The sequence below is a fragment of the Cibotium barometz genome, chromosome 6 (genome assembly GCF_041138505.1).
Source record: "Cibotium barometz isolate CiBa-2024 chromosome 6, ASM4113850v1, whole genome shotgun sequence".
Classification (NCBI taxonomy): Eukaryota; Viridiplantae; Streptophyta; class Polypodiopsida; order Cyatheales; family Cibotiaceae; genus Cibotium; species Cibotium barometz.
The window spans coordinates 54,082,698-54,154,786 of record NC_141051.1 but is presented as its reverse complement, the minus strand read 5'-3'; positions in this window follow the sequence as shown (position 1 = coordinate 54,154,786).

Sequence of the window (72,089 nt, the reverse complement as noted above, 5' to 3'; positions counted from 1 at the left end):
TAGAGATTGGGTGCACCACTTGGCAAGACCTTTTAGGAGATGATAGAGCATACTAGGGTGCATGTACATCTCAGAGGAATTGAATCAACTCCTTTTGTGGAGAGATAAGAAGCCACTACAGCAGCCTCCTTTGAGACGCGATTTTGATTTGGGGAAAAATGTAATGTCGGGTTGTGGAGTAGTGGATCTGCACAATTGAGGCGATGGCGACCTGCACCCAGAGCAAAGGGAGATATTTGGTGTGAAGAAAAAATGCTGAGATATTCCCCATAGAAGGCGGTGGAGATCCTCCAATCCAAGTGGGTACTATTTTAGGAAAGCCTATTTTGGCTCTACTAATGGTGGGTGATTAATAACTTGATTAATATGCTAAGTAACTAGTAAATTAACCTAATGAGGGCCTTGCAAACATAACCTCGCTCTGATACCATGAAAGAAATCAAGGTGGGAAGAGATTTGAGCCATTTTAAGAGATTTGAGCTTTATTCATAGTGTGAGTGCTACATGGGCTTTAAATAGCCTGGGGATCCAATCCTGGATGACATCAGTGTGATGATGTAGATGAGCTAGATGCTAATCCTAAATATTCTCCATGACCCCTTTGATGTAGGGATGCCCCTTGACATGTGGATGGGCATGTGGAGTGATTCTACATACTGTGATTTGACCTTAGGGTAACACTTCATCCTATGCACATTTATCTGATGGCTAAGGGACAAGTTGGGCTTATATTTCTAACGATTCCCCGTGCGGTGTGAGTATTGGCATATTACACCGAGACAATCGTTCCTACTGGGATGTCATAAACACCAAACACCATCATTGGGAGATGCCAAGAAATCGTTAGAGCAAAGCAAAGAACACTAGACCACCATAGATGCCATGAACAACAAGATCACCAAAAGTGTTACTAGTAGGTAATCAACACTTAATGTTTTTACTTTAACTATTGGAAATATCATTACAAATTGAAAGAAATATAGAGAAAAACATAGATAAAGATTGAAACATCATACAATGATGGATCTGAAGGGACACTTGTCGATTGGAGTAATATCCCTTTGATTAAATACTATAAATGGAAATACAAATGGAATAATAGCTCATCCATTAACACAATGACCCTATATATATAATTGATCACAGATACCCTGCAATCGTTCCTCCTCTATTGGGGACCTACCATTTTCTGAGCTAAAGCCCATGACCTCCCGCGCTAAGGTATCACAAAAGAGGAGAAATTACTAACTTTTTGAGAAAAATCACATGATCCCACCAACATGTTTATCCAAGAAATATGGGTATACTATTAAATTATATATTTTTTACATTCCAAGAAAGAAATATTGATATTACATGATGGCTAGAAAACAAGCACAACTAAATATTAGGTGTTACATGTGAGGGTGGCATTGAGAGAGACAAGTGGATTTAAGACATGTGAATGTAGGAATATGTAAAGGAGATCACACCCATGTAAGAGACTCCTCTCCATGCACTTAATCAAGTAGGAAGGACAAGGAGTTCATGGGTCTTTAAAGAAGGTCATCCCTAGACACATATTAGGATAGACTTAAGTAATGTCGCTGAAAAAAGCATAAGAAATAGATTTTAACTTATCCAATTGTAGATCTAGATCTTTATTTTTCAAAAATTTCATATTAAATCATGTTTTTTATAAGATTTAACCCATTGCATGTGCTCCAATGGCATTTTCCCTTCGATTGACCTTTGTTTCATTTTTACATGTATATAATTTGTCACCAATATGCTAGTTAACACTTGATGAAAAACAGGCTGAGGGAGAGAGCACTCACACAAGAGAAAACCCTAATGTAATGTCAAACCCTAGCCATAGAGGGAAGCCATGTCCCATCTCACAAAATGCATAAAGCCATAATCCCAAAAGCTACAACACACTACTTGTGTTGTGTCCACACATAGCTAACCCTAGCTACTCTCCACACAACTATGACCAGTTGGATGGAGTCATTTATGTCCCACACATGCTACTACCTAACACGCATCGGCCACCTGCTCTTCAGTCTTCGCATACTGCAAATCTAATGTACCATTTATCAGGCAAAATTTTGTAAAGGTGTTTTGAGTCCGTGTATATATGGGATGCATGGTATGCAATAAAACTTTGCCCTGAATGCCCTGGCAAATGTACAGACTGAATGGCTTTGGAGTGAGTTAGTACATGCATTTTTCTTTGAAGCAGCTGTTTGATACTTGAAGCTTTTATTGTATGAGCTTTCTATTTGTCAAGAGGATGTCAATGATAGGGTTGTGATGAGCCCATGATAGAAATGGATGTACTGTGCAGATTTGGAATGGCCGTATGTCTCCACATCGCAGGGGGTTTGGGCATGATAGGCATGGTGATGAGACATAGTATGTGTATGGATTTCGGTGTTCAAAAGATCTTGATGAAGGCCTAGAAAGGCACGACAATGTGGCATGGAACCACCTTTTAAATTATATATATATATATATAACACTACCAAGTGGCAAGTAACAAAGGATCCACCTGGCGCTTCCTTTGGCTGCCAGCTTGTCCGCCAACGCAACCTTCATGAAGGTTGGTGAAATGAAGAAGGGCGGTTGCCGCTTAGACGGAGGAGACTTTGGGAGAGAGAGCTAACAAAGAGGTTCAGCAGAGTTGGCGGTAGCGTGTGCAAGGGCTGAAGGTGTTAGCTACAGTGGGCGTGGAGAGCCAGTGTGGAGAAGGGTGTGGCCGCTCGTTCATGTGATAGCTGCTACTGGTGATTCTGCAGAGCCGTTGGAGGGTTCCCGCCTTGTGCTACGAGGCTTGAAAGGCTGCTGGAGGTGCTATGTAGAACCAAAGGCGAGAAGACGCCTGGTGTGAGGGTTCGCGGGTGATCATAGCAGCAGGGAGCCACCTCTGGAGGGCCGAGTAGATGAAGTGATCGCACTGCAGTGGCTAGAGAGGGCTCGTGGAAAGCAACCTGGCAGAGAACGCTGAAGAGTTGCACACCAAGCTGAAGGAGAATGCCATGGGTGGACATCGTTGGGGACAGAGGAACAGCAGAGAGAGCTCGTGGAGAGCATAGAAGCATTGGGAAGCTCGTGAGCAGAGCTTTCGTGTGAGGAGCCACCACCATAGCTCGCGAAGAGTGTGGGTTGGGAGTCCAAGAGACACAAGCTCCTACAGAGCGAGCGGACCAAGCTCAACACAGCTCGTGAAGGGCCCAGAGCTTTTGTGTGAGGAGCCACCACCATAGCTTGCGGAGAGTGTGGGTTGGGAGTCCAAGAGACACAAGCTCCTACAGAGCCAGCGGACCAAGCTCAACACAGCTCGTGAAGGGCCCAGAGGAGGAGCAAACCAGGCTCGTGGAGAGTGCGTGGGGGACCTGAAGTGAAGGGAGCACAGACCAGAGAAGGTGGCCTTGTTTGTTTTTGTGTGGGCGAAGGCTGTGTAGCTGAGGTGCTATAGAGAGGTGTGGCTACTGGCTGCTGGAGGCGACGGCAACTGCGGGACTGAAGTCTCCAAGAAGGTGGTCCCCTACGACACGTTGTTGTGAAGCTGGCGAGGAGCTGTCGCCAGGAGACGTCAACGAGGGGAGCCAGGAGCGAAGGTGTTGACGCCGGCTGTGGAGAAGAAAATTTTTCTTTGGAGACTTGTGTAAATAAAAGTCTTGGCCTGCCATCTGATTAAGGACATGTGTGTTGGGATTTGTCTCTAGAAGAGGGCCTTGTAACTAGTGTTATGCAATAAGTCTTAAGCAACTTTTCTTTCCACTGTACAAGCTTTGGGTGCGTGCATATGGTGTTAAGAGAGCAGGGAAATGGTTCTTAGTGTAAGTGTTGTGAGCAATGGGTATGTGGGCAACGAAATAAAGAATAGGCAATCGTGGTGAGCTGAGTAAGTTGACAAAAAAAGGGAATCTAAGGGTTTTGAATTGAAGGTGTTGATGTATATTCTGGCTTGAATCCATGTGGTGTTTTGAGATATTTCTGTTTCCAGCATCGTGCTTGGTGGTGCCCCTTGTGTTTGTTGTGTCTTCCAAGACTGCTGGGTAGGTAGAGCTATAGAGGCATTTCTCCTTTTCCCAGCCTCCCGACAGTTTTTTGGTGCCCCCACTGAGGAATAGCTCTGGTATTTTCTTCAGTTTACAAGGGTGTATGCCCTAGGAGTTGAGGGTTTCAGGGAAGGTGTTTTTTCTTGGGATTTGAGGTGAATTTTGGGGATTAAAATGATGTCTTATCCAGAATTCTATGGTAGTCCTAATGAAGATGTGGCAGATTTCCTTGAAAGAATGGAGGTTGCATGCATAAGCAACCACATCAATGAGTCGGTACAGGTGTTGCGGCTACTGAGCATCTGCTTGAAAGGGGACGCAAGGACCTGGTACAGAGCTTATGAGGAGTCATTGAGGGTTGCTGTTCCACGTATCGATATGACGGAAAATGGATTAAAGATAGCACTTAGCAACAGGTTCAAGAAGGTAGAAGTCCCCGACAAGGTTTGGCATGAGGTGCAAGCTCTGATACAGGGTGAGTTTGAATCAATTGATGATTATGTGAAGAAAGTCTCCTTGCTGTGGGAGACTTTATGCAAGGCTTTAGGGGAAGACCAGGTACCTCCTGCCATGATGAAGAAAAACAAGTTTGTAGCCGGGCTTAACAGGAGTATTCGCTGGAAGGTGGAATTAAAGAAGCCCAGGTCTTATGAAGATGTGGCGCAATAATTAAGAAGGGGGAGATGGACAAGCAGGGTATGGACGTGGTCGCAGTAGGGGCCGTCGTTTCATCCCTACATGCTAGAATTGTGGTGAGCTTGGTCATCTAAGTACAGATTGTGATAAGCCTCAGCGAATGGGTGGTGATATGTACCCACTACCTTCACAGTTACCTGACAAGACAAACGACTATGGTATTGATATCAGGGATCAAGCATGTCCTAGTGGAATCTCAGCTGAGGAGAAGGGGAAGGCAAAGGTCGTGAATGTTGTTACTCTGGAGAATGTTCAGGTGAGAGAAGAAGGGGATGTGATGCCTATTGGCAAGTGCACAACGGATGAAAGAGAAGGAAAAGGGGTGGCTGGACCCAGACGTAAGAAGGGGAAGCAACAGGAAGGAGAAGATGTGAAAGCCAAAAGGAAACGGAAGCCTCGTAGAAGGTTCCAGGTGTCAGACTTCCCACTAGGGGATGGGCAAACCAGCTATAACCTGAAATCTGATATGGTGAACAGAAAGGCCAACATCACCGTTGGGCAGTTGGTGGAGATGGTGCCAAAATTGAGAACGCAATGGAAGGGACTTGTGAATCCAAAGAAAAAGGAGTCAGAGAAGAGGTCAGTCAAAGTACTATCTTTAGAAGAGCTTCCAAATATTTGCCCTATTGTGGAGCTGTGGAGTAAAGGTAGGAACCTTGGTCAGGCCTATATAGATGGAGGAGCTCAAATCTGTGTGATTACCCAATCATGTGTGGAGCAGTCAGGCTTGAGGGTGTCTGGGGTTTCTGGTTTTCGAATCAGGATGGCTAATCATCAAAAGGTAAAATGTCTTGGTATGGTAAAGGAGTTGGAAATTGAAGCTTTTAATGTCAAAGCTACTGTAGATTTTCATGTGATGCCTGCGGGTCTTGGTGCTTTTCCAATTATTCTTGGATGACCCTGGTTGCAAGTGGTGGGTGCAGTACAAGACTGGAGGTATGGGACCATTTCTTTGCATAATAAGCGGGGTAATAAAAAATCTTTGGAGATGCATAGTAGGAGATCTTTGAATGTTGTGTGGGAGAGGCCACAGGATTCGAGTGAAGAGGAAACTACCACCAGTACTTCTGAATCGGAGATGGATTCATCGACTACTGCTTCTAGTGAAGAAGAGGTAGATGTGGCTTTCCTAGTATCAGAGCAACAAGGTAATGAAGATAAAGAAGTGCATGAAGTGGGTGCTGAGGGAGAAGATACCTTGGGGTCATATGAAGTGATCGAGGAATTACTACAGCCAAAGATAGAAGTGAAGAAGAAGCAGGAGGTGATTGAAGGAATGCTGAGTCTAGATCTCTTGAGTGGAGAAAAGGTTAGATATGTTAATATGCTGTCTCATTTTCCAGAATTGTTCATCAGCTCTTATAAGGATATTCGAGGATTTAAAGGGCCAGATTTGAGGATTGAATTGAAAAAAGATGTAAAAACAGTTAGGCAGAAGCTACGCAGGATGGGACGAGAATAAATGCAGGCTCTAAGAGAGGAAGTTGATAAGCTGTTGGAGTGCAGGTTTCATTACACAAGTGGACATAGCTGAGTGGGTAAGTCCTACAGTGGTGAGTCCAAAGAAGGATGGCAGGTGGCGTATATGTGTGGATTTCAAACCCTTGAATGCTGCTACGAAAAAGGATCCTTACCCCCTACCTTTTTTGGATGAAATCTTGGATACTGTAGCTAGATATGAAAGGTACAGTGTTTGTGATGCCATATTCAGGTTATTTCAATTAAAGATTTCAGAAGAAGATCAGCACAAGACGACTTTCATTACACCTTGGGAGTGTTTCTGCTACAAAGTCCTTCCTTTTGGATTGACGAATGGGCCAGCCTACTATCAGAAAGGGGAAAATTGGGTATTATCTCAAGTTTGTTAACACTAGTTTGGTACCAAAACAGGACACTTGAGTGTCCTTTTTTGGGGGTTGCAAAAAAAAATCAAACTCCTAATGTAGGCTTTAAAAACCAAAATGCTTCATTGGGCATGTAGAACATAACCCTATGCTTATGTAAAAAATGCTAAACATATAAAATGCCTTTTTATTTTGAAGTACATAAGCAACAAAGTAGCATATGTCTTGAAAATGAACATTTTTCAGGATTTTTCCAAATATGCAAGCATCATTCTCTCAAAAAAAAATCCAATGATATCAATAGCATTTTTCCCAAGATATTTTGATAGCATACATCAGTCCAAGGAGGTAGAAGTTCACCAAAAAAATCATTTTCCTTTCCTAGAATTTTTTCCAAAAAAGTTGTATAAAATCAGCAAAAGTAACGCATATTATCAAAAATCAATCACGCCACTAAAAAAAATTATAGCCCTATCAATGAGAATGTTGATTATTGGTTTTCATGCTTGAGATGAGATAAATAAGCCATAATTTGATGTGTATGACACTAACTTAGCCTCCACTTAAGTAGGTTCTTATCGCCTAGTTCTAAAAAAACTGTAAAAAAATAAAAATATAAAATTTGATCATCTTTTTTCAAAAACTAATCATAACTATGCTTGCACAAGTAGTCTACACCTATAGTTACAACAAATAATACACTTACACAGCTTTCTCCTTTGATGAAAATCAAAATTAGGCTCATAATTAGACATTTTATGTATTAAAAACAGGTTGCGCAAAAGGCCATGTATGAGAAGAGGCCCAAAAAGTGGCTATAAAGTTTTGGAAAATTCAAAACAAAGTAGTATTTACCCTATATAACATGGGTGCACCTCAAGTTTTACATTATTGGCTTGCATATGGAAGGAGAAAAATTCATGCTCCACCTGTATAAAAAACGTCATTTCAATATTAGCGAGTCAAAAATTTATCCAATAATTATCGTTTGATGATTCCAAGATTTAGTTTACATCATGGGCTTTCCATCAAGCCAAGTTTCATGATCAAACTATGTCCCTTCTAAAAGTTTTGTACAAATTACTACTATTTTGAAAACAGCAAAAATCATGCGTTTTATCAGCATGTGTCTAAGAAAATTAAAATATTGCCTTGCAAAAGCTAAGAAAAGTGCAATTTAAAAAATCTCAATTTTTTTGGGTCTTGAGGAACATCTGTGGATGTTAAGCATTTCAAAACTCTTAATAGATTGCCCACAAAAATTCAAGAAAAATACTAACTTTCAAGACACTTTAGTGCCAAGAGACACAAGCTCCTACAGAGCGAGCGGACCAAGCTCATGCAAACACAGCTCGTGAAGGGCCCAAACGAGGAGCAAACCATGCTCGTGGAGAGCGCGTGGGGGACCTGAAGTGAAGGGAGCGCAGACCAGAGAAGGTGGCCTTGTTTGTTTGTGTGTGGGCGAAGGCTGTAAGCTGAGGTGCTATAGAGAGGTGTGGCTGTTGCTGGTGGCGACGGCAACTGCGGGACTGAAGTCGCCAAGAAGGTGGTCCCCTACGACACGTTGCTGTGAAGCTGGCAAGGAGCTCTCGCCCCAGGGGACGTCAATGAGGGGAGCCAGGAGCGAAGGTGTTGATGCCGGCTGTGGAGAAGAAAATTTTTCTTTGGAGACTTGTGCAAATAAAAGTCTTGGCCTGCCATCTGATTTAGGACATGTGTGTTGGGATTTGTCTCTGAAGAGGGCCTTGTAACTAGTGTTATGCAATAAGTCTTAAGGAACTTTTCTTTCCACTGTACAAGCTTTGGTGTGTGCATATGGTGTTAAGAGAGCAGGGAAATGGTTCTTAGTGTAAGTGTTGTGAGCAATGGGTATGTGGGCAACGAAATAAGGAATAGCCAGTCGTGGTGAGCTAAGTGAGTTGAGAAAGAAAAGGAATCTAAGGGTTTTGAATTGAAGGTGCTGGTGTATATTCTAGCTTGAATCTGTGTGGTGTTTTGAGAGATTTCTGTTTCCAGCATCGTGTTGGTGGTGCCCCTTGTGTTTGTTGTGTCTTCCAAGGCTGCTGGGTAGGTAGCTATAGAGGCATTTCTCCTTCTCCCAGCCTCCCGACACCATCCAACACTTTCTCTCTGACAAAATGATAGTGGATCTCTATATGTTTGGTCCGCGCATGAAAGACTGGATTCTTGGCCAGCTGTATGGTGCTCATGTTGTCACAATGAATGACAACCTTGCCATCAATAGGCTCAAACAAATCAGCCAAGAGACTCTTTAACCATACTCCTTCACATGCAGCTATGGCTGCACCCCTGTATTCAGCCTCTGTACCTAGATAAAGCAATAGTAGGTTGCTTCTTACTGCTCCAACTCACCACTGCACTTCCAAATATATAGGCATAACCACTAGTGGACCTCCTGTCATACGAGCTACCTGCCTAATCTGCGTCTGTGTAGACGTGTACATCCAAGCCTTTACCATGCTCATAAAGAAGACCATAATGTGCAGTGGTCTTTACATAGCACATAATGCATCTCACTACATCCAAATGAGGTTTTCTGGGGCTTTGCATAAATTGGCTTACTAGCCCCATAGCATAACTTAGATCTGATTGTGTGATAGTCATGTAAATAAGACTGCCAACCATCTTTCTATACATAGATGGATCATCCAACTCTTCACCAAAATCAGCCCACAGCTTCACATTCTGCTCCAAAGGTGTACGAGCATTGGCTTACACCCTGTCATCCCATATTTTGCCAACATATCCAATGCATATTGGCGTTGCACTAACCATGTTCCTGCATTGGTCTTTGATCACTTCAATCCCAAGAAAATATCTCAATTCACCCAAGTCTTTCATATCAAACTACCCACTCAATGCCTTATTAACATGCATAACATCTGTAGCATGATCTCCTGTGAGTTGACAATCAAGTCATCCACATAGATGACAAGCAAGATAATACCATGATCTGTTTTCTTCACATAGAGTGAAGAATCTGCTGAAGAAACCTGAAATCCAATGGAGATAAGATATCGCCTTATCTTATCACTCCAAGAACGAGGTGCTTGCTTCAAACCATATAATTCTTTCTTTAACTTGCATACATGAGTGGGGTACCTCGGGTGTACATATCCTTCTAGTTGTGCCATATAAACTTCCTCTTGTAAATCACCATTTAGAAATGCATTTTTCACATCCATTTGATGCATTTCCCAACCATTTGCTATAGCCATAGCGATGACTGCTCTCACTGTTCCCATCTTTGCAACTGGACTAAATGTTTCATCATAGTCCAAGCCTTGGGTTTGTGCATAACCCTTAGCTACCAGCCGTGCTTTATGGCACTCAATGGAACCATCTGATTTGCATTTCACCTTATAAACCCATTTGCAACCAATGACATTCTTGCCTTGCGGTGGTAAGGCAACCAAATCCCAAGTTTCATTATGGACCAATGCATCCATCTCAACATCCATTGCCTTCTCCCATACATGCTTCCCAATAGCTTTTGCATAGCATGTAGGTTCCACATGCTTCAACGAAGAGGTCATATATACGTAATGCATAGCAAAGTCATGATATGTCAACCTTTCAACTGGGTACCTGACCCTTTGGGATCTCCGCAGTGCATGGCGTATCACTCTGAACACCTAACACTCTAGCATGTGGAGGCACATATCTATCCTACCTTGCACCTGGTGTGCGTAAAACTGGTATGCCAAGTTCCTCATCCAAACTTTCTGAACTTGATGAATCATAACCTGTAATGCCAATTCCTTCAACCTTCTTTTTCCCTTTATCCACAACACTACTCCCAGTGCTCACACTCTCATGCATCCTGACCATGGACGTATAGTGCTACTCTCAGACTCTGCTGGCCTAGACATGGAAATAAAACTTGTTTGTGGCACGTTCACATGCACATCAGCATCAATGGAATCAATGACACCCTCATCCTTTGCCTTGTACCAAAACTAGCAAGTTCATCAAACACGGGTTTGATTTTTTTGCGAGCTTTATTTGACGAGCTTTTTGGAGATAAGATAGTTTTATGTGAGCTTGTAAGAACAATGATACATTTTGGTGAGTTTTTATATAGTAAGTATTTTATGAAAGAGAAATAAATACATTCACATACATACATACATATATACATGTATATTCTCAAACACACCTACCTACCTACCTACCTACCTACCTTCCTACATATATACATACATATATACACACATTTGTACAATACATACATGGATGCATACTCCCAAACATATACATGCATGCATACGTACATACCTACATACCTACCTACCTACCTTCCTACATATAAACACACATTTTATGTCAAAGAAACTTAACACTAGTTCCTGTAATTGGACACTAAAGTGTCCTGAAAGTTAGCATTTTTCTTGAATTTTTGTGGGCAATCTATTAAGAGTTTTGAAATGCTTAACATCCACATATGTTCCTCAAGACCCAAAATAAAAATTTAGATTTTTTAAATTGCACTTTTCTTAGCTTTTGCAAGGCAATATTTTAATTTTCTTAGACACATGCTGATAAAACGCATGATTTTTGCTATTTTCAAAATAGTAGTAATTTGTACATAACTTTTAGAAGGGACATAGTTTGATCATGAAACTTGGCTTGATGGAAAGCCCATGATGTAAACTAAATCTTGGAATCATCAAACGATAATTATTGGATAAATTTTTGACTCGTTAATATTGAAATGATGTTTTTTATACAGGTGGAGCATGAATTTTTCTCCTTCCATATGCAAGCTAATAATGTAAAACTTGAGGTGCGCCCATGTTATATAGGGTAAATACTACTTTTTTTTGAATTTTCCAAAACTTTAGAGCCACTTTTTGGGCCTCTTCTCATACATGGCCTTTTGCGCAACCTGTTTTTAATACGTAAAATGTCTAATTATGAGCCTAATTTTGATTTTCATCAAAGGGGAAAGCTGTATAAGTGCATTATTTGCTGTAACTATAGGTGTAGACTACTTGTGCAAGCATAGTTATGATTAGTTTTTGAAAAAAGATGATCAAATTTTGTATTTTTGTTTTTTACAGTTTTTTTAGAACTAGGCGATAAGAACCTACTTAAGTGGAGGCTAAGTTAGTGTCATACACATCAAATTATGGCTTATTTATCTCATCTCAAGCATGAAAACCAATAATCAACATTCTCATTGATAGGGCTACAATTTTTTTTAGTGGCGTGATTGAGTTTTGATAATATGCGTTACTTTTGCTGATTTTATACAACTTTTTTGGAAAAAATTCTAGGAAAGGAAAATGATTTTTTTGGTGAACTTCTACCTCCTTGGACTGATGTATGCTATCAAAATATCTTGGGAAAAATGCTATTGATATCATTGGATTTTTTTTTTGAGAGAATGATGCTTGCATATTTGAAAAAATCCTGAAAAATCCTGAAAAATGTTCATTTTCAAGACATATGCTACTTTGTTGCTTATGTACTTCTAAATAAAAAGGCATTTTATATGTTTAGTATTTTTTACATAAGCATAGGGTTATGTTCTACATGCCCAATGAAGCATTTTGGTTTTTAAAGCCTACATTATGAGTTTGATTTTTTTTCGCAACCCCCAAAAAAGGACACTCAAGTGTCCTGTTTTGGTACCAAACTAGTGTTAAGTATAGGCACAAACATACCTATCTATGTACCTTTCTTCCAATATTTATTTCAACACAAGTAAAAACAATTATACCCGGCTCATATTTTCTTACAAAAAGATTGAGTTCACATTTCCTTACAAGAAGATATATGGTTGGTCAACTCCTTTACCATAGCGTCGCAAGCTACCTACAATAAGACTTTAGAGTACGTGACAGTATACTCCATCCCAAAGCAAGACAAAAATATTGGTTCAAATTTTCTTACAAAAAGATTGACTTCACATTTCCTTACAAGCTTAAGTAGGCACAAACATGAGAGGATTGATTAAAGCTTAAGTAGGCACAAACATGAGAGGCTTGATTAAAGCTTCAGTATAGGCACAAACATCCTTGCTTCGAGGACGTGATAGTATATTGCCCACTTCCTTTGGTGATAGTGTCGGTTGATGCATTACCATATCCTCATTCTTATGTAATCCCAAAACTTGCAAGAAGACAAAATAGATATGCTTACATGCAACGTAAGGCTTTCCTCTAGATTCTCTTTGCATGAAATCAGGACGTACACCAAGGTTGTACACCAAGGTTGTACTTTGATGTGTATAAAATAGTCCTCTCCACTCTCACATGCCAAATGAAAAATAGAGTAGGGGGACGGCTGCATTGCACTCTCATTAAGGACTGTCTCACTGTCATGGCCTCGGCACTACCAATCCTCTTTTCTGCTTCTTTGGAAATCCAATGCCTCCACTTGGTTGATCTCTTTGTATTCTGTGTAGCATCATGTGGCCTCTTGTCACTTTCTTTGTTGCCCGCTGCTTGTGTGGACATTTCTCCCACCCCTGACACAAAAGGTTCTTCATGAGTAACATCTAACTTGAACATTGCCTTCACTAATTTCTCTACCTCTTGGCTGGTTATGTTGGTCCCAACATCCACTTTCCACATATCTGGGTATGATGGCTTGTATATTATGTTTGGATCTACATGCCATGTGTGTGAAACATCTAAAGGACAAAACCACATCATTTGAGCCTTTGGCCCTCTCGGACCAGGATGTCATCACTCTGAGTAGAAGCTAGGGGCAACAGCTCCAATAGAGCTTCCCTGTATGTATGAGTTGCACTTAAGTCTTCCATCAATACCTCCCAAACATTTGACTTTTGACTTCAATGGGGTTCATCTAATGGCCCACATTGTGCGTCCAATGGCCTCTTCCTTTACATGCATTTGTCCTCCGCTCATTATGCCATAATGTTGTTTAGGCTCTTCATGTCCGACATCTTTGTTTCCTCCAGTCATTGGACTTTTTGGTCCTCCCCTTGGAGCGTGACTTGCTGCACTGTTTGTTCTAGATCTATCTCCAAAACTTACTCTTCTTGCTGTTCCCCAATTTCGACGATGTCTGCTCTGCATGACATAACCTGGACGATGTGAGCATTGGTCTACTTCCATTGTCCTCACCCTCTTCCATTGAATAGTCTCCTTATCTCCATGTAGAGGCCTTGATTCCTCATAACATAGGAGTATTAGCAACTGTTTCATGGACCATGCGAGCCACTTGTGGTGGTGTCAGTCTTGACCTTGCTACCACCCTGTCCAGCAACTTGCTCAAGTTTGGTCCCTCACCTTTGTGCTTCCCCATCTGATATGCATATTGCTTTGCACTTTGTAGTAAAGCATTTGCCATATCTGAAATGCATGCATCATACAAGCTAACCTTTTCCTTGTATCCTTCACCAGCAAGCCAACTCCCATGTACACTTTCAGATAAGTTTGTTCGAGGGGTTTGTGCTAAATCCACCGAGCTTAAGACCACCTGCGCACACGAGGTTTCATACATGAATTCACAAAATTGAATCCAATGCAAATACATCCATACAACATATCATTTCTCCAAAAAATTTCTCACCCTTGACATGAGGTTGCCCCAATGTGCTATTCGTACTTCCCAGCAACTCATCCACGTATCCATCACTGATAGTTTTTCCTCATGAACATGTCCATTTCTCCACCACTCATCACGAATCTCTTTACTTTTTAAGAAAGCTGACTCCTTATTGGCTGCCAATCTCCATTCTTCACACAATCAATATGGTGTTGTCGACTTTCTGCCTTCACGCATTGTTTAGCATGCTTCATCAAACTTTGTTTCCAATGGAATAAGCACGTTCGCTCCCTGTCCTCTATAATGTTATGCGGACTCCCATTGAAAATGATCCTAACTGCACACCAATTTGACCCTGCTTCATTAGCCACATAAACCCATAGAAGTGTGCGGGTGCATAGCTGCATTGCTCCATTGTGCTATTCAGCATTTCCCAAAATAGTACTTGGCTTTTTGTATCCTCCTCCTTCATTTCGCATGTGGCAATTGTCAACAGCTCTTGAACACTATAGGATTTTGGAGAGAATTTTTTTCAATCAGCTAAGGTAAATGAAAGAAAGGAAAAAATTGAAGTACGTAGTCTCACCTTGGATCGTAAACATGACAAGCCATTGTTGACCAACCAAAAACTCGATGAGTGTGATCAAACAAAACCCATAACTTTGACAAGTCACCTCCATTATCACACCGCATGCGATTCACCAAGTCCATGCATGATGCTGGTCCTCGCAAAGACATCTTAAAGACATAACATTTGTCATTAGGGCCACCTTGTCCTAGGAAACGGCTACCTTGTATAAATGAATAGCGAGATCTTCTCTGTATAAGAAGGATGCTATCAAAGCCCTCTCCTGCCGGCATCAATTTTCTTTTCTCCTGGGATACAATGCGTCTAAACCTAAAAAACATAATTTCACAATAAAGAGAGGACCGAATGTAGAAAAATACATCCAAATATAATTAATTAGTTACAAAATGAATACTCACCTTTGGTTTTCCACAAGAGGACTCAACTCCTCCAAAAAATTGCAGAGCTCATGATCCCCAATACTTGTAGGTAGCTCATCATTTTGATTCATCATGGAGGAAAACAGCATATCCTTCACAATATCCATCTGTATTTTTCGAGGACCTGCACTTCTCTAGGCTTTCAACACTTGAGAAACAAACATTTTCACGTGCTCCAACATTGACCTTGAAGTTCCTAGCTGAACTGGATGTTCATGCAGCCTAGTGTGGAGCATCATTCTTGTAATAGTTGTGTCACGAGGCATTATGTAATACACAACACATCTACACACTTGCACACAGTGTGCAGTTTTGCGACAAAAGTGACAAACTATTTTAGTTTTCTCATCCTCTGTCAGAAGTCCAACTGCAATCCTTTTTGTCAGATGTCCATGAAAGAAGGTGTTGTTATACCTTTTATTATTCAAGTAAAAAGGACAGCTGAGCCTATGGCACTCCAAAGTACCAACACAATAGCTAATACGCACGGTACAACTTACAGACATGTTTGATGTTACTGGATGTGTTCATAGGTGACCATATTTTTGCTCCATTCCATCCATATTTCCTATTTTTCCATATGTTGGTGGAAACTCTAGGATGGAATCACCATCATAATGACTTGGCACCTCCTGGACTTGGATGACTCGAGTAACTTTTTCCTCCAACAATGAACGTAGAAGAGAAGGTTGCTCCTTACGAAGAATTGAAAGTATACTCTCTGAAGCAATACATTCATCTTCACAGATATTGTGCTTCGAACCTTTTGGATTGCTTGTGCCTTCACCTAGTTGTTGCTGAGCCATTCAAGTCACTCTCAGAGGAGGAGCTATCCATGACTGACAAGCGTGGTCTGGTGGAGAAGTATTACAGTTTGAGATTTTTTGTTGAAGCCATCAAGCTCCCACTCAAAGGTGACAGTGTGCTCCATAGGGAAGGCAATACGAAGATGCAGAAAGGACAGGAGAGACAAAAATGTGAAATAAAAATATAAAAACGAAGGAACAGGTGGAGCAATCACGATTGAGAATGAAGGTGGTTGAAATGATAAAACAAGGTGGAGCAATCACGATTGAGAATGGTCACGACAAAAAAAAAATTAATAAAAAATATACAAATATATATGTATCTACAAATATATAAAAAAATATACAAATATATACATTTATTGGTTCTAAGTATTATTTTTATAAAAGGCTAGTCTCTTTGTAAATACACACACACACAGGTCTATATTTATATATTATATTGTATATATTTTAGGCTAAGAATCTATTAGGATATATGTATTTTAGTGTGTGTGTGCGTGTGTGTATTTACAAAGAGACTAGCCTTTTATCTATTTTAGGATATATAGATATATTAGACTATATATCTATTAGGCCACACACACACACACACATTTTTCAATGGTTCAATATGTGTGGCATACTTTTTTAAAACTTTTCTATTATTTATGTTATTGAAATTGTTTTTCAATGGTCAATATGTGTGGCATACTTTTTTAAAACTTTTCTATTATTTATGTTATTGAAATTGTGTGTGTGTGTGTGTGTGTGTGTGTGTGCGTGTGTGTAATAAAATACATATAGCTTAATACATTTTTAGCCATATATATGTGTGTGTATGTATCTATCTATCTTTAGGCTATATATATATTTTAGGCCACACACACACATATATGGTACACATATTTTAGGGTACATGTACTTCATTTCATTTTTGTATTTTGCTGTGAAGGAAAAGAGGTTAGGGTGTGGATACTCTCAACTCAGGAATGAAGGAAAAGAGGTATGTTCTTTTTCATTTTGCTGTTCTTTTTTGTTAAATTTAGAGCTGGCAGCTATGCTGGAGGTGGCGGCGGTGGAGAAGATTGCCCGAGTGTCACTGGAGGAGGTGTTGGAGGTGGCACTAGAGGAGGTGTTGGAGGTGGAGTGTGCTTATGAAGGTGGAGGAGGTGTTGGAGGTGTGGCGGCGTTGGAGAAGATGGCCCCAGTCATCCAAGCCTCCTTGCCCCCGTTGTTGCGCCAGCATCTCCAGGCCCCCGGCTCTACCGGGAGCCTGGAGAGGCCAATGCAACGGGGGCAAGGGAGACTTGGAGATGGCACTTTGAGATCCCGTGGTGGCAGCGCTGGTGGAGGCGGAGGCGGTGGCGATGGAGGTGGAGCCGGTGGCTATGTTGGAGGTGGCGGCGGTGGAGAATATGGACCGGGTGTCGACAGACACAAAGGTGGAGGGTGGCGGTGGAGAAGATGGTGAGGGAGTGTGCTTATGAAGGTGGAGGTGGAAGAGGTGGCACTGGAGGCGGAGCCGGCGGCTATGTTGGAGGTGGCGGCAGGAGAAGATGGCCCCGGTCATCCATGCCTTGCCCCCATTGTTGCTGGCCCCTGGTAGAGCCGGGGGATGGTCTACGCTAGACCATCCCCCGGCTCTGTCGGGGGCCTAGAGAGAGGCCGGAGCAACGGGGGCAAGGCATGGATGGAGGTGGCACTTTGAGAGCCCGCTCGCGGCGGCGAAGCTGGAGGCGGTGGAAGGCAGTGGCGCTGGAGAATTTTATGAATGAAGTGGCACTGAATGGAGGATCTTTTCACTTTTCCGAAGGCTCTCCCATTTCAAGAAATGAAGTGGTTCTTGGAGAGGATGGTTGAGATTTAAAGAGGTGGACATATAAGATATATGCCTTTGTTATTTGCATGGAAAACTGGTCAAGCACTTCACGGTTATTTACATCTGCTGTTCATTACTGTGGTTGATAGTTTGATCAGAGATGCTGCAAGCCAACGTTGATATTATGTGCACTCTTACTATAAGCTGAACATACTTGCAATGTTTTGTTTATTTGTGTGGCTTTTATTTTAACATTGAAGCTTAACATTGAAACATGTTTCAACCTTATTCAGGCAGTGTCTTGCACTGCTGACAAAATATTGAAAGGGGTATATTGCACAATGCTCAGTTTTGTTATGATTTTAAGTTTGTTGCTGTGGCACATGTACAGAGATAGGTATTGTTAGCTCCTCAATTCTTCTGTGACTTTGTGCTCTAAGAACATGCCACATATTTTTTCCTTATGATTGTTTGTAGTTTGGACATTTATTTGGGGACATTTGTCATGCATTTTTTCAAGTAATCTAATACTCCCTACGTCTAGTCCAATTCTATGGTTTCCAAAAAACTAGATGTGCTTGGCACTATTGGGGCTGATTTGGGCATGGTGGATTCAGCACAGTGGGGCCCATTAGTTGATGATGGGTGAATGTTTCTTTCCTCTAAAGGTTACTTTGAATAGGGCCTATAGTTACTCTTTGAAGTTGGTATCCGGCCTTGTGAGCTTACTGATCTACTCTTTGAAGTTGTATGCTAGCCTCTAGAGCTTTCACCATCCTGAATGTTTTCTTAGACATGTAGTAAGGTTTGTGTGTGAGGTTGATGTTTTCCTATACACATGAAGTAGGGTTTATGTGTGAGGTTGATCATCTCTATCTGTCCTTCAGCTCAAACTTTTTGCTACTCATATTCAGGGCAAAAGAGAGAGAGATGGCTCCAAAAAAAGCAAGAAAACAACAGGCAAAGACTAAGAAAGGTATATGATGTGAATAGCCAAGATTCTACTGAGATTATGTTTTAATGTTTTTAGATATGCTTACTTGGGCTTGGTGTGTGTGTCTTACAGACACAGGGGATACTCACTTAGATCTGGGCGTGGACACCTGTGTCCTCACATGTATCTCCTGTTAGAGAGGAAACAGAAGCACATAATTCTCTTGTTCATGAGGAAGAAGCGCTTGTGTTGGAGAACGAAATGAGCTCACCTCCTCCAACTCACACGGAGATGCCTGAATCTAGTACTCGTCAAGGGGAGACCCATAGAAGGCTTCTTGGAAAATCTATTGAATTGGGATTGCTTGGTGATGTATTCACTAAGTTTTTTGTGCAATGCAATTCCTCTACCCCATTGGTCCCTTTATGCAGGCTAATTCCAAATGAAGCCATCCGTACAGTTTCTAACCAACTCGAGGTGTTTCGTGATTCCTTTGACTGCCATGGCTATGTCGAAGCATCTCCTTCTTTTTTAGTTTCACTTACACGTCCCGGAAGCTCTATGTATTTCACAGTCACACAAATAGACTTGCAAGAATGGGGACCAAACTGGGTGGTACATGACAGATTCGAGGATGAAATCAGAGGAACTGAGTGGGAGGATCTCAGTGGTAAGAAGTTTCTTGTTTGGGATGGCAATCATCCTATGAAGGCATGGATGTCTCGAGTGCGCAAAGGTATGTTCTTTTGAATGCCAAAGAGTGATTTTATGCAACATTAAAAGTAATACATTGTAATATCTTTATTTTGTTTTCTCTAGCTTGGTCTCATAGCCCCTCATGCCATGTCCGGGTCAAATGTAAATTTTTGGTTGTGGACAAGAAGCAAGAAGGAGAATTGCTATTGGCTTTGCGATCTCAAAATGAGTAAGTGATCTCTCTCTACTTAATTATAGACATTCTGAAGTCATTGTTAAGTTCTTGGCTCATTGTGACTCTTTACACAACAGATTGGTGCGCACTAGTGCTACACCCACATTGTCACGAGATCTTCTCGTCAACTCAAAGGTATGTCACATGTCAATAAACCTCCCTTACCATAAACTATGATGCTGAAATAGGAAGATGGAATTTTTTCAAATCTGGGATTTCATTAACGTCTTCACAATTTCATGATCACGTTAACAAAACCTGTTATTAACATATTAAAACTTGTGATTACATTGTATATTCATATGACCTGAGCAATGATCTGCCAAAACCTACTAGTCCCGTAACCCCACCGGGTTTTTTGTTTCCCGGTGGGCCTGCCGGGATGAGATATCCCGGCGGGGTTCTATCATGTTTATAAACATTGCCCGACAGCCATCATGCAACTTTTGAGGAGATAGTCCTTGTTTTGGGGGTGTGATATCTCTCCTCAAAGTACTTGTAGAGCTCTCGAGTTGCTAGAAGTGTCCTCTTCGGAAGGACGTCCTTATCTTAGGGGCTGTCGTCTTTCCTTGTAGACACTCCTAAGGCTATTGAGCCACTCATCCTTAGTTATTTGAATTGGGGGCAGGGTGTGGTTCGTAGCTAATACTTGTGGAGATTTAGGGACAAAGTTGGAGTCATTCAGCTTTGCATTTGAGCTACGTAGGTAATCTACCTCATTCTGCTTTATGAATGGTTTGATGGAGCCAAGAGTCCTGCTTAGGGGCTTGTATTGGTTCTTGATACTTGATATAGTTTAGAGTAGACAAGGGTCTATTGTACTATACTAGAGTATTGGGCAAGCATAGATCTTTGATTTTCTTTGTGAATGTTAGAGAAGGTCTATTGTCCTATACTAGAGTATTGGGCAAGCATAGATCTTTGATTGTGTAAAGTATCCTTAATTGGGTACAAAAGGCATCCTTCATTGGGAGTGCAATGTGCATTGTATGCATGCTATCAATTATATGTAACTTAATCTTAGAACACACATTTATGCATTCGTCTTGTCGTGATGCTAAAGGTTTAGCAAGGATTAATATTTATGGTTATGTAAGTATCCAAATAAAATAATTCATGGTCTAAAAACTTTTAGTCATCCTTTGCATTTAGCATGAATCGTCATGGATATCTTTATTTTCTAAAGTTAAAACAATAAACTACGTATATGATGATCATCCTTCATTGGGGGTTCAATGTGCATTGTATGCATGCTATCAATTATATGTATCTTAATCTTAGAACACACATTCATGCATTCGTCTTGTCGTGATGCTAAAGGTTTAGCAAGGATTAATATTTATGGCTATGTGATGATCTTTTATGTTTATCAAGATAGTTTCGAAGTAGTTTGTCTACTGATGTATGTTTTGTAATACGTGAGTGACTTTGTTATTTTTTCATTTGTGTATTCATTGTTATATGCTTGCTTGAATAGGTTATTTGAGATGGAGGACAATGTTGGATCCAGTGATACCTCCAATAGAGTTCAAATTCCAAATAGTAGGAAAAAAAAGGCACCTGGGATAGAGTGGCAATATGCAATTAACGTCAGTGATCGATTCATAGATTGGGAGTGTAAGCTATGCCACGCAGTAAGATCAAGTGGGGCGCCTCAACTAAGAGAACACCTTTTAGGCGGAGCGAAGAAAAACTCATGTACCCACCTCTCTGCACCTGTAGTAGTGGCCAAACGCATAAGAGAAGAAATTCAAAAGAAAGATGCAAGAAAACATTACACTCCTATTGTTAATGTATCAAGGCAGCAAGAAAACTGTTGTTCTAATCATCAAACTTTGGCTACATCACCTGCTTGTACTCCGAACGTCAATGTGCAACCAGAAAGTAATCTACCCAGCGCGTCAAACTTCATTTCAAGAAAGCCTATGTCAAGGTCGGCTCGATGATGCACAACTCACCCTTGCTGAAGCGATTTACTTTTTTGGGAGTGCTATGATGATGGTGGATAGTGAGCATTGGAAGAGAGCATGGAAGAAAATTGGTGAGTTTGGACCAGGGTTTTCACTGCCTACGTACCATGCTATGCGAAATGACGTACCATGCTATGCGAAATGATCTATTAGAGAAATGTTATGCGCAAGTAAAAGAACGTGTACAAAGAATAATTCTTAGCAATATAGAGCTTTCTGGATGTAGTATAGTAAGTGATGGATGGTCCAATGTACAAAGAAAACCATTAATTAATATAATGGTTATTTCACCTAGAGGTGAAACTTTCATCCGTGCCGTGGATTCTGCTGGTTCAATCAAAACTAGGGCTTACATTGCTCAAGTCATTGGCTCTGTGACATAGAGGAAGTGGGTGCCAAAAGTGTAGTCCAAATTGTCATGGACAATGCAAAGAATTGCAAGAATGCATCCAAAATCCTAAAGCCGCACTATCCACATGTTTTTCCGGTAGGCTGTAATACTCATAGTTTGAATCTTATATTAAAAGATTGGTATAAAAGTGATGATACCAAATGGTTTGCCTCAATCGTCGACACTGCTCGTGGTAGCTTGTGAGATTCATGCTCAAGAGAGAGAGTGTTAGATATTTTTCAACCTCGCATGTCAGTTATGTTAAAGCTTCCAGCGGAGACTAGGTTTTGCACTCACTTTTACACTTTTGAGTCTCTTCTTTGAAATAAAGATGTAGTTTGCGAAACATTTACATGCATGACATTTCATGACTGGGAGAGCACTCAACCTGAAAAAGTGAAAGAGAAAATCAAAGTCTTGAAGGTAGCGCTTACGAGACGAAGTTGGTGGAACAGTGTGATGGATGCATACCATGTAATGATGCCTGTTATGTATGCCATACGAAATCTTGATCAAAGAGCGCCTAATCTTGGGAAAGCATGGAAGCAATAGTGGACTGTCCAGTGAGTTTGGAGTGTCCTGAGAAATTAGAGCATTCAGTGGTGGAAAAGCAATGGCGTGTACCATTCTCCAGACAAAGAAAAGTCCTATTGAAGTACTTCCATGCTAGATGGATTGGAGCGCATTCACCACTACACAGTGCTGCTTACATGCTAGATCCTAAATACTAGAATATGGATTTGATGTCCAACGTTGAGGTGGTTCAAGATTTTTATAAAGTGGTAAACACTTTTTATAATAATGTTGATGATCGTGTAAAGTGGTAAACACTTTTTATAATAATGTTGATGATCGTGTAAAGTGCATAAAGGAGATGACCTCATTCCGATTGAAAGAGGGTTTATTTTCCAACTCCCTTGTTCAACAAATGGCTAAAGAGCAGCAGTCTGCATGGAAGTGGTGGATGATGAATGGTGGTGAGCACTATGCTTTATTGCGCAACCTTGCGATGAAGGTTCTAAGTCAGTGCACTATGCTTTATTGCGCAACCTTGGGATGAAGGTTCTAAGTCAGCAGCCTGCATGGAAGTGGTGTGGATGATGAATGGTGGTGAGCACTATGCTTTATTGCGCAACCTTGCGATGAAGGTTCTAAGTTAGTGCTCTTCAAACTCAGGCTCAAAAAGAAACTGGAGCATGTACAAATATATTCACAGTACTATTCGCAATCGACTTCTTGCAGATCGAGTAGATAAACTTGTTTACATGTATTGCAATGAAAAGATCTTGCAAGACATTGAAAGTGAAGAGTATGAAGAAGATATGCCCAAATGGATGTACGATTGTGATGATGTAGTAGACAAGAACTTTGATGTTGGACGTACATCGTGCACTAGCCTTGAGATAGAAGACAATTTGGACATTGACTTAGATGAGCTTAATTTAGCAAACGAGAGGGTAAACGGTGAAAGAATTTTGGAGCAAGTTACTGACATAGAGGAAGAAGCCATTTCATTAATTTCATAAAAAATACTTGTACAAATGATTGTATTTGGAGAAATTATCAATACAAAAGCAGGATTTATGTCTTTCTTAGCTTTCATCTTGAAATAAATTGCGAATTGCACTAGGAGTTGCATCTAAAGGTCCTGGTGGTTTATATTCGCTAGCCATGCCGAACACTGTATAAATACCTTGATTTATTCAGACACTGCACAATGCACATGTGGAAATACTTTGCATGTGCCTCACTAAACATATTAAGTGGTAGTAGTGTCCACAGGGCAATATATACTGGCCGCTCCACCCATCTAATACTTTGTAACATATAGGACATTGGGGGGTGGAGGAACTAGTAGCCTCAACAGAAACTCCCACAAGATCAGGATGTACCAAAAAATGAGAGATGTGGTTCCCTTGGCACACAGGAGCTATACGCAAAGAGAGGGTCTGTACATCTTGGCTGATCTTTGTGAGCTGCTCTTGAATCCCTCTATTGGCCGGGGGAGGAGTTGATGCTTGAGCTAATCGTACAGCTTCTTTCTCCTTCTGTGCTAGCTGTGCCCCTAAGCTTTCTTTGACCTTATTTAACTCCAATCCAGCGCCCTCCACCATGAGAGCAAGTTCCTCCCTTGTGAATGTCACTGTCTCTTCACGTATGTTGTGGGTGCTTGCCTCTCTGGAGGCGAAGTCCACTTGAGTTTCTAGGATAAATTGTGCATATAGCATCTTAGCAAAATAGAGTGGAGTGTCGGCGTTATGGAGGAGAGAACGACCGTACACCTCCAAGAAAATGCGCTCAACATTAATTTTGATATCATTATGAGTGCAACGCGAAACCTTCCATCTTCCCTTCTTAATCTCACCATCTAGACATGGCCATATTTCCTTGATCATCTCTGTGGTTACGCGTTTATTTATGTCTTTCCATTGGGCATAAGTAGTATTTATCCATTTCAACAACTTGCATGCTGTTCTCGTAGCTTCGCAGGCTGTCAGTCCATGTGCAAGGGCCTTCATTCGCTCATATGCCTTCTTGGCTTGATGCTCGTTTGCTTGTGCTTCTGCCATATCTGCATGAACGTAAATGACTTTAGGATTTTAATGAACTATAAAGATCAACGTAAGATAAATTGACCATTACTCTCAAAAACTTAAAGTTTAACACCACGAGATGAGATATGAATTGCAAAGACTCAATGAGAAATATCCACTTGACTCAAAGAATATTTCAAACAATGTGCGCACATCAAATTTTGAAGAGAAAACATAAACTTAAACACCACAAGAGGAGAGAGAGATTGCAAAGACTCAATGAGAAAATATTTCAAACAGTGCACACATATCAAATTTTGAGGAGAGACAAACAAAGAGCCATTCTTGAAACTAAATCTCCTGATACTGTTAAATTACAAAATTGGGGTGAATGACACCGATAGCTCTACAAGAGGACGTTGTGCCCTCGTCAGGTCAGTATTTAGTGATCTAAAAAATTCTGCTACTTGCAAAACAGATTTTCGCTCGTCGTCACGATTAGGTAGACACATCCAATTTTTGACTCTATAAATAATAGTATCCATGGTAACTTTGTCGTAGGAAACTATTGTCCATCCACAACTCTTGTACTTTCTGCCAAAAGTCATATAAAATTTATAATAAATACCCTAAAGCAAAAACATCAGATGCAGGAGTGTATGCATCTACCAAAAACGGATCAAAAATTTCTGAGGCTATCCACGGCCATTTATTTCACTCTTTGTCTGCGTAGGAGACTGCCTCTGCCACCTTCTCAGGGTTCTTGTCTGCTTCAAAAACAAAATTGAGAGACATCCATTTTTTGGGCACTCTCAACAGTAACCCCCAATCGATAATACCTACGCGTGGCTTCAACTCTTTTGTAAAATCCAACACTACATTGAATGGATGTAGGTCAGTATGTACAATTCCTGCCAAATGTGTTGCCGCTAGGCCTTCCACCAGGGCATGCATAATATGTGGCATGGTTATTACTATTTGTTGTATTTTAGAAAGTTCTAGATGACTTAAAGGAGTATTATCAGGCGGGGGTTTTCTCCATCCTCGATCCAAACGGAAAATTGCTCTGGTGAACTCACTGAATCTGAAGGGGACCTTCAGAAGAGTATCACCAAGCGAGCCGCCATTATAGTATGGGAAAATAGTGATCCAAGGAGATTCTTTTGTGAAGGCAATACACCTGACAATTGATGGGTGTAGAACCTGCATGCCCTGCTCTGCCTGGAAGCTCTCAAACTTGGCGTTGCCTTCGCTTTCCACAAAAAGTAATGTGCTCTGGCAAAAATGATATACCTCTAACTATATACTCTTTTACTGTGCCAAAAACACCAGAGCCTATTGTTCGCCCTTTGACCAGAGCCTCGTTTGGGACGCCAATGAGGTGTGTGCACATAGAATTGTAGATTGTGCGATTAATGGCACCCGTCCCACTCGCATCTGGCTGGCTGGACGTTCCAGCGATGTCCTGGGCAATGCGCACTCTTTTGGGGAGTGACTCTGCATCCAGCGCCTTCATGCGCTTGCTCTTCGCTCTTTGCTTGCTCTATACAGTGTCCCATAACTGTAGACAATGCATATTAGCTTCAGGCAGGGCAGCATCTCTAAGATCATTGCATGCTACACACATGCTCCCCAAAATAGTTCGTGTTATATGTTTATGGTTGAAGTCTGCTATCTTTTGTCTATCAAAGCAACTCAGCGTTGCCTTCGCTTCGAAGTCGACGCTGTGCATTTTCCCATATCTGCTCTAATAGATCTTACATGAGTATCTCAGACTCATTGATCTTTTTGACGATGTCTTCTGAACATTGTGACACTGCGATGACTGCTTCAATGCGAATTGCTCGTAGAACGATTTTATGCTCTTCAGGGAAAAGCATGGTGGTCGTCTTTGCAAATCTAGCAAATATTACTAAACACAACAAAAACAAAATATCAAACAACATTACTGAAATCAACATCAAGCAATACATCATCGAACGTGAGAGAACCGCAACAAGTGTATCATTACTTATCAATGATCAAACAAAAATGGAATATCAAATAATATTACTGAAATCAAACATCATGCAATACATCATCAAATGTGAGACAACCGCAACAAGTGTATCATTACTTATCAATGATCAAACAAAAATGGAATATCAAACAATATTACTGAACTCAACATCATGCAATACATTATCGAACGTGAGACAACCGCAACAAGTGCATCATTACTTATTAATGTTCATCGAACGTGAGACAATCGCAACAAGTGTATCATTACTTATCAATGATCGAACAAGTGCATCAGACATAAGCTTCTATACATAATCTACATAATCACTAGAGAGCATCATGAGAGAGAGAGGGGGGGGAGGAAGAGAGAGAGAGTCGTGAGACAGATAGAGGGAGAGGGAACATTAGATGACATTTTTAATAGTTTTGTGAGTTCCTAAAGAGAGGAAAATAATGTTTAGTATTGTTTTATATTTTAAGAAAATAGAGAGAGAAAAGGTAATTTATTAGGGATTATGTATATTTTAAGAGAAAAAAAAGAACTCCTCATTTACAGAGAGAGAGAGAGAGAGAGAGTTTTGTGAAGTGTCAGAGAGAGCGAGAGAGAGAGAGAGAGTTGTGAAGTGTATCATGAGAGAGAGAGAGGGGGGGAGGAAGAGAGAGAGAGAGAGAGAGATATTCATTTTTACGAGTCACGACATCATGAAATTAAACTTAAAGACAATATGATGTAAACTTTGATCCATGAAATACTCATGCCACGTTACCAACCAAGTATCGCATGGATCACACACAATAAAAACAATACAAGCCGCATCAAGCAAATTTACGACATTTTTTCGACCGCGTTAAACGATCAAATGCCGCAATATGCAAAAAACAATATATGCACTAGCGAATGACACCAACTTGCTGCGTTAACGACAAAATGTCGCCCGAATCTATGGGAATACGAATAGGATACGGACATACACACTGGTCGCGTTACCGACCATATGCTCGCATTTGACAAAGGGAAGGGAAGGGAAGGTGACATCGCCATAACGATACTATGCTTACCACGTTACCGAACGACTAGTACCACTACGGCATGCCATACTTACCATAGGACACAAACCAACCGCGTTACCGACTATGTGCCCCACGATAAGCACCATTCCGAAGAATGGCCTTACACACACACACCCCTCGTGTGGCGGACCACCCACATCCTGTCGTGCATTGCGACCATGGGCGGCTGCCCGCACGAACATACACACACCCACACACACACACACACACAACTATCATTACCTATGTATACTATCAGCAATGAACTCCCAAAGGGCCCTCCGGGCTCGTATATATACAAAAATGTAGCCTGCCGGGCTAAATGACGACCCCGGCGGGACCGTCGGGTATTGCAAAAATCCCGACGGGATTTTAGCCGGTTTACCAGGGAACCTCCCACCGGCTTTTTTGGGAACATGTTAATAACATGTTAGCACATGTTATTAACAAAAAAAAATGTGATCATGTGAATATAAAATCATTGCTTCAAATGCTTATGAGACCGGGAGGGCAAAGGACAAGGTAATTTCGGAGATGTTTGGGGATAACAAAAAGATGTTGCTGCATATGAAGAAAGAGTTGTATTGGGAAGAGCTAATAGGGGAGGCCGACTCTATTTTGGAGGGTTTATTGGTATATGATGATGTTATCTACGTCCCACCATTTATGCAATGGGTGCAAGAGGAGCGATTGAAACACATACCATGGGCCTTCCATGAGATATGGGAAAAGATTGGAAAAGTGAAGGAAGGCCAAAAGCAACCTGAGGTGGAGAATGCCGCAAAGAGGGTTGTCTACATGTATATATCTAAAATATTTTAGTGCTGTTTGTTTTATTTTGGATATGTAGGTGGGTGCAGCTACTCATTGGCCAAGGTCTAATGGACGAAGAGATGGAAGCAATCAAAGAATGGGTAGATCCAAATTCCTGGGAAACAATGTACCCGAAGGAATGGGTGAGAGAGGGGTTTCTGATTGCGAATATAAGAGATGTCCTTGGTGGTTGGACTATCCTCTAAATCATGTGCCTCCAAGTGAGGAGCTCCTAGACAAAGGTACTTTTTTGCTTTCTACTGAATTATATGCATGTAAATGTATATGTATATGTATATGTATATGTAAACCTTCCTACCTATATAAATACATACCTATACATACATATAAATATATATAAACTATCCATATACATATACATATTAGATACATATACATACAGATATATACATATACAAATACATATGTAAACATATATGTACATATACATATGCATACATAAATACATACCTACATACATACACTAAATTATATACTAAATTCCTACATACATACAAAGTTCATGTTACATTTAAGATTTGGCATGTTAGATTTTAAAGAAACATTGTTAAGTTTTGAAGTTTATTTTGGGATTTTTTAGAAAATGCAAAGGAGATGCTGTCCAAATTTTTTGTAAATTTGTACATACATACATACATACGTACATACATAGTTCATGTTACATTTAAGGTTTAGCATATCAGATTTTAAAGAAACCTTGTTAAGTTTTGATATATACATACCTACATACATATACATATAAATAGATACATATACCTACATACATATACATACACATACATATACATACATACATACCTACATACATATACATATACATATGCATATACATACATACATACCTACATACATATACATATACATATGCAAATGCATATACACAACCTGAGGTGGAGAATGCCGCAAAGAGGGTTGTCTACATGTATATATCTAAAATATTTTAGTGCTGTTTGTTTTATTTTGGATATGTAGGTGGGTGCAGCTACTCATTGGCCAAGGTCTAATGGACGAAGAGATGGAAGCAATCAAAGAATGGGTAGATCCAAATTCCTGGGAAACAATGTACCCGAAGGAATGGGTGAGAGAGGGGTTTCTGATTGCGAATATAAGAGATGTCCTTGGTGGTTGGACTATCCTCTAAATCATGTGCCTCAAAGTGAGGAGCTCCTAGACAAAGGTACTTTTTTGCTTTCTACTGAATTATATGCATGTAAATGTATATGTATATGTATATGTATATGTAAACCTTCCTACCTATATAAATACATACCTATACATACATATAAATATATATGTAAACTATCCATATACATATACATATTAGATACATATACATACAGATATATACATATACAAATACATATGTAAACATATATGTACATATACATATGCATACATAAATACATACCTACATACATACACTAAATTATATACTAAATTCCTACATACATACAAAGTTCATGTTACATTTAAGATTTGGAATGTTAGATTTTAAAGAAACATTGTTAAGTTTTGAAGTTTATTTTGGGATTTTTTAGAAAATGCAAAGGAGATGCTGTCCAAATTTTTTGTAAATTTGTACATACATACATACATACGTACATACATAGTTCATGTTACATTTAAGGTTTAGCATATCAGATTTTAAAGAAACGTTGTTAAGTTTTGATATATACATACCTACATACATATACATATAAATAGATACATATACCTACATACATATACATACACATACATATACATGCATACATACCTACATACATATACATATACATATGCATATACATACATACATACCTACATACATATACATATACATATGCATATGCATATACACAACCTGAGGTGGAGAATGCCGCAAAGAGGGTTGTCTACATGTATATATCTAAAATATTTTAGTGCTGTTTGTTTTATTTTGGATATGTAGGTGGGTGCAGCTACTCATTGGCCAAGGTCTAATGGACGAAGAGATGGAAGCAATCAAAGAATGGGTAGATCCAAATTCCTGGGAAACAATGTACCCGAAGGAATGGGTGAGAGAGGGGTTTCTGATTGCGAATATAAGAGATGTCCTTGGCGGTTGGACTATCCTCTAAATCATGTGCCTCCAAGTGAGGAGCTCCTAGACAAAGGTACTTTTTTGCTTTCTACTGAATTATATGCATGTAAATGTATATGTATATGTATATGTATATGTAAACCTTCCTACCTATATAAATACATACCTATACATACATATAAATATATATAAACTATCCATATACATATACATATTAGATACATATACATACAGATATATACATATACAAATACATATGTAAACATATATGTACATATACATATGCATATGCATACATATGTACATATACATATGCATACATAAATACATACCTACATACATACACTAAATTATATACTAAATTCCTACATACATACAAAGTTCATGTTACATTTAAGATTTGGCATGTTAGATTTTAAAGAAACATTGTTAAGTTTTGAAGTTTATTTTGGGATTTTTTAGAAAATGCAAAGGAGATGCTGTCCAAATTTTTTGTAAATTTGTACATACGTACATACATAGTTCATGTTACATTTAAGGTTTAGCATATCAGATTTTAAAGAAACGTTGTTAAGTTTTGATATATACATACCTACATACATATACATATAAATAGATACATATACCTACATACATATACATACACATACATATACATACATACATACCTACATACATATACATATACATATGCATATACATACATACATACCTACATACATATACATATACATATGCATATGCATATACACATATATATACATGTACATATACATATACATGTACATATACATATACATCTACATACATATACATATACAAAAAGGTCTGGGGATTTCTACCTTTTTACTAAATTATCTTGATCTATTTCTTAAAGAATTTAAGAATTGCCAATCTGAGCTTGAAAGAGAGCCCCCAATTCAAGAAGACTCTATAATACCTTCCCCACAGCCAACAAACTTGACCCAATCTCCAGTAGTTGGATCCTCACGCGTGGCCCCAAAACCATCCACACCACTATTACGAGTGCCACAATCACACCAAGAGCATACATCTACATCGTCTCAAGTGCAACGTGAGAGGCAAACAAAAGAGGGAGACCCCACAAATGAAGATCAAGAGAGAGACCCTCCAAAGCATCTTCAAGAGGGGGAGGTGTCAAGAAAACGTGACATCATGGACATGACTAGTAAGAGTACTTTTCATCGCAAATTTATTTTGAGAAGTGTGTGCTCTCGAAATGCATCTCATTTTTTATCTTGTTTACTTGCACGTGAGAGATGTTCTTCACACATATTGCTGGTAGACATCCACACTCTTTTGGAGGGCTCAGATAGGTAAAAAGAATAATTTCACCATATAATTAGTTTTCCAAGTTATACTTACCCAAACCAAACATCATAAATCTTTTATGTAGTGTGGAAGAATTCTTGATGAAGATTCCCAAGGCTCTATCTCATAGAGGTGCTCCCTCAGATACAGTGGCTTGCCTCGTATGGGCTGACTTTCCCTATAGGTTTATAGGTTGTTGATGTAGATATAGATGGGTGTCCCTCATGGAATCAAGTTTCTTCGTCATTGATACGTGCCACACGCAGTTTTATTGGTTTTTTTGTGGTGGCTGATGAGGGTCGGTTTGTGTGTTTGAGTCTAATAGATCAACTTCCTAAAATAAATTCCATGGGAAAGAAAGTTGGATTGGTCATGCATCAAACAATGTCTGTTCATGTGGAATCAAGTTATTTGTATGAGAATGGAGAACGGGTAAGTCATAATCTCTCAAATATTTCCCTTTATGTATACATGTTATGTGGTATGGATATCCAAACATAATGTTTTCTCGTTATGGTAGGTGGATACATTGGCGCTTAGTATGTTCTATCGAGTAAATTGCCATGTCCCTCATATTGATCGTGAGGCTGGGCAAAATGTTTCAAAGAAGTTATTCAATGCTCAACGAAATTTCATTTTTGAGAAGAATAAGAAGAATCCATTCCAACGCATGATGGTCTTAGAGCACTACATTCGAGGTGGTGCAGAAAGATCTCCTATGTTCTTTAGGTGAGACAATTTTCATTCTGTTCATTTTCATAGCTACTTTTTCAAAATACTTAGATGCACGTTTATGATTGCATTTCATTGTAGGTGGCTAGTGGAGACCTTCTCAAGTAAAGGAGATGGTGTCTTGGACGTTTTTGCGGGGTGTGGAGTCTTGGGACGTGCATGCCAAGAGTTAAAAAGGCACTATATGGGGATAGAGAATGACATGGAGGTAGCCAAAGCATGCTTGGGAGATTTCTCATTAGGTCGGGATGACACGTAGAAGAATGCTATAATTTGTGGATCAAAAGACTTTGTAATTGAGATTGTCATGGTTTGGAAATTTAAAGATCGATATATACATTTTTTATCTTTAAAAGATTGTGTTATATATTTAAGTAAGTAAGAAAGTATGTATGTACTGTATGTATATATGTTAGTGCTACGTAGGTAGCTCTTGTATGTATGTATGTATATGTATATGTACGAGGTGTATGAATTTAGGTAGATATATGTATATATATAATTATATCAATAAGTATGATGTGGATCAAAAGACTTTGTAATCAAGATTTTCATGGTTTGGAACTTTAAAGATAGATATATACATTTTTTATCTTTAAAGGATTGTTTTTTATATTTAAGTAAGTAAGAAAGTATGTATGTATGTATGTATGTTAGTATGTAGGTAGCTCTTGCATGTATGTATGTATGTATGTATATATGTTAGTATGTAGGTTGCTCTTGCATGTATGTATGTATGTATGTATATGTATGTATGTATGTATGTATATGTATATTTTATATGTGTATATGTATGAGGTGTATGAATTTAGATAGGTATATGAATATATGTAATTATATCAATAAGTATAATGTGGATCAAGAGACTTTGTAATTAATATTTTTATGGACTAGATCTTTAAAAGACTGAAATTTATATTGTTGATCTTTCAAAGCTTGTTATTTATATGTAAGTAAGTTCTTGGTCCTTTACAAAGCTCATAGTAAGTTCATGGTCCTTTGCAAAGCTCGGACTCCTTGTTCATTACTCAAAAAAGCTCGGTAAAAAAAGCTCGCAAAAAAAATCCCCCATCAAACACCACATCTCGTGAAATAAGCACTTGCCTAGTATGTGGATTGTACATTTATATGCCTTGCGATCTTGTGCATACCCAACAAAAAATGCACTTTTCTGCCTTAGGATCTAGCTTCTTCCTTCTCTCATCTGACACATGCACATAAGCTATGCTACCAAACACTTTGAGGTATCCAATGTCTGGCCTAAAACTTGTAAGACGCATCTCTGGCGTACTTTTATGTATGGCAACTGTGGGTGTCTTATTACGTACATACACCACTGTGGCACACGCTTCTACCCAATAATAGTCTAGCATGCTCTTTTCATTGAGCATTGCCCTAGCGACATTGAGCATTGCCCTAGCGACATCACCAATGACTCTATTTTTGCTCTCAGGCAACACCATTTTGTTGAGGTGTATACCTGCAAGTTAGCTGCCTTCTTATGCCATTTTTTCTCAAGAAGTTCTCAAAAGCATGTGAGGTGTATTCGCCACCTCCATCTGTCCTCAAACATTTTATCCAAGAGCCATACTGCTTCTCTGCAAAAGCTTTGAAGTCCAGAAACTTTCCCAACACTTCACTCTTCTCTTTGAGAAAGTAAATCCAAGTCATTCTGCTGAAATCATCAAATGTCACATAATACATGCTGCCTTTAGTGGATGGTTTTTGTGCAGGACCTCGTACATCACTATGAACAATCTCAAGTGGCCTACTACTCATGTTTCCTTTCGGCATCCCACCAACAATGCCTCTTGCCTACATGTTCTTTAACTTTTGTATGTTCACATGTCCAATCCTTTTATGCCACATGATGTAAGATATGCTAACATCATGATTTTCATGCTACTTAGTTACTTATAGTAATAATCATGCTAACTAGCATGTACAATATGCTACTTAGCATGAAAGAAATGCTAACTAAATTAAAATATATGCTACTTAAAATGAAAGATATGTTACTTTGCATGAAAGATATACTATTTAACATGATAGATATATTACTTAGCATGATAGATATACTACTTAACATGATAGATATGCTAACTAGCATGAGAAATATGCTACCTAGCATATATGAACTTTTTATGCTAGTTAGTTAGTATCATTTTATGCTAGTTAGTTAGTATCATTTTAAGCTAATCAGTAGATGATACATATGCTAATTAGGCAAATAATGTGCCCATAAAATGAATTAGTAAGTTGGTTAACACTTGAAACTAGAACAATTAAGCATAATATACCTATGGCTCATCGAGTAAATGGACTGGTGTTTGATGTAACTTTTCTTTTCTAATCTTTTTCTATAAACATCCTTCCTATTGGGAGAAACACGTGACTCAGATTCCCAAAATGAGTAAACTAGTTCTTTCAATTCTTATGGTACTACCATGTTGATGCTTACAACATGCCGCCAATGAGAATAAGCCATTACCATCATCTAAAGTGGCTTGGACACGAGACCTTGCCTTATACAAGGATGGCTTGGAAACGTGCAAATCCCTTGCCACCTTAGCAATGGGCATGTCTTCAGTTGAGTTCATCAGCATGTCTTCAGTTGAGTTCATCAGCATGGTCAAAGTACTTTTCTTAAAGAATAACTCCTCTTTATTTGTTGGCTGCTTAACAATCACCAATGTGTTGCGCACATTGGCTACTAGAGCTGCTTGCACTTACAGCTCCTCTCTCGATGATTGATCTCGTAATCTTAGCACTGCAGGGGTGTTATAGAATTCAATTGAAGATTTCATGCTTTACTTTCTTTTCCATGCTTTGGGTCCTGTCATTGAAGAACTTTACCATCTCAAAGACGATTCGCTGCTTTATTGATTCATTAATCTCCATCAAGTTAGACTCGCTCTTGAGCTTGCTTTGTTTTTCCCGTTGTTCTCTCTTCTTTTTGGCCTCATACTCCCTGATGATGGCACATGATTCAAGTTGTTTCTCCCAAAGGGTATGATTTATTGAATCTTCATATCTTTGAAATCCTACAATTAGTGAAAGTGACCTTTACAATCCAGTAAAGTGACTTGGTAACAATACAAAAATTTCGCATGTATCATCTTCTTCCATGAACATTGAAATCATAATACAAAGATTAGATGAGAGAAGAGCTTTCAGACGAGAAAATAGATGCTTGCCATTCCCGCCCCATCTTAGAACCTCTACCAAATGTGATCAATATAGAATAGTTTTGTATGACAATATCGATGGCACTAAAAAATAGAGAGATGATCATAAGAGAAGAGCATGAGTATGCACGAGGATGTGACCCTCAAGTAAGTATATTCTTCATCTCTATCCCATGCTTCAATTGTTATTTACCTTGTTTAATGCACTATACTAATATCATGTTTTTATTTAATGTCAGTACAAACTATATAATGCAATATTCTCAGAGGAAAGGCACTTCCACATAGAGCATATAGATTCTAAAAGAAACACATTTGATACCAGTTTAATTTGACGGGCATTGTTTGATAATATGGACACAAAGCTGAGTTTTTCATCAACCTATCATCCTCAAACACATGGTCCGAGTGAAATTGCAAATTAAACTCTACTTGACTTGCTCAAGTATTATGTATCAGAGCAAAAGTGAGATTGGAAAAATTATTTGCCATTGGTTGAGTTTGCATAAAATAACACGGTACATTCTTCAACAAATAAGGCTCCGTTTGAGATAGTCTATGTGGCAAGGTGGTGCTTCCACCTATCTTACAAATAAAGCTCCGTTTGAGATAGTCTATGGCAAGGTGGTGCTTCCACCTATCTTACGATTTGGATACTGCTTTTGGATACTGCTTTTGCACAGGTTCAGACAGCCATAGAAAGATCTCAAGCTAAGCAGAAAAAGGTAACCAACAAACACAGGCGAGAGGTGGTTTTCAAGGAAGGTGATTCGTGTGATGACAACATTTGTGCAAGAAAGTCGAGATAGTAGGCATGATATCAATGTCATAAAGGACAATCTTGAGTATTATGGAACTATTCAAGATATTCTTGAGGTTGGATTTAGAGCATTTAGTCTATTTATCTTTGATATCAAATGGTTCAAGGTGAAATATAGAGGTGCTCAAGCAACCGTGATGTTATGTACACATTATATTATGTGCATATAATACAAGGCTAACCCACCCTAGGCATGTGAGCATGGGAACATGCTCTAGTGGGACAACGGTTAGACCTAACCTTGGGTTGGGGTTAGGGTCAGGCAACGAAGAGTCACACATGGAAATAGAAGGTCAAGAGTCACTTTAGAAATAGAAGGTCAAGAGTCACTTGAGAGCTCTCCTATAAATAGGAGCATGGGGCACTCTCAAGGGATGTTCTCTTGTGTCTACTCTTGCTATTTCATACTAGAGCTCTGTGATGCTGGATTGAAGACATACCTCTTGGTGGTATGGAACATCAAGGTTAGGTATGTGGTTCTTCATTATTTTGATGTGTGCACCCTTGGGCTCAGCGGTGATCGGGTGGATGAGTATATGCCTGGATTATGTGTGTTTATGCAAAGTGATTAGCTAGAGTGATCTATGAGATTTTAACAGTGGTATCAGAGTGGTCTCTAGTTAATTTTTGATGTTTTTCCTCCTCTTAATTCTCTCATTAGTTAATTTTTGATGTTTTTTCTCCTCTTAATTCTCTCATTATACCAATTTTTTAAAGCTTTTTTTAAAGTTCAAAAAACCTATGTTATGTCCATGAATTTGGATAGGAGAGGATAGATGGGCACCTACTTAGGAGTGAGTGTGTAGGGGCGGGCATTAGAACCAGCACCAAGAAGCAATTTAGCGGCTGTTTTGGAGCGGCTTTTTGTTTTTGAGCGGCCTGTGTTTTTTTTCTTCTTCTCTGCAAGCGGCATGACGTAGGGCGGATGGTGTAGGGTGGCCGTTTTTGGGTAGGTGTGCTAAAAACCTTACGTAAACCGTGACGCGCCCATGGGGGGGGAGAGGGGGCACCCTGTGCCAACCATCACGGTTGGCTAGGCCATCCAAGCCTCCTCCAGCCTTTAGGAGGGGTCGACGGAAAACTCTTAGGACCGGCCCTCCCACCGGTGCAGCCTTCGTTTTGTCGCCTCGCTGTTCCCATGCACTCGCATCTCTATCTGCCTGGCCCGTGGTACTGCCCATTTGCCTGCCGTCCACGTCGTCAATGCATGCTCCCGCCGTCCCGCGCATAGCCTCTGCATGCATCCGTTGCTGGTCGTCGGTTGTCGCCTCCTACAGTTCCAAAACCGGGGGTTCTTACTTTGCTAAAAGGCCTAAGGTTTTTTTTTAAAAAAATCATTTTACTTTGCTAATATTTTGCCAAAAGGGGCCACCTTTATTTTTCTTAAAGCCACAACCTTCTTTCGTGGATACTTTGAGGTGTTTCTCACCTTCATCAGTCTACCACGCAATGTCTACCAGGCAATGGTGATTAGGTGTCCACTATATGTCTTATGTGTAAAGATGTATTTGCACATGAAGTCAAGATTATTCTTGTCTTCTTGAAAGGTGGGCATGTTGAAATATTTTGATGGAAGAGATCTACATTATTAACCATCTTTGGTAAGGCCTTGCTAGGCAGAGGTGGGTGTTCCACCCTGTGTCCATTTTTTGGCCACATTATTGATGGTCTTTTGGCCACATTATTGATGGTCTATCCATGTGTGCCATCTTTAAGTTTATTATGCATTTCAATGCATAAGAAGGTTTTTGTTTATGGTGGTATTATTTTTTATCAGAAAGGATTTATTATTTGATTTTTTCGAGCATTGTGTTGGCAAGTGGTTTTAAGGCTCCTTGGTATAGCAAAGCTAAATTATTTTTATGCCATATATATGTGTATGTGTGTCTTTGCACACAAATTTTATTTTGGCACATCATATTCACAGTTGGTGAATGGGATGGTGTTATGGTTGAACATTTGTTTGATTCCATTGGTCATGTGGGTTTCTTTTTCCATGATTTTTTCAGAGTTTATCTTGTGTGAAATTCTTTCTTATTAGACCTGTTCCTTGCTTTCTTCGATGTATGATGGCTGGAATCTGCGTTCCAAGTGTGTCTGGCCTTGACATTTGTCCATGATAGTTTATTTTGCACTTGTTTAAGTGTGGATCTATGCTTAATTTCCTAAGCCTTTAAGGCAAATTCTATCATGGGTTAGTTGATCTAGTTGTTTTGGTGGATTTTATTAGATGGTTTCCAAGTTTTATATGGACTCATCAGCTTTTGCCTAGATCAATTGCGTCTAGGGATTTGTAATGAGTGCTACACACATGTGTTTCACTTGCTTACTTTGGAGTTCTGCTTGAACCACACAACGTTCATATACTTGGGATCAATGAGTTGGCCACCGATTTTAATGCTTCTTTTGGCATGATCAATGACAATTAGATGACATGCAATGATTTTTATGATTCACTATGGTTTTCATGGATTTGAGGCACTCCTATATGCTTCTATCCATGGTTTAATGAGGATCTTCTGATCTTTTGAATAATGTCATGTGCTTTAAAGGTAGTGTTTGCCTTCATTTTTGCACGTAATTTTGTCGTATGTTCTTTGTACTCTTGTACATATTTCAACTTAGATACCTAGTTGCTTATCTATCTAGGTGAATTGTTATTTTTCTATCCCTGCTTTATTGTGTTTATTAGGTAGTTATCATTACAAAGGCGCCAATACTTCAAATTTGTTTCTAATGATGTACTCGGAAAGAGAGATTCCTTGATATGGTCTCAATTATATAGAAACAGGTTTTAGTATGTGAGTCTAGGATAAGGCCATTGCATTCCTTTTATACAAGATTTTATTCATATTTCCTAGACGGTATACTAGGGAGTTCCAAATTGGTAAGGTATGTATAGGTGGTATCATGGTGGTATGGGATACTAGCGATCCCTCGCATATATTATCTTATCAGATAATTTGGGCTTAGGATTGTTGCCCTCCTTACATCACTTAGCATGTTGACCCCAACATTCAAAGACAATCCTCTATCTCATTTTCTGACTTCACTTAAAGTTGTAGTGTAGGCGTTCTCTAGATAAACTTCTTTTATCTATAGCCTGCACATTTTTATGGGTGTAAACTCGTTGTCATTTTCACTTATTAAAATATCTTTCTTTAGAGTTCAATGAGTTTATCTTGTTGTGTTCAAATTAAAAAATTTTGGATTCTTCCTTTGTTGGCATTTCTTTCTCTAGTTTTGTCCTTTAGGTGATTTACATAGTCCACCTGATGTTTTACGAATGTGCATATGTGACTCATCGAGACATTGATGATTCCCTATGTTGATATGGGAGACACTGATAATTCCCTGTGCATATGTGGATACGCATCGGGCCACTAATGGTTCCCTGGTTCCTACTATTATAATGCCATATCTTCCCACTTTATTCCAAATGGTTCACAACAAGTTTTTAAAAAATTAGAAACTACTTTGAGTATGAGTTCCTCTGATCACCCGCAATCTAATGGAAAAACAGAGCGGGTGAATGAGATTTTAGAGGATATGCTTCATGTGTATATCTTTGGAAAACCATTGAGTTGGGAAAAGTGTCTTCTAATGATGGAATTTACCTATAACAGTTCTAAGCATACAGGTACTGGTTATAGTCCGTTCATGCTTATGTATGGGTATTAATCCAGGGCACCTATTGATGTTGGTCTTAAGGAAATTGATCTTGATGCATTAGGGATTCCTTGTGTGATACGCAAGAAATGCTGACCCAAGTTCAGGATTCTATCAGAAGTGCTCAAGATAGAGCACGGTTTTTTACTGATAGGGGACGCTCACCTCGGTCTTTTGATCCAGGAGTGTTGGTTTATCTAAAAATTCCTAAAGATTCTTAAACTTTGTCAACAGGAAAGTGCTCAAAATTATCTCCTAGATATTGTGGTTCATTCTAAGTTATATGTCAGATTGACATAATTACGTATGAGCTAAAACTACCTCCACATGTTAGAGTTCATTCAATCTTTCATGTCAACAGACTGAAAGAGAAGCTGGAAGGTGAGGATAACACAGTTACTCCTTAAGAACGCGTTGAGGTCGAGGATTTATCCTATGTTCCACATGAAATGAACCTAAAAATGTTCTTGAATTTAGGGAAAGGAAACTTTGTAATCGCTTAATCCTGAGATTAAAATTCAATGGAAAGATAGAAAAATCGAGGATTTAACTTGGGATTCAGTTGAGAATGTTCAGTGTAGGTTTCCTTCTTTTCTTTGCAAGAGTGAAATGTTTTGAGAGAGGGGAAGCATTTTATGTGCACATTATATTATGTGCATATACTAGGAGGCTAACCCACCCTAGGCATGTGAGCATGAGAGCATGGGAACATGCTCTAGTGGGACAACAGTTAGACCTGACCTTGGGTTGGGGTTGGGGTTAGGGTCAGGCAACCAAGGCTCACACATGGAAATGGAAGGTCAAGATTCACTCTGGAAATGGAAAGTCAAGAGTCACTTTGGAAATAAAAGGTCAAGAGTCACTTCAAAGCTCTCCTATAAATAGAATCATTGGGCACTCTCAAGGGATGTTCTCTTGTGTAGAGCATTATATCTAATCTCTTGCCATTTCATGCTAGAGCTATGTGCTATTGGATTGAAGACGTACGTCTTGGTGGTATGGGACACTGGTAAGGTTAGGTATGTAGTTCTTCATTATGATTGATGTGTGCATCCTTGGGCTCGAGGGTGGTCGGTTGGATGAGTGTATGCCTGGATTATGTGTGTTTATGCATAGTGATTAGCTAGAGAGATCTTTAGGGTTTTAACACATGGAGAAACATCCAAATGGGTTTTTCCAAATTGATTCCACCAAGTTTGGGAATTGAGAAAGATACTTTCGTACTACCGCAGTACTGTTAGTAACCCAACCAATCACCGGTTTGTGATTTTAGGTTGTGTTTCACATTGATTGAATTGATCCAAAGTGGTGTTATATTATACAAGTTTTCCCTTGTTAAAACATATCCTTCAATATCAAGATGTTGAGGGCAAAACTATGGATGAGGTGCAAGTACTACCTCAAATCGACTCATTGGAAAAAGACGATGATGAAAATGAAGAAAACAATTTCGAGGAGGCCGATCAAAAGCATCAAGAACATAAATCCGAAGAAGATAATGATATTGATATGGAACCCCATATTTTCATTGAGCTTCCATTATAACACAAACGGATCTATTACAGAATGGGATATATTCATGATTTTTGTAATTATTTCCCTTTAAACATTTAATCTACATTCCCACCTCACTCACGCTTCAAAAGAACTTGTAACACAAAGGCCCCTTGGGCTCACACACATTAATTCCAAAAGGTTTTGCATCAGTGATTGAACATGAAGTAGAGTGTTAAAGATAGCCACCCTTTAAAGTACCATCCACCAATGTGAGTCTTCAAAAACCAACCACCTCTCAGAGTGTTGCTTGGTCTGAGATGATTCCAAGATCGTAGTAAAATGGCTGCAAATCTATGATCCTCACCAGCCCACATAAAGCTGTGGATCAATCATTGAACCTGACCAATGCAGGCCCAACAAGAAGTGATATACCACACATGGTGGCAAGAAGAACTTGGTTTGCCACCACTACTTGGCCGGCTAAGGAAATCCTCATTGAAATCTAGTATAGTAACTTCTTCCGATTGCTCAGAAGAAGAGGGGCTAACTGTTGCTCTAGGGAGATATCGGCGTCCACTTGGCATAGGAGAACTGATGCTTTTATTGTCATGTAGTAGGCCATTCTAAGTCGAAGTGTCCCAAGAATGTCAGTAGTAGTGAGTGAACCATAGGGCACACTCTAGCTAGTAGTAGCACACCAATTCTAGCTTTCATAGTCACTAGGTTTGAAGCTCCATAGACTAGGGTCTCAACCTTGGGCAAGGTCAAAAAGCTAAGCACGAGGGGGTCTCACCCACTATCCATATTAGTGTGCTTCAAAGTTCACCATAGCTAGTCCTATGAGTGGAGAATACTATGTGGCTAGTAGTTCTTGGGCTTTAGTCAAGGAGGCTAGTAATTCTGAGTTGTTTAAGGCTAGGGGGCATCTAAATGATTACTTGGTCACACTTCTTTTGGATTGTGGTAGTACTAAGGATGTCATTTTTGAACAAGTGGATCAGAGGGCTAAGTCGGAAGCTATCTTGGTTGATAGAAAAGTGTCAGGATTTGTGTCAAGCATGACTTACAATGTCAAGCACTTAGTTCAGAATGCACTATTCAACATCAAGAAAAATAAATTCACTAGAGATTACATTTTTTTTGCTAGCCGTGGCTTGAAAATCAATTTTGGAGGTTCAAAGAAGTATCTATCACACTAGTTAAGCTGGTAGTGGTAGCACATCGAGGATCATGCATAATGTGGTCTGTGGTGGCGGCATGAAAATTGACCCATCACACATGAAAACGGCATAGGGGACACAAGGCACAAAAGAGAAGAGAAGGTTGGCGACAAGTAGAGAAATACAAAATTCTAGGGCATGTGTGTGCAAAGTTTGGTGCCGATCCAGTATGATTTACATGGTCATGCATGCATGTGTATGAGCAGCTGGGGACTTGCCCAGCTAGGCGGCCAAGCACATAGGAGGTTGCAGGTGGCCATGCACACAGAGGAGGTTGCAAGGGTCTTGTAAATGTGGAAAAATTAGAACAATGCAAATGTCAAGGAGCATTACCTAGATGGAGGGAAAGTGCATATGGGAGGAGAGGCGACCCAAGTGGCGTGTGGCGGGTGCTACTCGATCATCTTCTTGAGCTGAGCTGAGAATGCAGATGGCTCCTGCGCGAATTTGTGGGAGCCATCTGACTTTTTTTAAAAACATTTCCTAGTTCGTCGCTTATGCAACGTTTGTATAAGTGATGTCGTGTAAGAAACACTTTGTAGTATGTAGCTATCACTATCGTCGTCATGTAAACGATGCTAAATGAACTGTCACTTATGCGATGTCCAGTGCGATTGACATTTACAAGACGGAACATTACCTGATTTCAAACACGTCGCTTAAGCGATGTTCGCCTCATGTAAGTGATGTTTGTGTTTGGAAAAACCTGTCATTTTGGCCCCGTCGCACTAAGGGCAGGGGTTTGTTCTAATGCATTTAGTAGCATAATCAGTGGCTACTATTATACATCGGGCTTGGGTGCCTTGGCCAATGGGGCTAATGGGATTCATGTAATCTAGTCCGGCCCATGAGTCAAAGGGGTAATCTATAACTTGGAGTTGCAAAGGCATATATAGTCTTGGCATGCAAATAGACCTTATTATGATGCTCATAGTGGTGGTAGGCAAAGGCCAATGGTAATTAGCATTGGTCAGATGATGCATATGCTATAATATGAGTTGTCATTTGTGCTATTTTAAGAGCTCATTAATAGTAAAAATTAAAGCTTTATTACTTCTTATGTGGTTACCCTTCTTGTGTAAATTTTGGATACCAGGCAACATCTTGGAAAATTAGGAAAAAAATATAAGAAAGTAAAGTTTTCTCTTTTAAACTTTAAGGATATTTAAGTAGTGCAAGGATCCTACACATTTGATAATATCACAACTGGACGATGTAATCACAAAAGTGTTGAAGGTGCATGCCACATAAGTCCACCGTTGGAAGGGAAGTTTTTTCATATAGCTTATTTTTTGATGTCTTGAAATTTTAGTGATATTTTAGTAGTGCAAAAGGCATCGATGCAATATAGAATGAGATCGGGCCAATTGGGGCCACCAAACCTAAGCCTCGTGTTCTTGGGCCCTACTTTTTATTAGGAAAGTAGGGCCAGATGCAAGCCTTAGGTTAGGTGGCCCAAATAGACAATCTAAGCCCTAAGCCTCGTGTCCTTGGGCCCTACTTTTTATTAGAAAAGTAGGGCCAAATGCAAGCCTTAGGTTAGGTGGCCCAAATAGACAATCTAAGCCCATATTGGTTAGGTGGATTATTTGGACCTTGGGCATATGGAAATATGATTTTCTCAAGCGTAGCTTTGTCTTAATCACCCTTTACAAAAGCGCATCAACCAAGGTTGCAACCATAACAAATTTTTGGTTTCATATCTTGGGGACATACCCCCAAGATTTACATTAAACCTCCTCTTGATTTTTTTTTGGGTAATTTTGCAAATTTCAGGAATTCTCTCTCTTGTGAGGTTGTCAACACCATGGATTCAAAGAGACTGGCAAGGTCCAAAGCCAAATCAATGATGTGGAGAAGAAGATCCAGCAAGCTGAGTCACAGTATGACATTTTCTACCCTCATCTACAACCATCAAATTTCTCTAACTGTTTTCTTATTGTTCTGGGTTGATGCAAACATCCCGGTCTTGAGGCGCCTGGTTTGTTTACCTGGGTGGGGAAGCCTGTGATTGCACCCTTGTACCATATGTGATTTTTTTTCACCTTGTAGCATAATGCATTAGATGTGTTAGAAAGGGGTGTTTGTGTAATAAGCATATCATTTTTCTATCGTACTATATTTGAAGGGACACTCCTCATTGACTTATAAAGCAAGACTGTAGAAGACTGTAGATGACTAAATTGAAACTTTGGCATTGGTCTAGCTTCATGCTTTTTTTAACACTATTGTTTAGAAACCCTAACCCTAGCACACAAGTGCTAGGGTTAGAGGTGTACATATGTACTTATAGCTTGGCAAATAATGATTCATGCATAAACATGTACCATTTAACTCAACTTGGCCAATGCAGTAGTAGTAGCGAAGGTAAGACAAGGCATTTGTAGGGAGAGGAACAATCATAATGTTGTACAAATACATAGCCTAGTGACAATGTCCTCTTGTTGGTAGATTATCTAAGAGAAGTAGATTGGTGTTAGATGATTTGACAAAAATTATGTTCATGACAAAATTAATCAGGAAGTTGATTTGAATAAATGAATGGGTACTATCTTTACGGCTTTTTCATATTAAGATTATGAATAAGATAGGTTATAATGATAGCATATATGCACATCTGATTTTGATTTTTTGCTTGTATCAATGCATACCTAAATGAGTTGTGATCTTAGTCATTTTAATAACCTTAGAATGTTTTTTTCTTGTCATGTCCTTCACTCTCTCCTCTTGCAATTCGTAAGTCTCATCTTCAAAAGTAGATGGGAAGAGGGCTAGGTTGGTGTCATCCTTATCAATGCCTTTTTTGACATAGACTTTTGAACCTCTTCACACGATCTTTTGCACCTCCTATAGCTCATCCCTTGAATGTGGGGAGTTTAACATTAACCTAGCCCTATGGTTTATAGAGGGGTTGTAGAGGTGACGGGGGTAAGGACTTTGCTTATTTGGAAAAACCATGGTTTTTCTGAAGCCGAGACAAATCCTCTTGATGCTTTGCCAACCATAATTTTTACCTTGTTTGAAATAAATTGGTTTAGTTAAGTTACTTTGTGTATTAAAATTTGTTAGAGTGTGCACATGAAAAAGTGATAACAAAATAAAGAGGAGGAAGCGAGATTGTGCAGGAAATGATGAAGTTCTTATTATAGCATGTGGTTACAAGGGGTAGAGAAGCCAGCAAATGGGCACCAATAATAAACACTAAGATTGGATACAATACAATAAGAGGAGATGGCCTTTATATAGGCAAGAGAGGGACTACCCTACTCACTTACACATGGCCCAATAAACAACCCATGACCTAATAAATAGGTTACGGTCATAAAAGGGACCCATTCCCACACATTGAGATGCCATATTTTAACACCATTGTCTCTACTTTCTTTCTTTTAGTGCCTATAGATTGTAGTTATATCTTAAAGGATTGTCTCTACTTTCTTTCTTTTAGTGCCTATAGATTGTAGTTATATCTTAAAGGATTTTTAAAGACTAATTCTTGCTGTCAAGTTTCCAAACTATTCTCGTAGTCTTAGTGAGAACACTTCTCATTTATGTCTTCACACTTTTGGATACCAGGAAACATCTTGGAAAATTAGAAAAAAATATAAGAAAGCAAAGTTTTCCTTTTTAAACTATAAGGCTATTTAAGTAGTGCAAAGATCCTACACATTTGCGAATATCACAACTGGACAATGTAATCACAAAAGTGTTGAAGGAGCATGCCACATCCACCATTGGAAGGGTAGTTGTTTCATATAGCTTTTTTTTATATCTTTTGAAATTTCAGCTATGCAAAAGGGACCGATGCAATATGGACTGATATCAGGCCCATTGGGGCCACCAACCTAAGCTTGGCATGCCTGGGACCTACTTTTTATATTTAGGAAAGTAAAGACCAGGCGCAAGCCTTACGTGTGACCCAAATGAACAATGTGAGACCATATTGCATCGGTGGATTATTGGACATATGCATGAGAGAGAGAGAGAGAGAGAGAGAGAGAGAGAGAGAGAGAGAGAGCACAATGCTGACAATTCATCATCCTCCTCACCAACCTATGCAACCCATTCAAATATGAGAAGCGTAAATCTGGAGACAGGATAGATGCGATATAATATCACCTTTCTCACCCTTTTGCATGCTTCTCGACATGTCTCGAGAGAGAGACAAACAGGTGTTCACATCCACATAGTTGCTAAATTAAAACCTTAATTAGTCAAGGTTCTTTTGTTAATTACATTTTCATTGATTTAATCAATATATTGAAACCCAAAACAAGAATGCTTGGGTAGCCTTATAGTGCTTAAACAATATATTGAAACCCAAAACAAGAATGCTTGGGTAGCCTTATAGTGCACAACTGTGCTTAAACAAACATGAAGTCCTAATTTCTACAGAACGTCTTCTTCCTAGGCATGTATTTCCCAAGTTTCAGCTTGCCATGTTACCTATAGCAAATGTTTGGTGGTTTTGATTGACATATCTTGAAGGAAAATTTTAAAATTAACAAACAAAACTGTATAGTTTTACTTATAAATATCTTGAATTTATCAAACAAACATGAATCTGTAAACATACTTGGAAAGGGTGCTAGAGGCACAACCGCTATCGATTAACCACATGCCTATGCTTATGGTTGATGGAGATCTTAAAGTACCTCACAAAAAGGATAATTGGCACATCTGAAACTAAGTTACACATTGTTGTTCAAGTCATGCGAATTTTGTGCTTGCTTGTGTGAGTGAAAAAAAAAAGTATGGCGGGGAGTTGGCACAGTCCTCCCCAATGTTTTATAAACACAAGGGAATGTGCCCTTTCCCTATTTCTCAAATAACACCTTTGGTATCGAGAGTGGACCAAAGATACACCTTCAGTGGTAAAAGTGGCCACCATTAGTTTGTTTGAATATAAAAGAGAGAAAAGTAGGAATATCTTTGTCATTTTACGATACTGAAGTCGATGATGCGATGAGTCTCGTGTGATTGTTTCATGATCCATTGATTAATGTAGGGCTATAACCATTGTCACAATACGTAAGAGTTATCTTTGACCTCGTAAACCAAAGTTGCAATCTGTAAAAAGAACATCCAAATCAGGAACAAAATTAAGATGCAAGCAAAGCTTCTCCTACAAGTAGCTCCAATGCACAGTTCCAAACTTTTACACTCTATAATGCAAGTAGATTTGTTCCAAATCACATGTACATATGCATACATTACCTCAAAAGTGTTTGACAGAAATTCTCATGTATACACAACTGTTGAATTCGGATTATATTCACATGTGTGCATTCAAGCTTCAATGGAGAGCTTGACCAAAAACATGGAAATAATCTGAGTATGTAGTGTGCACTCGATGGTGGGGGGCAATCTAGGAGGTTGGAGCTCGTGGAGAAACATACTCCATGTTCATTGTTCACTACTACTTTTAGAGAGCACATTTACCCTTATATACGACACACCCATTCTGCAAAGTGGCAGGACCATCAGTTTGATGCGTGCTTGGAGAAATTTCCCATTGGTGTGGTTATCTCAGGTGGTGGACTTTGTTGATAACTATGTACATTCTCGCTCTACCAGGAGATACAATCTGAGCACTACTTTTGAGAGCAAGTATAATATCTTTTAATAGATTGTTTTTTACCATTTAAATTGTATTGCACTTTAGGCATGTGTAAAGACACTATTTGTAACAATTATCAACATTCATCATTTGAATATCTACATTCACTCCCCCTGCCTCGAATGACACTTGGGGTTGTGTTCTTGTAGTGTTTTCTTGCTTAATATTTTTTCTACCTCATCCTGGAAAACTATTCTCTTCCTTAGGACTTGTTTAACCAATCCATCCTAACTATGGCCCCATTGAAAACTCGGAACTCAGAAGATGATTGGGATATCTCCTTACTGAAATCTAGGGACTTAAACACACCACTAGTAGACACTTTCCTTCATTAGGACCCTTGCTGGGAGGTCTTTGTGCCAACAGGGGCCTCCTTAATAATCCTTCTCTAGAATATTCTCTATTCTACACCGCTAGTAGAAGTTTTCCTTCATTAGGTCCCTATGCCAACAGGGGCCTCCTTAATAATCCCTCTCTAGAATATTCTCTATTCTACACTGCTAGTAGACATTTTCCTTCATTAGGATCCTTTTTGGGAGGTCCCCTCTTAACATGGGCCTCCTTAATAATCCCTCTCTATAATCTTCTCTATTCTACTAAAATAGGAGACATTCATCTCCACACTTATCGACTATAGAATCCACATCAATCATAGGAGGCCCTAGTGGGTTATAATCATATTCACCCTAGGTATAATCAATAACTTTGCCAATGCAAATGGTTTGTCAGAGCAGCGTAATATAAGTATACCTATTTTGCCACTTATTTCCAATTAAATTTCAAGCACACTTTTTATCCATACATTCTATAGTACATTCACCTTTGGCACCTATTCTACTATCTTCTCTACACTAAACATTTACACTATACACGAGCTTTTGTAAGAATATTTGTAGTTAAACTCAATTTTAATCTAATGTGCCTTAGCTTCTAATCTTGAAGAACAATATACTACTTCTTATTCTTATTCATTATAAGTGTAAGATGTTGGAAAAGGAAAGGACCTTCAAGCTTACACATGTGTCGAACAAATGTCCAATACATTCACAAGGCCGAGAACTTTATAGACACAAGATCATAAGAAGTTGTGTCCTTTATTAACCTTAATAACTCTACTATGTTGTTTATGCTTTGACCAAGATTATTCAAAATTTTAATGATAATGTTTTATCATCAAATTTTTGTGAATGTGAATTTGGAGAAAGAATAAATGGCCTTGGATGTCAAAACACTATAGCAAGAAGGAGTTAAGGTGTGGAATGCTAAAGTTGGAAGGATATCTATAAAAGTATAGACATGGTTGTTGGAAAATATATGTTCTTCTACAAACACATGTATTTCTCACTTAAGGGTGGCAATACATGTTCTTCTACAAACATATGTATATCTCACTTAGGGGTGGCAATATATCGTCTTCTAGAAACACATGTATATCTCACTTAAGGGTGGTTCCCTTGAATCTCCTGAAGGTAATTTTGTACCAAGAAAGTGGATAGTTTTTAGACCTTTATTTATGTCTTTGGTTTAATTACAATTCAATCTCAATAATGGGTACTAATGATGATTATAAAGTATAGGCATACATATGAGCTCAAGAAACATGAGTTTTTAGAGTATATTTAAATCTCCCCCATTATCTCCTCAATCATCTCCTTGAATGTAGGGTCACAAAATGTGGCTACCCTTGGCATTTACTTGTGGTGAATGTGATCATGGTTATTACCAAGAATGACCTTGGATATTTTAAACCTTTTCTCACTCTTTAATTGATGGTTTCCTCTTCCAACACTCCCTCTCAAATAAGTATCCATCACTCATTAACATGTGTGGATTTAATAAGTTCTATGACTTTACTTTCACCACGTTAGCCTTTGACATGTTTGGATTTACCTTAGCTATTTTTGGCTTAGGTTTCACTAACTTGGTCAAAGTGAGGTTTATATAAAAGAATAGAGATAATTTTTGTAGGGTGGCTTTAGCTCAATGTGAGCCCCCAATGTACTAGAAAAATGTGTTGCACACAAATCAAAGATAGCATAAGGTATCCTATTAAAGAATTTAAATTTGAGGCCTCAACTTCATAAGAAAAAAATTCATGTGTAAAAAAAGATTAATCTTCAAATAGATGTTCAAATAAGCTTAATATAATTTTTACATAAGACATCATAACCAAAGATATATCCATTATCAGTATCCGTGAATGGGAAACCTTTCTTCCTTAGAAGCTCAAGTCCACTCGTCGACTAGCCCCAATCTCTGTCAAGATATTCCCCTTCACTCAGTTGTAACTTATCTTATTTATTCATGTCATTTGGACTTCCATAGAAGTCTATAGTAGTAGCGGGGATCCATCTCACTGGTGTAAGGCTTCTATAGGAGAAGTAGTGTACGACTTTCAAAAATTTCATGAATTAGTTAACAAAATAATCATTATTCAAATCGTAGGGGTGAGTGCATAAAATCACATACCATGAAATTCCATAGAGTCAAATAATGACAAACTTTACCTTTACTCACACACCTTTTTACATCACAAATACAACCTTCACATATGTATTAAAAAAACCTTGTTATATACAAAGAAAACCAAATAAAATTTATTTTAAGGGTATATACATGTCAACCTTTTATTCGAACTAATTTCTTATTTACATGTGATAAAGAAGTCTTATGACATAGAAAAGTTGGTCCATTCCATCTTTTTCCTAGAACAATGAGCACAAGGGACCCTCCTCCTTAATTTCTTGGATTTTTCAAGATTTTATCTTCATATAAAAGTCCATGGACCTTTTGGTTCAATAATATTTCTTTCGCTAGTATTCCCTTCATCATAGACATATAAGTTGGGAAAATTTTAACCTACTTCTTTCTTGATAACCTCTGCCACATAATAAATGGCATGTCATAATTGGACCAAGGTATAGGGACTCTCTACATATGTAGAAGGGCTATAGATTTTAGATAAAGACTAAGTTTTATTTTCCTATCATTCAAGGGTGTGTTAATAATTAGCCCTTGATCCATAAGATTGGTCATATGGTTTTACCTTGTTACGGAGACTTTATTCTACATTTATATCTTTTAACTAATGTCAGAGATGTCATGTCATGTTTCCAAAGGTTGCAATAACTCTCTCTAGATTCAGTATGTAGATATCAAAACTCTCCTTATACTCTCTTATATTGTTTCAAACTTTGATAATAACTTGGTCCTAAACTTGCCTTTCATGAGACACAATACAAAATATTCCAAAATATGCTTGGTAGTCAAAAATTGTAAGTTAAGATTTTACCAAACAAATCTGACCATGTTTACAAGACCAAGGTTTATCAAATTTCTTAGCTGATTAACGACAAAACTGACCATGTTTACAAGACCAAGATTTTACCAAAAAAGATGACCATGTTTACAAGACCAAGGTTTATCAAATTTCTTAGTTGATGACGACTAGGCTTTAGTCTTAAGGGTGTCCTCTCACTACAACACGTTGGGGGCATAGCAATGTTCTAGCAACGTCCAGGCTTTCGCGATGTTGAGGAATTTTGTCGCTATGAAATAGCGCTACTCAACAAACGATGTTAGGAGTTTTTGAGTGTGGTTTTTTGGCATATGTACATATAGATGCATGTTCATGTAGCACTGGGATGCCCAATACTCCACCCACTAAAGAGGTAATGAAGCCTTTTTAGCATGTGATGATGTGTTTGATGCAGATATGTTTGTTGGAAACACCTTTGTGGGCATGTATAGAAAATGTGGTAGCATTAGGAAGAGGGTCTTGGTCTAGACAAACGGACCTTTGTGATGGCTCTTCAAGCATGCTGCAAGTTTGCAAGGAAGGAAGAAGCAGTTGTAGAGGGGCATTTGGCTATGCTTTACACGTTGATGCATGGAGGAAGGGCTTGGCCTCACATACTTTTGTGTGCAACACCCTCGTGAATTCGTATATCAAGTATGGGAAACCATGTGACGAGCAGAGGGAGTCGATACAGGCGGAGTAGAAAGCTTCAACCTAGGAAAATTTCAACTCGAGGATCAGCGAGGAGGTGGGCACGCGTTTACCAAATTTGGCACAAATAATCATGGAGTTGCCGATTCCGCTAGAGGAAATCTTCAAGGCTCTAACAGTATAAAAGGAGAGGCGCTGGCAGAGTAGAGAAGGCGTATTTTTTTTGTTTGTATAGCTGCCCCGCAGAGCAGAGGCATGTATATATGTATATGTGTTCTTGTTGGGGTTGCCACCTCTGAGTATAGAGGTGTTGCTTGTTTGTTTAGCTGCTCACTAGTAGCACAGTGGCGAGTTTCTTTGATTGTATCTGCTCTGCCGCACCTGCAAAGTTTTTTCTGTGTGTTGATTTTTGTTTGTATAGCCTCCGCCAGTGTTTGAGAGTAGTGAAGGTGTGTTAAGTGAGAACCAGCTTTATCTCCAGTGACTTTGAGCCTTGTTTTGCAAGCCATCATCAAACTAAATCACGAAAGCTTCTTTACAACCTGATTGCTTCAGTCACTGAATAGAGTACCCCGAATGTAGTGATTAAAAAGAACCTTTAGTTTTAGGCATGTGCCTCTATTTGTAAGTGAGAGAAGGTCTTGTGTGCCCGTCTCCATGCCATGATGGCGATCTTTGAGCTGAACCGAACCAAGATGATCCCCATACTTCTGCATGAAGACTCTTATCAATTCTAAGGCTCCTGCAAGTCAACAACAATCGACGTTGAAGCTGTGCATACTCTGAGTAAACACTCTTCATAGGCAATCATTATTAATATTCTATGTAATTGCAATTGATAGTGGCTTTTGGAGTTGTTTGTGTGAGGCTAGGGATGAAAGGCTTTTTTTATCCAAGAATTGACGAGCAAGGAAACAAGGGGATGCTGTCATTTTCCTCATTGGAAACCTCCCTCCAACCTTGGATGCATGAGTGTGATGTGGGTGTGCTATGAACATGTTCCTCATCGGGTTAGTCATGGCTGTGTGATACTAAAAATGGGTGTTATGGTGTAGAGTTTTGCCATGTTCCAAACTTTGTAACTACACTCTATGCCTTGTAGGTAGTAGTGTTGTCCCAAGATATGTACTGATGATAAAACTCAAAGAGTGCATAGCATTAGGGGGCATTTGAACATAAAAAGGGCCCTATAAGGATCCCTAATTTTAAGGCATTAAGACTAATTTTATTTAGGCTTAGGAGACAAACCTCATGAATGATGCCTAATTTTGGCCCTAAATGTAGGGGATCTCTCTAGTTTTCCCTCTCTAGGATTTTCACTCTAGGATTCTCTTTCTAGCCACTAAAACTCTCGAAACATCATCAATCTTGTTCATATAGGGACCCCAAAAATATTTTTTATCACAATTCAAAATAATTATCTCAAAATAACTTTCAATCACATTTAATGCACTTTCATTACGTTTCTGAAGCTCCCCTTCATATCAAAAATCATTAAAAGACAATCTCATTTAATACACTTTCATTGTGTTTTTGAAGTTCCCACAAATTCTAAATTAAGTCATTAAAAGACAAGGAAAACTTACATTTTTTATTTAAAAGTTTAATTTAAATTTAAATTTTCGGATAGGCTAATTTATATTTTATAGCAAACCCACCTAAAAACCGTTTTCTTCATTGATTACTATCACATCTCCTCTCTGTCCGACTCAACAACTAAAAGATTCTCTCTCTCTCTCTCTCTCTCTCTCTCTCTCTCTCTCTCTCTCTCTCAAGCCCTTCTCTCATAAGCTATCTACCATCTTCCATTATGTCTACTATGGCACTCACAGAAATAACAAACACCTCAAATTCATCACGAGTGAGGAAGGTAGACTTGCATATTCGCATCTTGAATGAATATGCACCTATCAGAAAAAAGAACGTCTAAACGCACAGGAGAAGCAAGAAAGAGGACAATAAGATCATTGTAATGTGGATCTTTGGGTTGATGGGTATTTATATCCTAATGATCCTTCTTCAAATTTCTCTCCACCTTTCGTAGACCTATCCTCATTCATTCATTTTATTGGAGAGGGTGAGAATGGGCTCCTTGGATATTGCAAACGCTTAAGTATATGTGATGCATGGAAGGTTCAATTTCTAACCTCACAAATTCATAGCTTGCAAGTCACTTTGAGTAGCATGCAACAAGCTCTCGAAATTGCACAGAATAATATTTTACAGCTACAGAGAGAGGGCAAAGAGAAAGAGGACCACATCCTCAAGTTACTAGATATAATCTCGTGTATGAAGAGCACACCCATGGGAGCCAGAGAGTGAAAGAGGACAATGAACAACATTCAGACACTTGCAATTGGTGGTGGTGCTCTCAAGCAAAGAATTCATGTAGAAAGGTTTGTTTGATTTTTGGTTATAAGTTATTCTTATTACAGTATATCTATTGTTTGATTTTTTTCATTAACTGTTAATTCATTATATAATATTGCTGCTATAAGTAATCTTTGTTAGTTCATTACAGGACCTTTCTTAAAGATGCGTGTGGTGATAATGGTCCTCAAGATATTGGAGATATGTTACGTAGCTGCGTGAGAAAACATGACATTCTTTCCATAGTTCGAGATCCACGCTACAAGAAGGTACAATAGATACTTGCAAATGAGATAATGAAAGATATAACTAACATTTTATTCAGAATGCATGCGATGAAGTGGGCATAAGCACAAAAGGATACTAGGCTCTCCATCAATTACTGCAAGATACACTTCGCAAACAAGGCATCACATGAAATATTTTTCCTGCCCCAAGAAGATTAAGATTAGCAAAGAGGACATGCAATGAAGATGTGCAACGTAAGATTGGAGAGTACCACTACGTCAATGATGTGCTAACCATTAGAGCTTGGGAAAAAAAGCGAGGCAATAATGGTAATATTGTGGTTCCTTACAACAAGTTCAACAATATATTTGTTGATCTACAACGTCTTCAGAAAGTTATGATCTTATTCTATGGATTACCTAATAATTGTAAGTAACTTTTATCTCTTGCAAAGTAGTTGAAAAAGTCTATGAAAAATCAAAGCTTATTTAATTTTATTTGTCATGCAAGGTGACAAAGTTAGCTTTGTGTTGAAAATGGATGAGTGTCAGATTGTGAAAGGAAAGAGGATAAAGCAAATGAGTATCACAAATGAATGAGACAAAGTTAGCTTTGTGTTGAAAATGGATGAGTGTCAGATTGTGAAAGGAAAGAGGATAGAGCGAATGAGTATCACAAAAGTTGGGAAAGAAGAGGATGCTTGAGAATCAAGATATTGAGCACGGCCCCATGGACTATGTTGCTAGTAACTAGGTTGGAGGTGTCTTGTCTGCCAACATGCTAGCTGAGCCAAACAGGCATTTGAAAGACCCACAATGGAATCCTATAATTCCATTTAACCTAAAGAATCTCCACTTCTGTACACTGCATGCATTCATGCTACGTGTGTTTGACCGTTTCCTCAAGTGTCACATAGACTGTGCATTTACCATGCAAGAAGGAAAAGAATGACAAGAAGAAGCTCATCATAAAGTAGAGCAACTACTCAACTCAATCGGGTGCCATGGTGGCAATGTGCACATTACTGTTAACAAAAAGACCTCTGGCATGAATCATGAGGTTGCACAACAAGTGTCCATGAGTGGAAATAAAGTAGGACGTTTTTTGGAGAAGCCAGAAAATGCCAAGAACTCAACCAAGACTTGGAACTTGTGGAAGGATTTATGCAAATGTACATTTGCCTGCACCAATTCAAGCCTTGTAATTCTACGTGAGGAGGTTTGGTTAGACTTCAATAAGGTGGTGAAACTTTTGAGCAAAAGCAGGACAACCACAAAGGAGCAACAAAAAATTCAAGACGAGCTTTCTAATTTTACGAAGTCCATGGCGGATACATGGGGTGAAACCAACATTACGCACTACATGGTAAACATATTTGTTCCTTCCTACTGGATATTAAGAAACGAGTGTGAATAACTACTAACTCTCTTAATTTTTTTGCAACACATTCTTTATGCTCATGGTGCATACTTCATGAATGAGTATGGTTCTCTGGATATGTGGAGCACACAAGGAATGGAGAAATCTCACTATCAAGCTAGAGGAGTATATTTTAAAAACACCCGACATGGAGGAGAGAAGACTCGTACAAATTACCTCAAGGAGATGTTTAACTAGTTTTACAGATACACTTTTGGGCAAAATTATCCATGGAAAGGGCACATATGAGTAATCTAGAAGGGGCAACACGAAATATTGCCAAACAGAGAAGATCCCTAAAGTGGAAAGCTAGCACAGGACCAGCACGTCATGTAGCATGGAGATCTTCACGAAGACGCATAGGAAGAATTTGGACGTAGAAATAGCACTTTGAAATTGAAAGTATTTAGAATAAAGTAAACATTTTTTACTTAGAAAGTAAACATTTAGAAGAAAGTTGTAAAGCTTTTTGACTTGAAAATAAAAAATAATTGCACCATTCCATTATATTGAAGATTTACAGTGAAAATATTTACAACCAAAAGAGCTAATTGCTCTTGAGTCTCTTCTCTTCTTGCTCCCCCTCTTCGATAGGCATTTTTCCTTTATAACGCAAAAACCTCTTATGACTATAGCCCTTGAGTGACTTTACATCCTCCACTCCTGCACTTAGGACATAGCTTGAATAACATAGAAAATAACCTACTTGAGAAGGCCAAAAACCAAGGCCGTATCCAAAGATACGGATGGCAGCACACTTCTCTATAAGCATGACTTTATGTATATTATAAGGTATAAATGCATACCTTGTATACCTAGATAGGGCTTTCAGTGTAAGGAGTGGAATCTATACATCCTTGCAGTACTTGCTATGATATATAATAAATATATTTTTGTCGATAGAAGAGACGTAGTGTGCAAGAGCAACATCTTGCCCAACTCTTGCATGACCAGCACCACCTCGTCCAAGAAATCCATCAATGTCATCAAGCTCTATCTGCATTGACAAAGAACCAGGAGGGAACAAACTAAAGTAATAAATAATTCAAATAGACTGAAGAAATAATTAATTCAGGTAACAGAAGCAATAATTTACCTTCTGGTTCTCATCCTCCTCCAACTTCGCTGCATCATACCAAAAGCTGATAGAGACCTCTTCATTTTCTTGGTCAAGTTCGGGAACAGGTTCCTTACCAAACTCAGAAATGCCCATATCCTGCTGAAGGGCTTGAAATTCTTCCTCTGAAGGAAGAGAAGCTTCATTCTCCTTGGCTTTTTTAAAGCACAAGGACATTGCTTCTGGGGCCTCTAAGAAGCTTTCTGTCACTTTTGTGTCCAATGCGAGAAATTCATCGGGCCACTAATGGTTCCCTGGTTCCTACTATTATAATGCCATATCTTCCCACTTTATTCCAAATGGTTCACAACAAGTTTTTAAAAAATTAGAAACTACTTTGAGTATGAGTTCCTCTGATCACCCGCAATCTAATGGAAAAACAGAGCGGGTGAATGAGATTTTAGAGGATATGCTTCGTGTGTATATCTTTGGAAAACCATTGAGTTTGGAAAAGTGTCTTCTAATGATGGAATTTACCTATAACAGTTCTAAGCATACAAGTACTGGTTATAGTCCGTTCATGCTTATGTATGGGTATTAATCCAGGGCACCTATTGATGTTGGTCTTAAGGAAATTGATCTTGATGCATTAGGGATTCCTTGTGTGATACGCAAGAAATGCTGACCCAAGTTCAGGATTCTATCAGGAGTGCTCAAGATAGAGCACGGTTTTTTACTGATAGGGGACGCTCACCTCGGTCTTTTGATCCAGGAGTGTTGGTTTATCTAAAAATTCCTAAAGATTCTTAAACTTTGTCAACAGGAAAGTGCTCAAAATTATCTCCTAGATATTGTGGTTCATTCTAAGTTATATGTCAGATTGACATAATTGCGTATGAGCTAAAACTACCTCCACATGTTAGAGTTCATTCAATCTTTCATGTCAACAGACTGAAAGAGAAGCTGGAAGGTGAGGATAACACAGTTACTCCTTAAGAACGCGTTGAGGTCGAGGATTTATCCTATGTTCCACATGAAATGAACCTAAAAATGTTCTTGAATTTAGGGAAAGGAAACTTTGTAATCGCTTAATCCTGAGATTAAAATTCAATGGAAAGATAGAAAAATCGAGGATTTAACTTGGGATTCAGTTGAGAATGTTCAGTGTAGGTTTCCTTCTTTTCTTTGCAAGAGTGAAATGTTTTGAGAGAGGGGAAGCATTTTATGTGCACATTATATTATGTGCATATACTAGGAGGCTAACCCACCCTAGGCATGTGAGCATGAGAGCATGGGAACATGCTCTAGTGGGACAACAGTTAGACCTGACCTTGGGTTGGGGTTGGGGTTAGGGTCAGGCAACCAAGGCTCACACATGGAAATGGAAGGTCAAGATTCACTCTGGAAATGGAAAGTCAAGAGTCACTTTGGAAATAAAAGGTCAAGAGTCACTTCAAAGCTCTCCTATAAATAGAATCATTGGGCACTCTCAAGGGATGTTCTCTTGTGTAGAGCATTATATCTAATCTCTTGCCATTTCATGCTAGAGCTATGTGCTATTGGATTGAAGACGTACGTCTTGGTGGTATGGGACACTGGTAAGGTTAGGTATGTAGTTCTTCATTATGATTGATGTGTGCATCCTTGGGCTCGAGGGTGGTCGGTTGGATGAGTGTATGCCTGGATTATGTGTGTTTATGCATAGTGATTAGCTAGAGAGATCTTTAGGGTTTTAACACATGGAGAAACATCCAAATGGGTTTTTCCAAATTGATTCCACCAAGTTTGGGAATTGAGAAAGATACTTTCGTACTACCGCAGTACTGTTAGTAACCCAACCAATCACCGGTTTGTGATTTTAGGTTGTGTTTCACATTGATTGAATTGATCCAAAGTGGTGTTATATTATACAAGTTTTCCCTTGTTAAAACATATCCTTCAATATCAAGATGTTGAGGCCAAAACTATGGATGAGGTGCAAGTACTACCTCAAATCGACTCATTGGAAAAAGACGATGATGAAAATGAAGAAAACAATTTCGAGGAGGCCGATCAAAAGCATCAAGAACATAAATCCGAAGAAGATAATGATATTGATATGGAACCCCATATTTTCATTGAGCTTCCATTATAACACAAACGGATCTATTACAGAATGGGATATATTCATGATTTTTGTAATTATTTCCCTTTAAACATTTAATCTACATTCCCACCTCACTCACGCTTCAAAAGAACTTGTAACACAAAGGCCCCTTGGGCTCACACACATTAATTCCAAAAGGTTTTGCATCAGTGATTGAACATGAAGTAGAGTGTTAAAGATAGCCACCCTTTAAAGTACCATCCACCAATGTGAGTCTTCAAAAACCAACCACCTCTCAGAGTGTTGCTTGGTCTGAGATGATTCCAAGATCGTAGTAAAATGGCTGCAAATCTATGATCCTCACCAGCCCACATAAAGCTGTGGATCAATCATTGAACCTGACCAATGCAGGCCCAACAAGAAGTGATATACCACACATGGTGGCAAGAAGAACTTGGTTTGCCACCACTACTTGGCCGGCTAAGGAAATCCTCATTGAAATCTAGTATAGTAACTTCTTCCGATTGCTCAGAAGAAGAGGGGCTAACTGTTGCTCTAGGGAGATATCGGCGTCCACTTGGCATAGGAGAACTGATGCTTTTATTGTCATGTAGTAGGCCATTCTAAGTCGAAGTGTCCCAAGAATGTCAGTAGTAGTGAGTGAACCATAGGGCACACTCTAGCTAGTAGTAGCACACCAATTCTAGCTTTCATAGTCACTAGGTTTGAAGCTCCATAGACTAGGGTCTCAACCTTGGGCAAGGTCAAAAAGCTAAGCACGAGGGGGTCTCACCCACTATCCATATTAGTGTGCTTCAAAGTTCACCATAGCTAGTCCTATGAGTGGAGAATACTATGTGGCTAGTAGTTCTTGGGCTTTAGTCAAGGAGGCTAGTAATTCTGAGTTGTTTAAGGCTAGGGGGCATCTAAATGATTACTTGGTCACACTTCTTTTGGATTGTGGTAGTACTAAGGATGTCATTTTTGAACAAGTGGATCAGAGGGCTAAGTCGGAAGCTATCTTGGTTGATAGAAAAGTGTCAGGATTTGTGTCAAGCATGACTTACAATGTCAAGCACTTAGTTCAGAATGCACTATTCAACATCAAGAAAAATAAATTCACTAGAGATTACATTTTTTTTGCTAGCCGTGGCTTGAAAATCAATTTTGGAGGTTCAAAGAAGTATCTATCACACTAGTTAAGCTGGTAGTGGTAGCACATCGAGGATCATGCATAATGTGGTCTGTGGTGGCGGCATGAAAATTGACCCATCACACATGAAAACGGCATAGGGGACACAAGGCACAAAAGAGAAGAGAAGGTTGGCGACAAGTAGAGAAATACAAAATTCTAGGGCATGTGTGTGCAAAGTTTGGTGCCGATCCAGTATGATTTACATGGTCATGCATGCATGTGTATGAGCAGCTGGGGACTTGCCCAGCTAGGCGGCCAAGCACATAGGAGGTTGCAGGTGGCCATGCACACAGAGGAGGTTGCAAGGGTCTTGTAAATGTGGAAAAATTAGAACAATGCAAATGTCAAGGAGCATTACCTAGATGGAGGGAAAGTGCATATGGGAGGAGAGGCGACCCAAGTGGCGTGTGGCGGGTGCTACTCGATCATCTTCTTGAGCTGAGCTGAGAATGCAGATGGCTCCTGCGCGAATTTGTGGGAGCCATCTGACTTTTTTTAAAAACATTTCCTAGTTCGTCGCTTATGCAACGTTTGTATAAGTGATGTCGTGTAAGCAACACTTTGTAGTATGTAGCTATCACTATCGTCGTCATGTAAACGATGCTAAATGAACTGTCACTTATGCGATGTCCAGTGCGATTGACATTTACAAGACGGAACATTACCTGATTTCAAACACGTCGCTTAAGCGATGTTCGCCTCATGTAAGTGATGTTTGTGTTTGGAAAAACCTGTCATTTTGGCCCCGTCGCACTAAGGGCAGGGGTTTGTTCTAATGCATTTAGTAGCATAATCAGTGGCTACTATTATACATCGGGCTTGGGTGCCTTGGCCAATGGGGCTAATGGGATTCATGTAATCTAGTCCGGCCCATGAGTCAAAGGGGTAATCTATAACTTGGAGTTGCAAAGGCATATATAGTCTTGGCATGCAAATAGACCTTATTATGATGCTCATAGTGGTGGTAGGCAAAGGCCAATGGTAATTAGCATTGGTCAGATGATGCATATGCTATAATATGAGTTGTCATTTGTGCTATTTTAAGAGCTCATTAATAGTAAAAATTAAAGCTTTATTACTTCTTATGTGGTTACCCTTCTTGTGTAAATTTTGGATACCAGGCAACATCTTGGAAAATTAGGAAAAAAATATAAGAAAGTAAAGTTTTCTCTTTTAAACTTTAAGGATATTTAAGTAGTGCAAGGATCCTACACATTTGATAATATCACAACTGGACGATGTAATCACAAAAGTGTTGAAGGTGCATGCCACATAAGTCCACCGTTGGAAGGGAAGTTTTTTCATATAGCTTATTTTTTGATGTCTTGAAATTTTAGTGATATTTTAGTAGTGCAAAAGGCATCGATGCAATATAGAATGAGATCGGGCCAATTGGGGCCACCAAACCTAAGCCTCGTGTTCTTGGGCCCTACTTTTTATTAGGAAAGTAGGGCCAGATGCAAGCCTTAGGTTAGGTGGCCCAAATAGACAATCTAAGCCCTAAGCCTCGTGTCCTTGGGACCTACTTTTTATTAGAAAAGTAGGGCCAAATGCAAGCCTTAGGTTAGGTGGCCCAAATAGACAATCTAAGCCCATATTGGTTAGGTGGATTATTTGGACCTTGGGCATATGGAAATATGATTTTCTCAAGCGTAGCTTTGTCTTAATCACCCTTTACAAAAGCGCATCAACCAAGGTTGCAACCATAACAAATTTTTGGTTTCATATCTTGGGGACATACCCCCAAGATTTACATTAAACCTCCTCTTGATTTTTTTTTGGGTAATTTTGCAAATTTCAGGAATTCTCTCTCTTGTGAGGTTGTCAACACCATGGATTCAAAGAGACTGGCAAGGTCCAAAGCCAAATCAATGATGTGGAGAAGAAGATCCAGCAAGCTGAGTCACAGTATGACATTTTCTACCCTCATCTACAACCATCAAATTTCTCTAACTGTTTTCTTATTGTTCTGGGTTGATGCAAACATCCCGGTCTTGAGGCGCCTGGTTTGTTTACCTGGGTGGGGAAGCCTGTGATTGCACCCTTGTACCATATGTGATTTTTTTTCACCTTGTAGCATAATGCATTAGATGTGTTAGAAAGGGGTGTTTGTGTAATAAGCATATCATTTTTCTATCGTACTATATTTGAAGGGACACTCCTCATTGACTTATAAAGCAAGACTGTAGAAGACTGTAGATGACTAAATTGAAACTTTGGCATTGGTCTAGCTTCATGCTTTTTTTAACACTATTGTTTAGAAACCCTAACCCTAGCACACAAGTGCTAGGGTTAGAGGTGTACATATGTACTTATAGCTTGGCAAATAATGATTCATGCATAAACATGTACCATTTAACTCAACTTGGCCAATGCAGTAGTAGTAGCGAAGGTAAGACAAGGCATTTGTAGGGAGAGGAACAATCATAATGTTGTACAAATACATAGCCTAGTGACAATGTCCTCTTGTTGGTAGATTATCTAAGAGAAGTAGATTGGTGTTAGATGATTTGACAAAAATTATGTTCATGACAAAATTAATCAGGAAGTTGATTTGAATAAATGAATGGGTACTATCTTTACGGCTTTTTCATATTAAGATTATGAATAAGATAGGTTATAATGATAGCATATATGCACATCTGATTTTGATTTTTTGCTTGTATCAATGCATACCTAAATGAGTTGTGATCTTAGTCATTTTAATAACCTTAGAATGTTTTTTTCTTGTCATGTCCTTCACTCTCTCCTCTTGCAATTCGTAAGTCTCATCTTCAAAAGTAGATGGGAAGAGGGCTAGGTTGGTGTCATCCTTATCAATGCCTTTTTTGACATAGACTTTTGAACCTCTTCACACGATCTTTTGCACCTCCTATAGCTCATCCCTTGAATGTGGGGAGTTTAACATTAACCTAGCCCTATGGTTTATAGAGGGGTTGTAGAGGTGACGGGGGTAAGGACTTTGCTTATTTGGAAAAACCATGGTTTTTCTGAAGCCGAGACAAATCCTCTTGATGCTTTGCCAACCATAATTTTTACCTTGTTTGAAATAAATTGGTTTAGTTAAGTTACTTTGTGTATTAAAATTTGTTAGAGTGTGCACATGAAAAAGTGATAACAAAATAAAGAGGAGGAAGCGAGATTGTGCAGGAAATGATGAAGTTCTTATTATAGCATGTGGTTACAAGGGGTAGAGAAGCCAGCAAATGGGCACCAATAATAAACACTAAGATTGGATACAATACAATAAGAGGAGATGGCCTTTATATAGGCAAGAGAGGGACTACCCTACTCACTTACACATGGCCCAATAAACAACCCATGACCTAATAAATAGGTTACGGTCATAAAAGGGACCCATTCCCACACATTGAGATGCCATATTTTAACACCATTGTCTCTACTTTCTTTCTTTTAGTGCCTATAGATTGTAGTTATATCTTAAAGGATTGTCTCTACTTTCTTTCTTTTAGTGCCTATAGATTGTAGTTATATCTTAAAGGATTTTTAAAGACTAATTCTTGCTGTCAAGTTTCCAAACTATTCTCGTAGTCTTAGTGAGAACACTTCTCATTTATGTCTTCACACTTTTGGATACCAGGAAACATCTTGGAAAATTAGAAAAAAATATAAGAAAGCAAAGTTTTCCTTTTTAAACTATAAGGCTATTTAAGTAGTGCAAAGATCCTACACATTTGCGAATATCACAACTGGACAATGTAATCACAAAAGTGTTGAAGGAGCATGCCACATCCACCATTGGAAGGGTAGTTGTTTCATATAGCTTTTTTTTATATCTTTTGAAATTTCAGCTATGCAAAAGGGACCGATGCAATATGGACTGATATCAGGCCCATTGGGGCCACCAACCTAAGCTTGGCATGCCTGGGACCTACTTTTTATATTTAGGAAAGTAAAGACCAGGCGCAAGCCTTACGTGTGACCCAAATGAACAATGTGAGACCATATTGCATCGGTGGATTATTGGACATATGCATGAGAGAGAGAGAGAGAGAGAGAGAGAGAGAGAGAGAGAGAGAGCACAATGCTGACAATTCATCATCCTCCTCACCAACCTATGCAACCCATTCAAATATGAGAAGCGTAAATCTGGAGACAGGATAGATGCGATATAATATCACCTTTCTCACCCTTTTGCATGCTTCTCGACATGTCTCGAGAGAGAGACAAACAGGTGTTCACATCCACATAGTTGCTAAATTAAAACCTTAATTAGTCAAGGTTCTTTTGTTAATTACATTTTCATTGATTTAATCAATATATTGAAACCCAAAACAAGAATGCTTGGGTAGCCTTATAGTGCTTAAACAATATATTGAAACCCAAAACAAGAATGCTTGGGTAGCCTTATAGTGCACAACTGTGCTTAAACAAACATGAAGTCCTAATTTCTACAGAACGTCTTCTTCCTAGGCATGTATTTCCCAAGTTTCAGCTTGCCATGTTACCTATAGCAAATGTTTGGTGGTTTTGATTGACATATCTTGAAGGAAAATTTTAAAATTAACAAACAAAACTGTATAGTTTTACTTATAAATATCTTGAATTTATCAAACAAACATGAATCTGTAAACATACTTGGAAAGGGTGCTAGAGGCACAACCGCTATCGATTAACCACATGCCTATGCTTATGGTTGATGGAGATCTTAAAGTACCTCACAAAAAGGATAATTGGCACATCTGAAACTAAGTTACACATTGTTGTTCAAGTCATGCGAATTTTGTGCTTGCTTGTGTGAGTGAAAAAAAAAAGTATGGCGGGGAGTTGGCACAGTCCTCCCCAATGTTTTATAAACACAAGGGAATGTGCCCTTTCCCTATTTCTCAAATAACACCTTTGGTATCGAGAGTGGACCAAAGATACACCTTCAGTGGTAAAAGTGGCCACCATTAGTTTGTTTGAATATAAAAGAGAGAAAAGTAGGAATATCTTTGTCATTTTACGATACTGAAGTCGATGATGCGATGAGTCTCGTGTGATTGTTTCATGATCCATTGATTAATGTAGGGCTATAACCATTGTCACAATACGTAAGAGTTATCTTTGACCTCGTAAACCAAAGTTGCAATCTGTAAAAAGAACATCCAAATCAGGAACAAAATTAAGATGCAAGCAAAGCTTCTCCTACAAGTAGCTCCAATGCACAGTTCCAAACTTTTACACTCTATAATGCAAGTAGATTTGTTCCAAATCACATGTACATATGCATACATTACCTCAAAAGTGTTTGACAGAAATTCTCATGTATACACAACTGTTGAATTCGGATTATATTCACATGTGTGCATTCAAGCTTCAATGGAGAGCTTGACCAAAAACATGGAAATAATCTGAGTATGTAGTGTGCACTCGATGGTGGGGGGCAATCTAGGAGGTTGGAGCTCGTGGAGAAACATACTCCATGTGCATTGTTCACTACTACTTTTAGAGAGCACATTTACCCTTATATACGACACACCCATTCTGCAAAGTGGCAGGACCATCAGTTTGATGCGTGCTTGGAGAAATTTCCCATTGGTGTGGTTATCTCAGGTGGTGGACTTTGTTGATAACTATGTACATTCTCGCTCTACCAGGAGATACAATCTGAGCACTACTTTTGAGAGCAAGTATAATATCTTTTAATAGATTGTTTTTTACCATTTAAATTGTATTGCACTTTAGGCATGTGTAAAGACACTATTTGTAACAATTATCAACATTCATCATTTGAATATCTACATTCACTCCCCCTGCCTCGAATGACACTTGGGGTTGTGTTCTTGTAGTGTTTTCTTGCTTAATATTTTTTCTACCTCATCCTGGAAAACTATTCTCTTCCTTAGGACTTGTTTAACCAATCCATCCTAACTATGGCCCCATTGAAAACTCGGAACTCAGAAGATGATTGGGATATCTCCTTACTGAAATCTAGGGACTTAAACACACCACTAGTAGACACTTTCCTTCATTAGGACCCTTGCTGGGAGGTCTTTGTGCCAACAGGGGCCTCCTTAATAATCCTTCTCTAGAATATTCTCTATTCTACACCGCTAGTAGAAGTTTTCCTTCATTAGGTCCCTATGCCAACAGGGGCCTCCTTAATAATCCCTCTCTAGAATATTCTCTATTCTACACTGCTAGTAGACATTTTCCTTCATTAGGATCCTTTTTGGGAGGTCCCCTCTTAACATGGGCCTCCTTAATAATCCCTCTCTATAATCTTCTCTATTCTACTAAAATAGGAGACATTCATCTCCACACTTATCGACTATAGAATCCACATCAATCATAGGAGGCCCTAGTGGGTTATAATCATATTCACCCTAGGTATAATCAATAACTTTGCCAATGCAAATGGTTTGTCAGAGCAGCGTAATATAAGTATACCTATTTTGCCACTTATTTCCAATTAAATTTCAAGCACACTTTTTATCCATACATTCTATAGTACATTCACCTTTGGCACCTATTCTACTATCTTCTCTACACTAAACATTTACACTATACACGAGCTTTTGTAAGAATATTTGTAGTTAAACTCAATTTTAATCTAATGTGCCTTACCTTCTAATCTTGAAGAACAATATACTACTTCTTATTCTTATTCATTATAAGTGTAAGATGTTGGAAAAGGAAAGGACCTTCAAGCTTACACATGTGTCGAACAAATGTCCAATACATTCACAAGGCCGAGAACTTTATAGACACAAGATCATAAGAAGTTGTGTCCTTTATTAACCTTAATAACTCTACTATGTTGTTTATGCTTTGACCAAGATTATTCAAAATTTTAATGATAATGTTTTATCATCAAATTTTTGTGAATGTGAATTTGGAGAAAGAATAAATGGCCTTGGATGTCAAAACACTATAGCAAGAAGGAGTTAAGGTGTGGAATGCTAAAGTTGGAAGGATATCTATAAAAGTATAGACATGGTTGTTGGAAAATATATGTTCTTCTACAAACACATGTATTTCTCACTTAAGGGTGGCAATACATGTTCTTCTACAAACATATGTATATCTCACTTAGGGGTGGCAATATATCGTCTTCTAGAAACACATGTATATCTCACTTAAGGGTGGTTCCCTTGAATCTCCTGAAGGTAATTTTGTACCAAGAAAGTGGATAGTTTTTAGACCTTTATTTATGTCTTTGGTTTAATTACAATTCAATCTCAATAATGGGTACTAATGATGATTATAAAGTATAGGCATACATATGAGCTCAAGAAACATGAGTTTTTAGAGTATATTTAAATCTCCCCCATTATCTCCTCAATCATCTCCTTGAATGTAGGGTCACAAAATGTGGCTACCCTTGGCATTTACTTGTGGTGAATGTGATCATGGTTATTACCAAGAATGACCTTGGATATTTTAAACCTTTTCTCACTCTTTAATTGATGGTTTCCTCTTCCAACACTCCCTCTCAAATAAGTATCCATCACTCATTAACATGTGTGGATTTAATAAGTTCTATGACTTTACTTTCACCACGTTAGCCTTTGACATGTTTGGATTTACCTTAGCTATTTTTGGCTTAGGTTTCACTAACTTGGTCAAAGTGAGGTTTATATAAAAGAATAGAGATAATTTTTGTAGGGTGGCTTTAGCTCAATGTGAGCCCCCAATGTACTAGAAAAATGTGTTGCACACAAATCAAAGATAGCATAAGGTATCCTATTAAAGAATTTAAATTTGAGGCCTCAACTTCATAAGAAAAAAATTCATGTGTAAAAAAAGATTAATCTTCAAATAGATGTTCAAATAAGCTTAATATAATTTTTACATAAGACATCATAACCAAAGATATATCCATTATCAGTATCCGTGAATGGGAAACCTTTCTTCCTTAGAAGCTCAAGTCCACTCGTCGACTAGCCCCAATCTCTGTCAAGATATTCCCCTTCACTCAGTTGTAACTTATCTTATTTATTCATGTCATTTGGACTTCCATAGAAGTCTATAGTAGTAGCGGGGATCCATCTCACTGGTGTAAGGCTTCTATAGGAGAAGTAGTGTACGACTTTCAAAAATTTCATGAATTAGTTAACAAAATAATCATTATTCAAATCGTAGGGGTGAGTGCATAAAATCACATACCATGAAATTCCATAGAGTCAAATAATGACAAACTTTACCTTTACTCACACACCTTTTTACATCACAAATACAACCTTCACATATGTATTAAAAAAACCTTGTTATATACAAAGAAAACCAAATAAAATTTATTTTAAGGGTATATACATGTCAACCTTTTATTCGAACTAATTTCTTATTTACATGTGATAAAGAAGTCTTATGACATAGAAAAGTTGGTCCATTCCATCTTTTTCCTAGAACAATGAGCACAAGGGACCCTCCTCCTTAATTTCTTGGATTTTTCAAGATTTTATCTTCATATAAAAGTCCATGGACCTTTTGGTTCAATAATATTTCTTTCGCTAGTATTCCCTTCATCATAGACATATAAGTTGGGAAAATTTTAACCTACTTCTTTCTTGATAACCTCTGCCACATAATAAATGGCATGTCATAATTGGACCAAGGTATAGGGACTCTCTACATATGTAGAAGGGCTATAGATTTTAGATAAAGACTAAGTTTTATTTTCCTATCATTCAAGGGTGTGTTAATAATTAGCCCTTGATCCATAAGATTGGTCATATGGTTTTACCTTGTTATGGAGACTTTATTCTACATTTATATCTTTTAACTAATGTCAGAGATGTCATGTCATGTTTCCAAAGGTTGCAATAACTCTCTCTAGATTCAATATGTAGATATCAAAACTCTCCTTATACTCTCTTATATTGTTTCAAACTTTGATAATAACTTGGTCCTAAACTTGCCTTTCATGAGACACAATACAAAATATTCCAAAATATGCTTGGTAGTCAAAAATTGTAAGTTAAGATTTTACCAAACAAATCTGACCATGTTTACAAGACCAAGGTTTATCAAATTTCTTAGCTGATTAACGACAAAACTGACCATGTTTACAAGACCAAGATTTTACCAAAAAAGATGACCATGTTTACAAGACCAAGGTTTATCAAATTTCTTAGTTGATGACGACTAGGCTTTAGTCTTAAGGGTGTCCTCTCACTACAACACGTTGGGGGCATAGCAATGTTCTAGCAACGTCCAGGCTTTCGCGATGTTGAGGAATTTTGTCGCTATGAAATAGCGCTACTCAACAAACGATGTTAGGAGTTTTTGAGTGTGGTTTTTTGGCATATGTACATATAGATGCATGTTCATGTAGCACTGGGATGCCCAATACTCCACCCACTAAAGAGGTAATGAAGCCTTTTTAGCATGTGATGATGTGTTTGATGCAGATATGTTTGTTGGAAACACCTTTGTGGGCATGTATAGAAAATGTGGTAGCATTAGGAAGAGGGTCTTGGTCTAGACAAACGGACCTTTGTGATGGCTCTTCAAGCATGCTGCAAGTTTGCAAGGAAGGAAGAAGCAGTTGTAGAGGGGCATTTGGCTATGCTTTACACGTTGATGCATGGAGGAAGGGCTTGGCCTCACATACTTTTGTGTGCAACACCCTCGTGAATTCGTATATCAAGTATGGGAAACCATGTGACGAGCAGAGGGAGTCGATACAGGCGGAGTAGAAAGCTTCAACCTAGGAAAATTTCAACTCGAGGATCAGCGAGGAGGTGGGCACGCGTTTACCAAATTTGGCACAAATAATCATGGAGTTGCCGATTCCGCTAGAGGAAATCTTCAAGGCTCTAACAGTATAAAAGGAGAGGCGCTGGCAGAGTAGAGAAGGCGTATTTTTTTTGTTTGTATAGCTGCCCCGCAGAGCAGAGGCATGTATATATGTATATGTGTTCTTGTTGGGGTTGCCACCTCTGAGTATAGAGGTGTTGCTTGTTTGTTTAGCTGCTCACTAGTAGCACAGTGGCGAGTTTCTTTGATTGTATCTGCTCTGCCGCACCTGCAAAGTTTTTTCTGTGTGTTGATTTTTGTTTGTATAGCCTCCGCCAGTGTTTGAGAGTAGTGAAGGTGTGTTAAGTGAGAACCAGCTTTATCTCCAGTGACTTTGAGCCTTGTTTTGCAAGCCATCATCAAACTAAATCACGAAAGCTTCTTTACAACCTGATTGCTTCAGTCACTGAATAGAGTACCCCGAATGTAGTGATTAAAAAGAACCTTTAGTTTTAGGCATGTGCCTCTATTTGTAAGTGAGAGAAGGTCTTGTGTGCCCGTCTCCATGCCATGATGGCGATCTTTGAGCTGAACCGAACCAAGATGATCCCCATACTTCTGCATGAAGACTCTTATCAATTCTAAGGCTCCTGCAAGTCAACAACAATCGACGTTGAAGCTGTGCATACTCTGAGTAAACACTCTTCATAGGCAATCATTATTAATATTCTATGTAATTGCAATTGATAGTGGCTTTTGGAGTTGTTTGTGTGAGGCTAGGGATGAAAGGCTTTTTTTATCCAAGAATTGACGAGCAAGGAAACAAGGGGATGCTGTCATTTTCCTCATTGGAAACCTCCCTCCAACCTTGGATGCATGAGTGTGATGTGGGTGTGCTATGAACATGTTCCTCATCGGGTTAGTCATGGCTGTGTGATACTAAAAATGGGTGTTATGGTGTAGAGTTTTGCCATGTTCCAAACTTTGTAACTACACTCTATGCCTTGTAGGTAGTAGTGTTGTCCCAAGATATGTACTGATGATAAAACTCAAAGAGTGCATAGCATTAGGGGGCATTTGAACATAAAAAGGGCCCTATAAGGATCCCTAATTTTAAGGCATTAAGACTAATTTTATTTAGGCTTAGGAGACAAACCTCATGAATGATGCCTAATTTTGGCCCTAAATGTAGGGGATCTCTCTAGTTTTCCCTCTCTAGGATTTTCACTCTAGGATTCTCTTTCTAGCCACTAAAACTCTCGAAACATCATCAATCTTGTTCATATAGGGACCCCAAAAATATTTTTTATCACAATTCAAAATAATTATCTCAAAATAACTTTCAATCACATTTAATGCACTTTCATTACGTTTCTGAAGCTCCCCTTCATATCAAAAATCATTAAAAGACAATCTCATTTAATACACTTTCATTGTGTTTTTGAAGTTCCCACAAATTCTAAATTAAGTCATTAAAAGACAAGGAAAACTTACATTTTTTATTTAAAAGTTTAATTTAAATTTAAATTTTCGGATAGGCTAATTTATATTTTATAGCAAACCCACCTAAAAA